The sequence below is a fragment of the Balaenoptera acutorostrata genome, chromosome 8 (assembly GCF_949987535.1).
Source record: "Balaenoptera acutorostrata chromosome 8, mBalAcu1.1, whole genome shotgun sequence".
Taxonomy (NCBI): domain Eukaryota; kingdom Metazoa; phylum Chordata; class Mammalia; order Artiodactyla; family Balaenopteridae; genus Balaenoptera; species Balaenoptera acutorostrata.
The window spans coordinates 92,093,927-92,153,503 of NC_080071.1; the positions used below are offsets into that span (position 1 = coordinate 92,093,927).

Below are 59,577 nucleotides of genomic sequence, written 5' to 3' on the forward strand. Positions count from 1 at the left end.
TAAATATTTTACATGTCTTTCCCCCCCCCCCCCCCACTGTGAAAAGGGTTTCTTGATAACTTCTAATCGGCTGATGTTGGTACATAAAATTTACCTATTGATTTTTTTTAAATTCGAGTCACTTTGTTCAGTTTTAGTTTTTTACTAAACTAAAAGTTTTTTAGTTTTCAGTTGCCTCTTGGATATTTTAGGGAGCCAATCACATTGTCTCATTATGTAATGGTCACATTGCCAAGACCTTTCTATTAACTATCTTCTGTTTCTGGCACATGCCTTACAGAGGTAGCCAGAACTTCCAGAATAATATTAGGTAATAATGATGGTGAGGGTGGATATCTTTGAGTCTTTCTTCATCCTATTGACTGTGCCCTCTCCATCATCTCTCTTCGTTGTAACCTGCCCCAGTGCTCTCTGGGTCTTTCTCCTGGCCTCTCAGATGGAGGTAGTGTCCCCTTTTTCCTGCAGCATGTGTTTGGGGACTGCCGTGAGGCAGACTGTATTTTCTTGCTGAAAACGTATGTTTAGAATTTCGTTGGACTTGAATGTACTGTACATATAGCACGTGGAGGGGCATTTCTACTGCCACGTGGATAGTCACCATTTATTTCAAAACAATTTTATCTGTCTTCTTGAAATTTAGAAAGGCTTTGGAAGCCTGGTTTGGATTGCCTGTTTTTTAAACAGTGTGTTCAAGGAAGCCGTATGCTGCTCCGTATTTATTTCTCTAGTGAGTAGCAGCATTAAAATCACTTATTTGACGCAAGACCTGTGCTCCAAGGTAAAGGTCAGTCATGTTAAAAGAGACCTTTGTATTGTTATGAAGACAAAATAAAATAAAGTTTGAAGAAAAAATGAGGAAAATTCACTCAAAATGCTACCATTCTGACACAAAAATTATATTCATTTTTGTTAATTTACTTCTAGTCTCTGACCATATATTTGTTTTCCAGAATTGCGGTCATTGAATTTATACAATTTGAATGTTGATTGTTTCATTTAATTTAATAAGTATGTTCATGCTTCTACATAATCTGCATAACAATCAAGTTTAATCACTGTGTAATATTCTTGTAAGTAAATGAATGGTAATTTAGTTAACCTTCCCCTAACACTGAGCTTGAGGTTGCTTCCAAGTTCTAGAACAATGGATATTTTTGTGCCAGGGCTTTTTCTGCTTTTGGATTACTCCGTTAGGCCAATGCCTACAATAGAATTACTGGGTCAAAAGATCTGAAGGCTTTTAGGACTTTTATTGCCCTCTTAGAGGTTTGTGCTGGGTCACCTGACACCAGCAGAGCAAGCGGTAGCCCAGGTCCACTCTGAACGGCGGCTCCTCCTCTTCACAAACAGGAGCCACAGCCCGGCCATCACCGGAGTTCTGGAGTCAGACGTCAGTCATGAGGGTTTAGAAAGGAGTTACTGGAATGTTGCTTCTTCAGCCCCGTCTCCAGTGAGATGGAGCTCTGGCTGCAGGGGGAGGGGCGCTCCCTGGAGGTGGGACTGCCTTGATGTGTCAGGTGACTGCCTTGGGTGACCCCAGTGTGGTCCCAGGGGTTGCAGCCCAACATGCAGACCAATGGATGTCATCTTGGACCGTTACAGATGCTCAGAACACGGGATGGTTGCTCTTGATCCTGTTCCTGCCTTCTTCCCTCGAGTGTTTACATAAACTCTCGTGGATATACATTTTCAACCATAGGGTTTTTTTTTTTTTTAAGGGAAAACAGGTTTTGTGGCACTCTTCCCATAGCACTCACCGAAACGGACAATGTCAGATAATTAGAGCAACAAAAACTATAGGTATTACACAAAATATAAAACCCAGGCAGCAGAACCTCACTGCAAGAGTGGTCTGAGCATCCTGAATCCCTATGAATGTGTCATGATGAGCCCTGGGCTGATGGCTCCTGCCTGGTCCTCCAGGGAGTCTCCTTAATACCCAGATCCCAGGCTGCCCTTGAAGCCACCAACCACCATTCTTGGCACGATTCCTGGAGATACTGTGCATGAGCTGCCTATGGGTACCGTAACCAACAGTGGTTTAAAACACGTATTTATTCTCTCGCGGTCCTGTAACTCAGAAATCCAAAATCAGGCGGTCTACAGGGCCCTGTTCCTTCCAGATGATTCAGGGGAGACATGTTCTTGCCCTTTTCAGCTTCTAGAGGCCACTTGTACTCCTTGGCTCAGGCTTCTTCCTCCAATCACCCCCACCTCTGCTTCCATTGTCACATCCTCTACTAGTGACTCTGATGTCCTGACTCTCTCCTGTAAGGACCTTTTGGTTATGATGGGCCCACGTGGATAATCCCCATTTTAGTCCATTTAGGCTACTATAACAAAATACCACAAACTGGGTGGTTATAAACAACAGAAATTTACTTCTCATGGTTCCGGAGGCTGGAAGTCCAAGATCAAGGTGTTGGCAGATATGGTAACGGGGGAGGTTCCACTTTCTGATTCACAGATGGCCGCCTTCTCTCTGTGTCCCCACATGGCAGAAGGGACAAGGGAACTCTCTGACTTTTTTTTATAAGGTTACTAATCCCATTCATGAGGGCTCCACCCTCATGACCTAATCACCTCCCAAAGTCCTCACCTCCTAATATCATCACCTTGGGGGCTAGGATTTCAACATATGAATTTGGGGGGGACATAAACATTCCATATGTAGCACTCCCCATCTCAAAATCCTTAACTTAATCATAACTGCAAAGTCCATTTTACCATGTAAAGTAACATATTCACAGGTTCTAGTAATTAGTTCAAGGACGCCTTCGGGGGGCTATTATTCAGCTTAGCATGTATGGTCACACAGACACACACACACACACACACACACACACACACACACACACACACACACACACACACACACACACATCCCTACTATTTATGTCCCCTACCAGAACTAAACTATAAAAACTTTTCATCAGCAGCATAAACATACCTGAAAACATGAACAGACTTCTGTCAGTGACTAATACAAAAGAATATGCAATGCAAAACAGGAGAGAGTGTGACAAAGGCAGATGATTTTAATATATTTTCCTGAGAAAGTAAAAGCAAAAGTCTCAGAGGAAGGCAGCTTCTCTCTTGTGTAATGTTCCCAGGGCTTTTCCACGTGGGGTCCTGATCTGACGGGGTGACCTGAAGGGGGAAGAATCACAGAAGTGCAGTCTGCCGGAAGGGGCAGCAGGGACCACGGGGAGCTGATTGTACGATGTCTCCATTCCAGTTACAACGCACAGCCCTTGTTAAAATGTGCCCAGTGTGGCTTTAGGGTGAGTGAGAAAATCTCAGTCCTGTAATATTTAAAACACTGCTTTGATTCAGTCCCTTTTCAGGAAAGCTGTCACAGCCCATTTATTATTTTTTAAAGGAATTAAAGGAAACATGATGCTTTCCCTGGAGGCCAGTTATGGAGCAGGCAAAATTTAATTATACTAGATGTGTAATTAGAGTCATACTACTTAGAATCCAATTGTCTGCTGCCTGGATGATAGCTGCTTCCACCATCATCATCATCATCACCATCATTCAAGCCCCGATCTGGCCCAACTATAAGGGGCTTGCCCCGCCCTCATGTTACAAAGGATCCCAGAACTGGTTGACCAAGGATGCTGATGCGTCTTGGTTGACAACCTCCCCCGGTACCCCACAACCACTGCCAGCCACTGTTTGTCTAGTCTCATCTTTGCTTCATCCTCTCCTCTCCAAATTAGACCCAGGGCACTGCCTTTCACCATAAAAGGCCCAATAAAGCTTTTCCTAACAATAACGTACCATCTCTCCACTTTTAGCAACAGAAAGCACCAGGAGGACCTTGGGTTTTGTACATTCAGCCTCCCCAGTTGGACTCTAAGGCATAGCTGTCCTCCCTCCCTCCTTCTCCCAACAGTCTCTAAACTCAAGTGGGACTGCGGAGTCGCTGATCTGCTGTGTGCAGAGCAAAGCTTGAGTCCCAGTTGTATCCCTCATTCTATCGTGATTTACCAGTACTAGTTCTCCAAGGAGCTTGTGGTTTTGGAGGGCAGGGTGTGCACTTTAAGTTTACTTATTTATTTATTTATGGCTGTGTTGGGTCTTTGTTTCTGTGCGAGGGCTTTCTCTAGTTGTGGCAAGCGGGGGCCACTCTTCATCGCGGTGCGCGGGCCTCTCACTATCGCGGCCTCTCTTGTTGCGGAGCACAGGCTCCAAACGCGCAGGCTCAGTAATTGTGGCTCACGGGCCCAGTTGCTCTGCGGCATGTGGGATCTTCCCAGATCAGGGCTCGAACCCATGTCCCCTGCATTGGCAGGCAGATTCTCAACCACTGTGCCACCAGGGAAGCCCAGGGTGTGTGCTTTATACATTCTGTTCCCTTCCAGCACTCAGCACTTGGTAGATGCTCATCATACAGTTCTTGACTTACTGACATATATTTCAGAAGAACCTGTAGGGACATGGGCCTGTGTGTGTCCAGGCCTGCTCTTCAGTGCCCTGGGCCTTACTCCCTAGGAGAATAGGGCCTGGTTGGAGGGTAGGATGCACGCCCTGGAATAACCTGGAACAACACAGAACAGGTTGGAGCAGGTACCAGCCAAGGGTTGAGTTGGACCCTTCCATCCATGTCTACTCCACACCTAGCATTGCCAGTGCAGTTTCCCAATCCACGCAAGGGGCTGCATTTGGAACATCGCTGAGGTCTTGCCCTGGCAAAGGCTTCAAGTCCACAGGACGGCGTGGGGCAGAGCAGTCTTCCACTGAAGCATGGAGCCAGGAATGTCTACCCCGATCAGGTGCCACTGGTGTGGGAGAGCTCTGCTCCGTCCACAGTGTGTGCAAGAGGGAAGAGTGGAGTGAATGGCTAAGGAAGGCATGCCCCTTAGGGCTTCCCTAGGCTTTTCCTGCCTAGGAAGCCCTTCCCTAAGCCAGCAGGCACCCAGGCCCTTGCACCAGACGATGTTAACCAGCTGGCAGGCTGCCCCAGGCTGAAGAGTGCCCAGAGCCCTGGCTTGGTGGTACCATGTCACCCAGGTCAGTGAGTCCCAGACTAGGCTGGGACAGCCTGTGCAGCTGTGTCCAGAGACAGGAATGGCTGAAAAGTCAGGGGACATCTCCCTTCCCTGTTCCAGCCAGAAGCCCTGGGTTGAGCTGCTCAGGGCAGGGGTGAAGGAGGTGGGAGGGACACCTAATGAGCTGTGTCCAGCTGCTCTTCCCCCAGCACCAGTACTATTCCGGGAGGCTTGTTACCGAGTCCAAGCTCATGCTGCTCACTGCACGACAGGCCAATACATCAAGAGACACGTTGTTGGGGAAAGGGATAGTGACTTTATTCAGAAAGCCAGCAAACCGAGAAGGTGGTGGACCAGTGTCCCGAAGAACCATCTCACCCAAGTTAGAATTCAGGCTTCTTTTATACTAAAAGGGGAGGGGTGTAAAGTCCTGGTTCAGGTCAGCCTCCCGAAGGGATGTGTTCATTTCTTCCTTTCTGCAGCCATTCACAGGTGGGCCTGGTCAGGATGTTTCCTGTGAGCTAAACATACGCATTGTAGCTTAATGCTCATTACCTGGGAGGCAGGGTTCCCAGCGATGGGCCATTATGTATCATTTAAGCTTCTAGGCAACATCCCTTTAGTGATGAACTTGCAATAAAATACAAAGGTCCTTCCCTATTAGAGGCTCACTATTGGTCCTCTACCCCTTCCTCTCGTATGTTCGGGTGCACACGCACACACACACGCACACACACACGGTGGGCACATGATCTGAGCCCAGCCATTCTCTCCTGGAGAATGTGAAATTGGGAGGGAAGGGACAGCCCCCTCTGTGGCCTGGATTGCAAAGATGTATCTGAGGCCAGGCCCCAGCTCCACTGAGGCATCTGGGAGGACAAGGCCAGCCCCCCGAGGCCAGGACTCAGATGAAGCCACTGAGAGCTAGAGGCCAGGCTCCCAGCTGCCTCCTTAGATCCTATGAGCATATCTTGTCTTCTAAATCTTTTGTGCTTAAGTTAGTGAAAGTTCGGTTCTGAAGGAGCCTCAGATGAACACAAATTGCTTCTCCAGGAAGCAGGAGGGCCAGTTTTGCCCCTCTCCTGCCACCTAATGGACATGGAGCATTGGTTGAGGGCAAATCCCAGCTCTGCCTTATCAGGCAGACTATTTAACGTCTGTGCCTCGGTTTCCTCATCTGTAAAATGGGGATAATAAAACACCTGTTTCATGAGGTTGTTGTGAAGATTACATGAATCAATAACCTAGTAAACCCTAAATAAGGCTCAGGTGAAGGCATGAGGCAGCCTCATGAAATGGAGCTTCATTTATCCACAATGGTGAGATTTGGGCCACCACGGGCCCATGTACGCTCAGGCTGTCCTATAGACAGTGTTCCTTAGCAAGACAAATACTCAAGCCAATGCACTGTACCTTAACTTGCTGCCTTGCTTCAGGCCTTACCTTCTCTTGCCAGGACTGCTGCTACAAGCTCATGCAAAACTTATCCGGCACATGTGTTTTGACCACCTGTTGCTAGGATCGGGGAGGAGTGTTAGAAGGATGGGAAGCACAGAAGAGGAGGACCTGAGGAGCTGAGCTTAGGGAAACAGGCGTGGACAGTGTCTTGAGCACCAGGAATGAGGAAGCACTGGGCCTCAGCAAAGTCACAGAGGGGCACCTGCCCCTCCCAGACTTTGGGCCCTCTCTGAGCAAGTGGTGTCTAAGCTTAGGAAAATTTAGGAGTTAGCCAGGTGAAGAAGGAGGAAACTGTTCCCAGACAGAAGGAATACCGTGAAGTTTGTCCATGACTGGTCTTCCTCACTCGGGTCTCCTCTCTGCCTGGCGCCCTTCCCACCAGCTCTCTCAGAGCCAGAAGCCTCTTTCAGAAAGGAAACTTGATATTGTCACTCCACCGTTTAAAACCTATCAGTGGGGCTTCTGGAAATAAAATTCTAACTCCTTGGCTCTCTTTTCCCTGTCCACGAGGTGAACCTCCTCTCTCAGATGGCTCACTCCTCCAGGAGCCCTGCCTGACCCTGCCAGAGCGCCTATTATCAACCACACCAGGACGCGAATGGACGTGAGAACAATTTGTATTCAACGAGCTAGAAATTAGAACAATTTGAAACAGATTTTTTAAAGTAAGTACTTTGCAAAAGCGTAAGAGCTAAAACAAGGCATGAAAACCGTAAGGCAGGAAAGCGCCCATCCATTCCACTGCAGTCTCCCCGCAGCACCCCGGGGGTTGGTGGCTGCACGGCCCCGCTCACTCCCGACACTGGGGGCTGTGGGGCGGCCGCTCCTCTGCATCCTGAGCACTGTGATGGGCACACAGCGGGCGCCCCATCCACCGAGGCAGTCAGTACCGGCCTAGCAGCCCCTGCAGGCCACGCTGCGCGGGGATCCTCTCAGCCGCAGGCCCAGACTTAGCACACGGCCAAACGAACGGAGGTAGGAACACCGCGCAGAACCCGCGGCCCTTCGGCGCGCAGGCTCGGAAACTGACTGGGAGACCTCGCCCCCGGTCGCCGCTGGCCAATCAGCGCAGGCCGCTAGATCCGTGCCCGCCCCAGGCCACGCCCGCAGCCAATGAGAGAGGCCCGAGAGGCCGGCCGCCGAGCCCAGCCCCGGCTGGCGCACTCTGCTGTTCGCCTGTCAGGCTCCAAATAAAGTTCTTCGGGGCTTTGAATTTTTTTTTTAAAGCGCCCTCTGCAGTCTCGGCCGCAGCGGGCGAGAGCGGCCGAGTCCCCGCCTCGCCACTTCCGGTCTCGCCGCCCGGAGCCGGTGCGGCTGTGAGGGGCTGCGTTTCGCCGCCGCCGGCCGGCCGGGCATGGTGTTGGGCGCCGGGCCCGCCTCGCCTGTCTCGGGGTGCCCAGGTGAGGAGCGCGGGGCCCTGCGGCGGGCGAGGGGCTGCCACTGGCTGGAGGGTGGCTCGGCTCCCGCGGCGCCGCTGCACCCGGCGGGCGGGCCGGAGGGCGGGCGGCGCCGGGGCCGCCACAGGCCGTGCGGGTCCTCACGGCTGGGCGTCGGGGGCCGGAAGGCGGGCGGACGCTGCGGGGCGTGGGCCGGGGGACGCGGGGCTGGGTCCGGGGCGCTGGCCGCGGCCGGGCTCCAGGGGCAGCGCGCCCCGAGCCCGGACCTGTGCCGGGCACACACACGGCCTCGCTCGCGCCCGCCGTCGCGGGGGAGCTGCGAGCCGCATTGTCCGGGAGGAAACGCAGCGCCGCGTGGGCCCAAGGTCACCGGCCCGACGTGGCCGGAGGCAGCGGGACTCGGACTCAGGCAGCCGGACTCCTGATCGTCTGGGAATCGGGCTAGGCCAGGGGGCCGCTGAGGGTGCGGAGGATCCCGGCTGCCGCCTCGCCAACTTGCCTGCGGCTTCCCCACAACCGGGGGCGACCACGGCTGGTTTGGAGGGTCTTCCCGGGGCAGAGGAGCGGGGAGGACATCTTGGACCAATCCGTACGGCCAAGTCTGGTGTGTAATCTTGGGTGTGGCCCTTCCCTCCCCGGGTCTCAGTTCCCTCATCCGTCCCACGAGGGGATCGGGTCCGCCCCTCTGCCTTCCCTCCAGCGCCGGAGTGGGGTCAGGATGGACTGGAGTAGCCGGAGAAGGCTTCTTGGAGGAGAGGTAGGAATCTGGGTAGTCATCTGTTATCCTAAGGAAGCAGCAGGATTAGGTGGTGAAGGGAGGGAGGGCATTCCAGACCTGGATGTCAGAGTGAGCAGAAGCTTCCAGAAATGAGCGGGGTGTTGTTGAGGAACAAGGAGGAGGCCCACCTACCTTGTGCAGAGGATTCCTGGCTGCGTAAGGGGATGAAGGCAGGGGGAGGGCACGGGTGGGGGAGATGTTCAAAGACAGAAATCATCACCAGGCTGAGGGGTGCAGGACTGGACATACCTGCTGCTCAGGTAGCAGGCAGTGCAGGAGGAGGCAGGTTTACTGCTCAAATAAAAGGGTTGGGCTCCAAAGGTCATCAGTCAGCCAGCCACGGAGCCAGGTGGGAGGTTCCTTGGGCCCTGGCATTCTAAAGGAGAAGGGTGGGGTGTGGACTCTTCTGTGTCCTGATCTGGGCCTCTTTGGCTGGAGAAGTTGGTTGTCCCCTAGTGACCTGCAGTTCCATCTTTTACACTTAGATTGGGACTTGTCCAGGGCAGGAAGAATTGTAAATGAGGAGTTCCTCACCCCGTGAGCTGACTGGCCCCTGCACGGGTGACGGGGCCTGATTTTGCCGCTACAGGCAGGAACACTGAGTCAGTGCTGCTCGATGACGAGCCTAGTAAATACGGCCCATCAGAATCTTCTTTGAACAGCCTGCAAGCAAGTCCCACCCAGAGGAAGAACTTAAACGGGCCAATTACAACTTGTGGAATTTAGAGACTGAGGGTGCTGTTACCGAAAATGCTGCCGTAGTCAAAGTGTAATTTGCAGTAAAGGGGAAGTTTAGTTTTAAATCAGGTCTTCAAGGGGTGAAGCATACTGAAGAAAGAAAAGAGAATTCTGAAGCAAACTGCAGGTGTTCAGCTAACCTGACAGCTTGAATAATTATTTTCGTTCAGATCTCTTTGTATAGAGTTAAAGTAACAGCTATGAAGCATTCCCTAATTAGGCCTTTGGTTTATCCCTAAAGTGGTGCGTGAACGTGATACAGATGATGGAGAAATAGATGGTCATTATATACTTAGATTTCTTAGAACGTTAGGAAACTAAGTTTTGTCTTCTACGGAGAACAGAGCACCAGCGTTTTCTTTTATGTCTTGCGGAGTCAGTGTCCAGTGTATTTTATTAAGGGCCACAGACTTGTTGAAGATTGAAAACCAGGAATCTGATCTAAGTGGAACGGAGTATGGGGCGTACTCTGCCCACAGAGAGGAATTCGGTGCGGGGTAGGGGTGTGAGAGAATTGAGCAGTCCTTAGACTGCAGCCACACGGAAGAGTGTCTTGGTGTGAGCCTTTCTTTGTATGCGTGAGTCTTGCCAGGAGCCTCTGAGCAGCCCCTTCAGGGCAGGTCTGCAGGGAGCCGGGTGCGACCAGTCATGCGCCCTAGGGCTCCCCTTTCTGCTGGGCTCTGTATTATGACTTTCCTAGGGTACCGCCTACAGAGCTCTCTTTACACACGCTGTGCTTTTATTGCTTGACGTGCTTGTATTACCACGGTCAGCTAGAGGATAGAAGCCAAGTGGACTTCGTGATAGACGCGTGTCTTGGCCCACCACAGGCGACCCCGTCGATGTGATGAGGCTGATGTGTTCAGGTGTGGGTGCCTGGCATTGGGCTTGCTGGGGGGGCAGACACTGCTTTGGGATCCAGATCTGCTTGAGGGATTACTGGCAGGATCGTTCGGGGGCCGCTGAGCAGGGGGGGCTGGCTCTAGGTGGGGCTGCTGTGTCTGGCAGCTTGTGGGCTGGAGCCTCCACAGGAGCTCCCGACTCCACCCCACCCGCCCCCTGCCCTCCCTTGTGAGGGGACTTCGTAAACTGAGCCATTAGTCCCCCGCCCTGGGTGAAGCTGGGAAGATGTGTGTCCCTCGGTGATGGTCCTCCCCGTAGGTCCACCTGAGGAGACAGCATGGTAGGGTGGGAATAAAGAAACTAGCGATGGTTTGGTTTCACATTGTTTTTCAATTTTATCGAGGTATAACTGAAGTACACTAAACTGTACATACTTAAAGTATGCAATTTGATCAGTCTTGATGTACGTATATACCCCTGAAACCATCACCACATTCAAGATAAAAACATTCCCATCATCTACACGAGGGAAACTAGTGTTCCGTGGTGACCTCTTCTAGCAGCTGAGTGGCCTCAGACAACCCAGTTCCTGGGCCCTGGTTGTCCCAGAGTCCACATCCATAAAATAGAGTGGGAGTCAGGGGAGAAGTCCATCCCAGATTTGAAATTCTAGGAGCTTGTGAGCGCTTATGTGTAATAGAACTATCTCTTGGAGCATTTAGACCAGTGACTCTTTTTTTAAAAATTTTATTTATTTATTTGTTTGTTTGTTTATTTATTTAGGCTGCATTGGGTCTTCATTGCTGCGCGTGGGATGGATTTCTCTAGTTGCGAGCAGGGGCTACTCTTCACTGTGGTGCGCGGGCTTCTCATTGCGGTGGCTTCTCGTTGCAGAGCACGGGCTCTAGGTGCGCGGGCTTCAGTAGTTGTGGCTCATGGGCTCTAGAGCGCAGGTTCAGTATCTGTAGTGCATGGGCTTAGTTGCTCTGCGGCATGTGGGATCTTCCCGGACCAGGGCTCGAACCCGTGTCCCCTGCATTGGCAGGTGGATTCTTAACCACTGGGCCACCAGGGAAGTCCCTAGACCAGTGACTCTTAAAGGGATTAGGTGTGTGTGTGTTTGTGCGTAGGTACAGTTCAGAAGATCATATTCAATATGTTGTTTTCATGGTACAAATAATGGAAAATTAAATCTTACAGTCTTTGTGGGGTGGGGGAATACACAGAAGATGGTGTGAAAAGCTATGTGAGGGACCTGGGTTAAAATGGTTAAAAATACTGATGGGGGGAGAGTTATTCTTATAGTTTGGCTTTCAAGATCTTGGCTTCAGCCCCTGGCTGGCAGTGCGGAGGCTGCACGATGCCTGGAGTTTACTGTAAAAGAAGTGAACCAGCGGGAGTTCGTCAGCGCTCTGGCAGCCTTCCTCAGAAAGTCCGGAAGCTGAAAGTCCCTGAATGGGTGGACACCGTCAAGCTGGCCAAGCATAAAGAGCTCGCTCCCTACGATGAGAACTGGTTCTACACACAAGCTGCTTCCACAGCACGGCACCTGTACCTCCAGGGCGGCGCTGGGGTTGGTTCCATGACCAGGATTTATGGAGGGCGTCAGAAGTGGTATCATGCCCAGCCGCTTCAGCAGAGGCTCCAAGAGCGTGGCCCATTGGGTCTTCCAAGCCCTGGAGGGGCTGAAAATGGTGGAAAAGGACCAACATGGGGGCTGCAAACTAACACCTCAGGGATAGAGATATCTGGACAGAATCGCTGGACAGGTGGCAGCTGCCAAGAAGAAGCATCAGAACAAATGATGCTGGGTTAATAAATTGCCTCATTCGTAAAAACAAAAAAACAAGCAAAAAAACAAGATCTTGGCTTCAAACTAAAAGTTCTGTGCTTAGGTCATGTTTTTCATCTGGAAGTTTTAGATCATTTTCTTTTGAAAATGATCAGAGTGGTATTGAAAGGAAATCACATTAAAGCAACAAAGGAAATTATGAAAATATTGAGCTGGTGACCAATTTTTGTCCTCAATCAAAAGAAGTTCCAGGGCTTCCCTGGTGGCGCAGTGGTTGAGAATCTGCCTGCCAATACAGGGCACACAGGTTCGAGCCCTGGTCTGGGAAGATCCCACATGCCGCGGAGCACCTAAGCCCGTGCGCCACAACTACTGAGCCTGCGCTCTAGAGCCCGCGAGCCACAACTACTGAGCCCACGTGCCACAACTACTGAAGCCCGCGCACCACAGTGAAGAGTAGCCCCCTCTCGCCGCAACTGGAGAAAGCCCACATGCAGCAACGAAGACCCAACAGCCAAAAATAAAAATAAATAAAATTTAAAAATTAAAGAAAAAAAAAAAGTTCCAGAATTTCTCTCCAACTGGTAAAGCAAGCAAGAAGAGTTAGGAGGCCTGTCAGATGAATGGTGGTTTATATTAGAAACAGAAGGCAGATTCTAGAGGACAGTTCTGTTTGTAAACGTTGCTGACATCTTTAGTCCTTTCTCCGAAGCAGTCAGGTGCATCACCTATTTTTGGTCTTTATTATCCTTCCCAGTGAGCTGTCAGTGAGGGAACCTGAAACATAGGTGGGTTGGAAGTAGCCAAGTGAAAAGAATCTAGTTTGGGGCATTAATTATAACTTAATTATGTTGCTGTTGCCTAACAATGTAAATACAATACAACATAAATGTGAAGATGCTTATTAAGGTTCTAGCCACACCTTTATTAAAGGAAGGAGGAAAGAAAGCATTGCGGTGCTCCCTCCTCACCAGAGGTGGATGGACACTCTCTTAAGTCTGTGATGGGCCAGGCTCTGGGTCCACACCCTCAGGTGCATGGTCCACACAGCAGGGATGGGCAGACTTACCAGTGGGCAGTGGTGGGCCTATGTGAGGCCCGTCAGCGGAGGTTGCCCTAGACCATGAGCGCCCAGGAGCATTGCCACTGCTACATCCCGGGGCCTGGCGCCCAGTGAGTGTTAAATGCTTGGCTCTCCCTTGTTAAATTTTCATTCATACTTTAAAACATTAGATTTAGAGAGGCATAGAGATTATCCATGAAGGAATGCAGTGTTATTAATGTATCTTACATGCCAGACTTTTCTATAACTAAATTATGGAGGAAATATTAAAAACCACCTTACATCATTGTCTTCAGCGTCCAGTCACTGTCTTAACCTGCTGTTGGCCTTTCAGGATAAAGGTAGCAGTGATGCTGACGTTGGCAAGCAAACTGAAGCGGGATGACGGTCTCAAAGGGTCCCGGGCGTCAGCCACAGCCTCCGACTCCACTCGGCGGGTTTCTGTGAGAGACAGGCTGCTTGTCAAAGGTAATGACCCTCCATGGGAGCTGTTTTGCTATCCCATAACAAAATGAAGTCTGGCTGGAGGCTCTTCCGGGATACGAAGCAGCCTGTTGCTGAATAGAAGTACCTGTTTGAAAATATTTTGAAATATAATTGCTGTCACATACAACCGAAGAACTTTGTACTGTGCACACACTATGGGAATGCTGATGGCAAGAAAACGGTATTAAAACTGGTGTGTCTTATACACTTGGGATATTCTGTGTAGGGGCTGCCAGAACGCTAGGAGAAGGAGTAAGGTACTAGAAACCAGCAGACTGATGACTCTGGTCTCAGTGCTGTCATTATCCGGCTGGTGTGTGTGTGTGAGGTGGGTGGGGAGTTGGGGCGGTTCTTCCGTTCTGGACTCCTCAGCACCAGAGTGTCTGACCTGTAAAGGGAGAGAGTGGAGTTCGGTAATGTCTTAGGATCCTTCTCTCTTTTATTTATTCACAGCCTGAGGACAGCCTTGTGCAAAATTGGTTCTTGTCCCAGAACTAATAACAGGGTGTCCTAGAGCGGTAGTCTTTGGAGAAGGGTTACGTGATGTGTGTGTGTGACTGCGAGTGTTTGTGTGGAACTTTGGCATGTATTCAATGAACAGATTTACAGCTATTGAGTGCAAAGGCAGTTTCCTAGGGTCATGAGGACTACGAAAGATCAAACAGTTTCTGCCTTGAAGGAGCCCTCTTTACTTAATGACACGTGTTTACATTTTTTAAGTATAAGGAGCTAGGAAGCACAGAGGGTTAAGTGATTTGTTAGAACTGTCTGTTTTCACGTTGTGTTAGGTGGACACGGTGGGGGTGGCTGGCATCTGCACGTCCAGGAACAGATCTGATGGTGGGAGACCTAGCGTTTATGAACGCCCCGTGTTGGGCCTTCTCAGGAGCAAAGCACGGCTGAGTTTGGGAAGGGGTGGGACCAGGAGGCGCCGGGTTCAGGGAGACGTCAGTGGTGTACTCTTCCCTGCTCTCCCTCTGCCCCTGGATCGTGGCTGAGCTCTGGCTTTCCCAGCCTGATGGGTGATAGGTTAAAGATGGAGTCAGAATCGCTTTTGACATTTTGGCAAAATACCTTCTGTGTCAGGGAGAGCGTTAGACTGTATTTAGTTTGTTACAACACAGGAAGGTTTACTCTGTGAGGTCTGGGGCTGTGGCCTGGGCTGCAGCCCCTCACTTGGGTGGCCTGATAGGACTTGAGTCTCTTTCCTGGATGCTGGCTCAAGGGTTCCACCTGCAGAGGAAGCCAGGAGCCAGGCAAGCCAGGGAAGGGGTTTGATGCGTGAGTCAGGTCCTTCGAGGGGAGGGTGTTCTCATGCCAGGGAGTTGCGGTGAGGAAGGGCAGGTGGGAAGCCGGCAAGTAGACGGTGCCGTCCTCTTTCCCGTCTCCTCGTCACGGTTGACGGCAGCACTTGTCTGCTGAGCACTTGGGGCCAGGCCCTCTGTTGGGTACTTCATAGGGACAATTCTTGTTTGACTTTTGCTAAGCCTTGCCAGGTGGGTGGTTCATTTTACAGCTCAAGAACTGAGACTCAGAGGTTCAAAAACTTGCCCAGGTCGCAGCTTTATTGCAGCAAGACAGCCAGACCCACATTTTGGGGTAGGGCAGGCACTTGGGGAACAGACCCAGCAAGCAGAAACTGAGGGAGCAGAACAGAAGTGTGAGTCCACAGAAAGGAGAATTCAGGGAGGCCCAGGGGCTCCACCACACCTCCTCCTGCTCAAGGATTCCCCGAGAGCTCTCAAGTGACTCGAGGCCCTGACGCGGCCCCGGGGAGCCCACTGAGGCCCATAAACTGGACTCTGCCCCAGCTCCTAGGACAGGGGATGTCTTTGGCTGGGTTTACAGGACCCAGCTGAGGTCCTTTGATTTTGTGAGGCTTATCAAGGAGAGGTGCAGAACCTCCTCGAGAGGCCACCTGTTTGCATTCTCTCAGAGACACTGGGGATTATTAGGTTTCTGGGCCCAGAGCACTCGCAGTTGACGGGGGTTTGTGCAGCAAGGCTCAGTGTAACACGCCCCTCACGTGGCCTGCTCTCTCCATCTGCCTCGGGGGTGGCCAGGCCAGTGTGGGCCGGGCTGACGGAGTGGTGAGTAGTTTGGGCTCACGGTGGAGGGTAGGTGGAGAGGAAGGGTGGGCCTGACCTGAGAGGGGAAGCTGTAACAAGAGTGTAATAGTGTAATAAGGAACGCTCTGATGGCTGGTGATTGTTTGGTCCGCACCTAGAGCGCTCCTTCAGCATGTGGCAGCAGCCTTCATTCTGGGGATTTCTGGTGGTCAGGTGGAGCCAGGCGGAGTCCGTGGCTGTCGTGGACCTGGGAGGCACTTGTGAGAGTCCCTTCTAGCTGAAACTCCCCTTGGGGACTTTGAGAAAAGTCAGTTGTCCGAGTTCAGTGAGATTGCTACAGTCAGGACTGTCATCTAGGGCTGTGGCTTTGGCTTTGGCTCATGTGAGAATGTTACTCATGAGGATCAGTCAGTAGTAGAACAGTGTATTAATGTGTCTTGGGGACTCAGTGCCACGGGCTGGGTTCCCGGGAGTGGGGAATTTGGCGTGCGGTGTAGTTATTAAAGGGGATCCTTGGGACTGATACCTGTGGAGGCTGGTGAAGGAAGCAGGAGCAGGCTGAGGGAGAGGGGGAGCTCTGACGAAGGCCCCATGACAGCCCCTGCTCCAGAGCAAGCGTGGCCCTTCAGAGCTGTCCCCAGTCAGGTGAGATGGTCAGGCCTGCCTGCTCTGCTCGACCAGTCGTCAGGTGGGTCTAGCCTGAGGTGGGGCTCTGGGCAGCCCACACAGTCCCTGGAAGGGTTGAGAGCTGAAGGCCATCTGCTGCGAGCCCTCACTGAGAGGGCATCTGGGCCATGCGTCCATCGCCCAGAGGAAAGACCACAGACACTTAGAGGCAAAAATATGTTTTTAGCTGGTCCACTGCCATGCTTGATTGACCATACATGGTGGAGATCTGGCTTGGTGTGGATGGCTGTAAGGTTAACGTGGGAGATCGGAGGTTGACAGGGACACTTGTCCCTAGTGGTGAGGGCCAGTGGTAGCTGCAAAGCTGAAGCTCCTGTTCTTTTTCTTGGGATAGTGGGCCCAGTTCTGCAGGTGACAGGTGGAGTCAGCTGTTCCTGGAATACTGTGGCCTGCCTCGGAGCAGCTGGCCAGCGTGAGGCTCTACCACACTGGAACCTTGGCCATACCAGCTTTTCATTTGCACCCCTGGGGTCGTTCTCAAGGACATCCTCCAGGCTGGAACTGGAGAGATGCTTGCAGCAGCAGTCCCTGGAGGGTGTAGAACAATCAGGTGTTTCTGGGCGAGGACTGAGGGCTGCTGTCTGCCCTGAATCCCGGGAGTTGGGGACACTGGGGAGAGAGAGTTTCAGGTCTGCGCATTTCCTTTTGGCCCCAGCTCGGGTCTGGGCCTCTCTGGGAGCCATCACCAGTGCTTGCAGCCACAGGGCAGGTGGCACTGCTTTTCTGGTGGACCTTGTGGTTCCGCCGAGTCCATCAATTTCTGAGTCTGATGATGCTCCCCACCTTCCAAGAAAGCCTCTGGGCAGGATGACCTGCTTTCCTGTCTGTCCGAAGCTTGGCACTTCTCGTATAATGGGAGCGTGATTGTGTGTCTCCCTGTCCTTTGACTTGTTCACGTGACACAGATTTTAGTGCCTGGGGTGTACCAGCCTCCTGTTAGTGGCCCCTGAAGACCTCAAGGGGCTCCAGGCAGGCTGGCAGGAAGCTTTTGCTAAATGTGGAGATTTGGTATTGAGCTGACTGAGTTCAGGGCCAGGTCTGGAGTAGGGAATGAATCTACAGCCATTGTCCCATCAACCCCTGCGCTCCATGTGGCTCCTGGTGTCCTCTTGTTTCTGCGGCTGTGGCGGCTCTCCACACTCTGAGCCTACTCTGCAGAGCAGAGAGGCCTGGCTGCCCACCTGCGTGGGCTTCCCAGCATCCAAGGTGCAGGTGTCTCCACGAGGTGCCACATGGGGCCTCCTTTGGGTGAGCGCTTCTGTGTCCACATGAGCGGTCTGGTCATGTGGTATAGGAACGGCTCCGGTTCAGGGCGCTTCCTGGAAGAGTGGGCGAAAGAGAACCATTTATTGTTCTCCAGAGCTGCTCTCTCCATGCCAGGCCCTGCCCAGGACTCTGGAGGTGGGCTCAGGGTTGGCTTGTCATGTTGGCAGGGTATTCAGAGCATTTAGCAGCGTTTGAAGCTGTGGCTGTGTGTTACAATATGTGTTTTAAAAACGAGGGCAGTGGCCCAAAGAGGAGGAGTCCTGCTAACGTGGAGTAAGGCAGCTGGCCCAAGGCTAACCTTTAAATGCTTTGCTGCAGGGTTAAACACCAGTGAAACTGCCCAGGGAATTTGGCGGCCCTGAGGTGTGCCGGATAGCCCAGGAATGGGGGTTGGCAGGGAGGATCTGTAGAAGACAGATGAGGGCTCACGTCAGCTTTGTCTGCTCATGTTGAAAGTGGGTGATACGAGGCCTTGGGGCTCCATTCCCAGAGACTGCTACGGGGGCTGTGCTGGTTTTCGGGGTTACATCTTAGCTCCCCCAGAGTGTGGAGGGAGGGGGCTGTGAGTACTCTGGGCCTGCACTCTGCAGTCTGCTGCTAGAAGGCCCTTGGACTGAGTGGAAGGGCTGATGTGGGGCTTGGTGGGGTTCTTGGGCAGTAGCCATGCCATCTCTGGGGATAGGATGATGCCATGGGGACAAGTGTCTCCCCCATAAGGGCACTGTGCATGGATGCTGGCGGTGCAGAAGAGGTGCTCAAGGCATAAAGACAGATAGGAGGCTAAGAGATAAAGTTCTAGTTCAAGAAATTGAAGAGGTAGTGGTTCAGGTGGAAAGAGGTAATCAAGTCTCAGGGGACATAGCTGCCAGCTCTACCTGGGTCAAAGGGCACAGCTGCCCTGCCTGGTGTTACCTGATGGGGCTCGGAGCTGGCTCTTACTAAGAACCATCTGCATCTATGATTGGCCTTTGTCTTAGTCAACTCGGGCTACCATAATAAAATACCACAGACTGGGGGCCTTAACCAATACACATTTAATTCTCATGGTTCTGGAGGCTGGGAAGTCCAAGATCAAGGCATCGGCAGATTCAGTTCCTGGTGAGGGCCCTCTTCCTGGCTTGTAAGCACCTGGTGTCTTTTCCCATGAGGGCACGAATCTCGTCATGAGGGCCCCACCCTCCTGACCTCATTTGACCCTAATTACCTCCCAAAGGCCCCAGCTCATACCATCACATGGTGGGTGGGGGTTTAGGGCTTCAGCATAGGAACTTGGGCGGGAGACACTGTTCAGTCCACAGCACCTTTGGAATGCCTCAGTCCCCAACTGTCTGAGGAGAAAGGCTCCTCATGTCTCAGGATTTTCACACTGAGAGTACTGCCACCCTGCTGGCAAGTGTGCTTGTTTGTCGAGCGTTTCCTGAGCACTCCAGGTGTGCCAAGCTCAGGCCCAGGCACTGGGGTCCCAGGGCTGGGTCAGAATCTACAGCCCCTGCCACGAAAAAGGCACAGGTTCAAGTGGCAGGCGGTGCAGAAACAACTAGAGCACTGTGTTGTGGGCAACCTACAGCAGAAGCGGGTGAGTACGTGCTGTGTGGGGGCTATTGTGGTAATGGGGTGGATTTAGTAATCTGATATTTCTGGGCAGTCATGCTTCAAGTGGGCTCTGTGGTTTGATCTGTAGTTAGAAAGGAAAAGCGTCTAATTTCTCAGAAGGAAGTTGTGCAGCCACTTAATTGTGCAAGGTGCCAGGTGCCTCCCCGGAGGCTGGGCCGGTGAGCCGGAGAGGTGCTAGCATCTTTGGAACAGGCGAGACTTTAGCAGTTTAAAAATATCTGAACTTCTTGTTACCTTCCAGGTGGGGGTAGTGTCCTTTGGGCAGTGAGGTTATACAGGGAAGGACTGCTGCTTTGCCAAGAGGCCTCTTGAGCATGTGAAGCAAATCACTGGTTTCTTTGGTCATAGTCTACCTGTAGGTGGATTCTGAGGTTATTACTATCGATGTTAATGAATTATTATTTCCCATCATTTGAATTATTATTTCCATCAAACTACTTGTCATTTGTGACAACTTCTTGAGAGGAACGCTGCGTTGTAGTTCGTTTATCTTCTATACTGGGCTGGACTAAAATGCCAGGCATCTTTAATGAAATCCTTCTGCCTCCAAGGTCATATTCCTTGCCCACACTGGTTCTTGGACCAGAAGTCTGCAGAGGCCCTGACTGTGGTGGGGGTCATCACTGGACTAGGTCTGAGGGCTCTCCTCTTTGGAGTTTAATTCTAGACCACAATGTGAAATTATTAAATCCGTCTGTGTAAATTAGCTGTGTGTGAATAGTTTAGCTTGGCAAAGTAGCCTACAGCAGTTCCTATACCTGGAGGAATAGAACATTCAGAGGCCTAGGCCCCAGCTAGGACTTTTGGTGTAATTGGTCTGGATAGGGTGGGGTGGCAGGGTTTGCTCAGCAGGTGCTAGGTTGTGGGGATGGATACACAGCTCCAAAGTTTACTAAAAATCATTGAATTATACACTTAAAGTTGGTCTACTTTATACTATGTAAATTGTACCTCACCAAAGCTGTTAAAAAAAAACAAAAAAAAAACCCCAAAATTCCCCAGATGATTGTGTGCAGCCAGGGCGGAGAATCCCTGTCCTACAGTGAGGCGTCCTCTGGCCTAGAGCCTCTCATCCCCACACTAGGTCCCTGTAATGCAGGATCCGGTTCTGTTGCTCGGTCATCACGACGCCCTGGTCAGTGCATCCCTGCCCTCCTGTGTCCGGGCCTCACCTCTTGCCTGTTCCTTGGCAGTAGACTGTCTTCTCAAATTTTTCACTTCTGTCATGTGGCCCCATTTCAAATCCTCTGGGCATGTTTTCTATTTCACTGGGTTTTTGTAAAACTGAATGACCAGAGTTCTAACGACAGGAGTCAGGATAGGCACGCCAGAGAAAACCGGGTTCCGGTGGCCAGCGTCAGTCTCTCAAAAGAAGGGGCCTCAAGAAGAGTTTCTTGTGAATTCTTATCAACAAAAAGTTAAGTAATAGTACAATAAATACGTAAATAGTTTTCGCCTTAAAACCATCTAGATTTAATTATATGGATAACATTTATTTAAAAGTGATTAATATGCATGACTCATTTGATAAAAGGTGTGCTTTTTTGATAAAATGAGTGCCCTGTGTGGGCTGTTGGAGCAGAGCCTGGCTCGGACCCCTTCCTGGTCAGAGGGCCGGGGTGGGTGGCCTCAGAGTGTTTCTTTACCCTGTGCCCTGCTAGAGTGAAAGGCGAAACTAAAGGTCACCACGGTCGTTATGATGCTAGTGAACCTTTCATAGGGCCTTCATCATTTGTTTTAAGTGCATATATTCTAGTATATACCATAGCACAAGACTGCCAAGACTGCAGTCCTTATCTCCTCCCTCCTCTGCCTCACCTCACTTTTCTGGATGCCCATCCCAAATGCCTGGAACCCAGCGCTAATACATTTAGTGCGCCACCCGTCTCTACCCAGATTCTCAACTAGCTGATGTCAGAGGCCTGTGCCTTTCCTAAACCCTTAGCCTCAAAATAGCCATCTGCCGGTCTCCCCACTAACGCACTCAGCTTTGCAAACATTGTGGCCTCTCCCTTCCCACCCATTCCCCCCTCCCCACCCCCGCTCTGCACTTGAAGGAGTCATTTACTTCTTAGTGTTTTGTAGACTGGTTTCTTCTTTCCACTTACCTTCCTGTTGTTTTGAATGATCCACATCCCATGGCCTTGCCTCAGGCCTCATTCCCCTGGACCAGTCTGTCCTCTCTACTGAATGATTCCTGCTTTTCCTCCTGTCTCTCATCGGTGACTCTCCCTGCTCCTGTCCTCTGCTTTCTGCCAAAGTTCTTTCTTCTCACCAGTCTCTCCCCTTTGTTGGTCTCATGATGTCAGGTGGCATCACTCTGCAGGGGCTCCCCAGCCCCGGCCCTGGTCGCGCACCCAGACTTCAACTCCCCCACCCGCCCCGCTCAGCTTCCCCAGCCCTCAAGCCTCGGTGCCGTCTCTGATGGACACACACACACACGCATGCACGCACGCACGCACGCACACACACACACACACACACACACACACATGGCAGAGCCTTCCGTCCTCTTTGCTGTCAGGCACGCTGGCTCTCCCCACCTCTGCTGAGTCCTCGCTGCCTCTCAGAGCACCCACCTCATGGGTCACCTGCCTGGCCTCCGCTTTGCCCTTTCTAAAGGTGTCCTCTTGAGGCAAAGCTTAGGAACTTTTGTTCAGAAATCTCCCTTGGCTCCCTGTTGCTGCAGAATAAAGTTGAGAATTCTGGGCCCTCCACCATCCTGGCCCTGGTTTTCCACCTTGTTTCCCATTGCGCTGGCCGCACTGCATACCGTCTGGTTTCTGTGCTTGTCTGCGTTCTATGCTGTTGCACATTGCTGACTTATCTCCTTGAAATACCCTTTCCCCCACCTCTGTGGGACTGAATTCTACTGGTTCTTTAAAGCCCAGCTTGATAAACCTCCTCCTTCCTTTAGTCTCTGCAGCTGGAGAGTCTCCAGAGCACGTTGTGTTATATGTCAGAGGCAGTGACGACTTGCCTGCCCGGTTTCTTCTGGGTGCTCCCCAGACTGCGGCTCGTTCATAGCAGGATTGGTGGGAGCTTGGCAGCTTTGTCCTGGCACAGGGGTGCTGGGCTTGAATGCTGAGTGCGTGACTGATAGAAGGGGTCCCAGAGGAGAGTGCTAGGGCTCAGGAATGTAGCTGTAAGGAGGAGGCTCCTCTGGGTATCAGCTTGCCCGCGGACGGAAGGGCAACACGCGGGCCCAGCAGGAGGGAGCGCGTTCTCTCTCACTGGAGAAGTTCTAGCGCATACTGGGCACGCCCTCACGGGAAGACAAATCCGCAGAAACTGGAAGAGGCAGGGATATAAATATAAATCAGATTTTGAGGGCAGTAGTTCCACTACGTGGGGGAACAAGATTTTCAAAAACGCTTTAGTGACTGTTTACCTATAGATAATTTCTGTGTTAATTTTGAGTAATTTTCATTCATGCTGAAGTAAAATTTCAAGGGCCCTTGACTGCACTTGTTGGCATCCTGCAAGTCACTTTGTGTATTTGAAAGCAACTTCATGGCTTAAAGTCTAAACTTTAGACCAAGTGTAGATTTCTGTTAATTCAGGGTTTTTTTTGTTTGTTTTTTTTCTTCATTGTTCTGGAGGGAATTGCCAGTTTAGAGCTGGTGATTTTATGTGGAGCAATTGACTAATATTAACAATAATCTCTTTGTTTCTACAGAGGTTGCAGAACTTGAAGCTAATTTACCTTGTAAGTATAGCATCCCCAAACATTAAATGCTGTAAAATAATTGCATGGAGAAGCTTGTTTTAGGTTTTGATAACTTTGCATAGCAAAAAGCCCGTTTTATATATATGTTAGGAATAAACAGGATTTTTTTTCGAGGCTCTGATAAGAAGGAGAATGTAGCACGGCAGTACTTCCTCTCCTTACTGTTGCAGAGGTGCGTTTGGTTAGGGTTTGTTCCTCTTACACAGCATTCTGTCCCACGTCCTCTTTTAGTGAAAAGGCATATAAATCAATGATGGACAGTCCTATTTTTGTTAGTGACAGTACCATGTTTTTGGCCCAAAAAGTGCTTATTTGTAATTTATCATTGTGCCCAAGGTAGGACAGCTGTGCTGCCTTGATGTCTCCAGGTCGCCTCACCTTGCTAGGTCCTTCTTGCCCGAGCACACAGGGACTGACTGCGGGCCTCACTCGTGAGCAGGCTCGCTTACCAGCCAGTTAACTCCTGTGATACGTGTCAGTGTTTCTTTTTTCCCCTATCATTGATGCCTTCCCAAGCCATTATATTTTTTAAGACCATCAAAGTCTGAAAGCTTCGACCATTTTAGTATTTTTTGAAATTAGAACTTTTTATCATTATACTTGGTTAAGGCTGAATATATTTATCAATATGAGTGAACTATGTTATACGTGGGTCTCCTAGTCTGGGCGAATGCTCGAGAGAGTTTGATACGGAGGCCATCTGACACAGGGTGAGAGAGGGCCCATCCCAACCTCCACCTAAAGTTGGAAAGATAATTGTGGGGTGCAACCCTTAAGTGGTTGTGTAATCAGTGTGTAACGGTAAGTTCATATTGTTCCTTGAAAAATTATTTTTAATACATAGTATTTATATATGAGGATAGCGGGTTGTGCTGTAAAATATATTTTAGTGTAAGTCAAAAATGTCTTAAAAGTCACTGGATTGCTTGACTTCAAAGTTTTCTTCTAGTCAGAACTAGAAGGAAATATCTTGGATTTCTATTAAAAGGTTATCTTTCCACCTACTAAAGTATTTACAAATGATTTGCTTTAAAACGTTCCAGGAAAACAAACAAATAACTGTGTGTGGGTAGCACAGACAAAGCAAGATTGGTAAAGTACTGAAGCTGGGTGATGGGGTCATTATACTGTTCTCCCTCTTTTTTTCTATTCTTTTCAGATTATAAAGTAATCTAATAAAATCCAATTAAAAAGGAAAATGAAGTGATCCTTCTATTTTCCACCCCCATCATATCTTCCCACTGGCCCTCCATCTTGAATATATATACACACGCAGACATTTAATCAAAGACCATAAAAAACTTCCAGCTTACACCCAGTTTATTTTGTCCTTGTATGTGAATCTTACAGAGATTGTTGGTTTGTAACCAACATAGTTTAGCTTTATCTAAATGTTTGGTTTAAAAACAATAAAACTATAATTGGCTTTCAAACGAGGACTTTAACTAAAAACCTTAGGTTTGAAAAAGGCATGCCCCATCTTCCTTGCCCTTATAGCTAAGATGTGAGATTTTAAAAACTACATGCTATATGCTTCCTTTCTCTTCTTCTCCCTGCCTATTCTCTCAAAGTGGGGGGACATATAAATCAGTTTATACAAGTAAGCCAGGCTTTCCAAAAGTATCCAACTCACTAAAGGGGAAACAAGAAACCACCAAAGAATAGATCTTTACTATCTGATTAATAATCTTCCTAAAATATTAAGGCAAACAAAATAACTTGTCATATAGCAGTGCTGCTTAGAAATGATTCAGAACTAGTTTGGAGGTCTGTTCATGCAAGTTTGTAGACGTTTCTCTGTTTGCAAAAAGTAGAAGACATCTCTTTCAGATGGACAGAGATACTGTGAGAGCCTTAGCCTGTGCTTGCAGAGAGGAAAAGCTTAGTTCTGAAGTTTTAATAAAGCTGCTGCATTGAACTGGAACAAGAAGCTGACTTTTAACCTTTTGTTGTCATTGTTAGAACTTAAGACTTCCTTTTAACTTTGAGATGTTTGGTTCTTTTTAGAAGTTTTATTGTTATTTTTAATCCATCTCGCTAATTTCTTTATTCTTGGTGGGCCAGTCTATATTAGAGGGATTGATTTCTACATCTGTACTTTTATTAAAACAAACAAAGGAGAATACTAGACATTAAAAACAAATGAATGCTGCCAACTTTAACTAACCAATGAAACATTTCCTAACCCCTTGTCATATGTTTTTGTTACATATATTGCACTAGAAAAATGGTGTTTATCTTTCCAAGTTAAGATTAGGAAAAACGAATGCCATTTAAATTATTCCACAGTTCAAATGTGTGGTTTGGGTGAAAGCCTTGAACTCTTTGGCCCCTGGTTTCTTTATTTTGAAAACAAGGAAAATGACAGTGTAATCTCTGAGACCCTTTCCTGTTCTTCTAGATGGAGTTACCTTTCACTCTGCAATGATTTTTCTGAGGGATTAGTCAAAAAACAAAACCCCACCAACAGTTCTGCATTGTTTTTATGTGTCATCTCTGGCATGTTCATGAAGTAATGAAATGAGGCATGAACTAGTTTTTAATTTGGGAACTAAACTTCCTTCTGTTGATAACCTGTGTGGTCTTGGGCTGGTCACTGAACCTCTGTGGACCTTCATGTCATCTCTCACAATTGATGATGTTGGATTAGATGGTCTCTAAGGCTGTTTCCAAGGCTAAATTTGAATTGTCCTATTTTTGATGAAAATTCATACCATGTAAAACTAGGCAAATATTTTTAGCAGGACTTGTAAGAAATAGCAGACGACCCAAGGAATCTGGCATAATATTTTCCAGGTTTATAAAATACAGACAATTTCTATGTATATTCCCTCCACATTCCTTCAGTATTTATCCCTTGGGTATTTACCCCTCTTCTGCATCGCTTGTCTGAAGGAGGCAGATGTAGGATGTCATGCGCTGTCTGCACCTCTGCAGTAGCTCTTCTCCAGTGGGAACTGCTCGGGTCTCCTGATGCAGACCGTTCTGGTGCAGTGCGCATGCGCTCAGCGTGTTGCCGTCATGCTCCGCCGCAGCAGAGCATCCGGTCACCAGCAAACCGAGGTGAATTATCGGTCGGGTTGTGAAGACATTAAAAAAAAAAGAAAACAGAAAAGCCGTGGTCTGGGTGTGAGCTACCTTAGCTGGCACAGTTGCTTTTAACTTCTCTTTGCTGTGGTGGGTACAGATGACTGTGGTGCTGGGTGAACAGACCCGAAGTTTGGCCTGGGCTCTTTTTCTGGTTTTTCTATGTTTAGTTAGCCTTTACCCACATACATTAATCTCCTTGAGGTATGGTTTCTTCTTTTCAAAGTAAAGTAGCATCATTCTTGAAATTAATGGAAAGATCTCTATTTTTAGGGACCATTTAAAGGGTGAAAGATAGCATCCCAATTTGGAATTAACTAATAAAAAACTGTAAGGAGGAAAACGCATAACAAATATCACTGGTTTGCAACTTTAGCACATTGGCATAATGATTATCAAACAAACAGGGGAAATATACCAGTTTAGTCTATAGACTCCTCAGCACCCTTAAACTTTCCCACGTGTTTGAAAGTTAGCCTCAACGTAAGGACTGCTGCTGTCAGACCTTCGTGACGGCCTGTTTCTTTTGCAGGTACGTGCAAAGTGTATTTTCCTGATCCAAACAAGCTTCATTGCTTTCAGCTAACTGTCACCCCAGGTAATATTCTTACATGTGTAAGTATTAAAGTGATTTTCAAACAGCAAATTCCAAAGGCTTTCGAAATCTATAATATTTGGTTTGATTTGTCCTCCAACTTTTTGAAAGTTATGACGGTAATGACCATTCCATATGAAGACGAGATACATGGTGTGGTCCAGTAAAGCATAGGGAAGTGCTCTGAGGCATGTGGCGTGTACCCAGTAACTGGGTGCAGACGTTAACGCCCCCGGCGAATGACAACGAAGGCTGCTGGTGTGGGGTGGAGAGTATGAGCTCTGAGGTCATAACTGGATTCAGATCCTGCTCTGCCATATAGCAGCAGTGTGGCCATGGTTAAACTGCATCATAACCTCTCAGCTGCAGCCTACCCAGCTGCAAAGTGGGGATCAAATAGAACCTATCTCATGGGACCCGTTGCAAGGATTAAATAGATAATGGGTGTGAAGCACTTCAGCCCCGGCTGTTACAGGCACCAGGAAGCAAGCAGATTACCAGCTGTCCTTGTTAGCACTGATAAGTGTCCAAGCTCCAAGTGCTCTGAGCTGGTGGATATTTGTCCTTGGTCACCCTGCGCAGCTAGAGGGAGGGCTTGGGTTTTTCCTCGTTACAGTGCAGCTCCGGGAGTTGCGCGTTCCAACAGTGCAGCCCTCTGGCGTTTACGTTGACGGTGGGTGTCATGGCCAGTGGAGCTGCTGTAGGCTGGGTGGTGAAGGAAGAAAGCAGGACATAGGGAATCAACAAGAGGGGAAGCAGTGTTGTGGAGGAGGTGGAGGGTGTTATTTTATTTGGGGGAGGGAAAGGGAGTGAGAAACTGAGAATAATGAGTCACTAGCTAATTTAATTAAAAAGTGAAAGAATGCAGAATTTCAGTAGGTGATAATGAACCCACAAATAAGCCCTGGCATTGTCTCCCTGCAGGTAGGATGGTTTTTTCCATGGAAGATGTTGTATTATAACAGGAGAAATCCCATTTTCAAAATGTGCTTGAAAACTAAATTCATTTAGTCTGTGTGGTGGTTCTACAAACGACTCTGGGGCGTATCCATAAATTCAGTCTGGTACCATTTCCATTTCTAAGATGAGTGAGCACTAGGGTAGAGACACTAACATCAGAACACCGTTGTCAGAAACGGGCGTTCCACACGCCTGACCTCGAGAGAGGACTGAAGCTCAGGACTTCGTGAAGTGATGGAGGTTGTAACCATTCTTTGGCCACCTTCATAGACACATTGCAAGTTCTGCCCTTTTTAGTGAGGGACACTGAGCACACTCTGTTTCCAGGTGACCAAAGGTCACCATTATGAACGTCAGTTACTATTACTGTTAAGCAGTGCAAGGTATTTTCAGAAATTGTGGTGATTAAGATCGGTTCTCTGTTTACTAAGCAGTCTCACACTTGTGTGTTTGTAGTAAAAATATTTTCTTCTCTCTGCCTTTTTAGGGCATTTGTGAGAGCTTTGTGATTCTCAGCTATTCAGAGACCTTGTTTGCTTTTGCCAGGCTTATTACTGTCTTACATGAATGAGTTTGTGTCGAGTCCAGCCAACCTCTGGATAAGTCTTTTTTTTTTTTTTTTAACTGAATTTTTTTTACTAAATTACATGGATGTTCTTATTGAGATTATGTCTATGACACCATCTTTGATGTTATTATTCTGGAAACTGCAGCACGATTGTTTGTTACAGTTTTTGTGTTCACTATTGCATCAGGTAAAAAAGGAATTTGTGTTTTGGTGCCTGTAACTGCTTAGTACTTGAGCATTTATATTTGTGGAGGTGCACACATGGAGCTTTGTGTGGCGTGCTCTTTAGGTGCTGTGTGTGCGCCCGTATTTTGTGGTGTCAGTGACTCAGAAAGCTGCTGTGGCTCTTGTCCTGTGTTATTAAGTGAAGCGTGGCAGAGATCTGCCAACCCTGAAAACTTGCCCAATATCCTGGTTTTTTAAAAAAACTTTTTGGAGTCATGCTCTTCTTAGTTATTAAAGAAAAACTATAGAGATAGGTCTAAGTAGTAAAGTTTTAACAGTATATAGAGCAGATGGTGTTGAAACTGGCTCATTTGCAGCCAGTAATACTGGGGCTGAGTCTGAAAACTCAATAATATAGAAGATCTAGATATTTAGGTGGTCAGGGTGGAAGAATTGCATCTGCACTTGAAGCTCAAAGCTCTTCTTTATCTGGCTCCTGGCAAGATAGTTCCTGTTCGTACTTGGTAACATTTTTATAGTTCTGTTTGTTTTTGGAATGTCCCTCATGCTTGGGAATAAATGTACTCTTCAGAGAAAAGATGGAAATGTAATTTGGTGATAGAGGAAAAGAAAAGAAATGAACTTAGAAGAAAAAAATCTCCACATCAACTCACAAAACAAGAAACAATACTAGAAAGTAAAATGAAACAAAACAAAGCAAAAATCTAAAGACTGGCTGAAATACCACCAGAGTCTTCTGTGAAGTTAGAGGGATGGTTTGAAAACCTGGACCAGGTCAGAGTTGCCCAGTTGACCTGTGAAGGTCCCCTCAGCCTGCCCACACTGTGACATGGTGGCTTGTAGGCAGAGGGGACCATGGACCTTTTTTTTTTAATTTTAGTTTTTACTTTTTAAATAAATTTTGCTGAGGTATAAAATTACAAACAATTAAATGTACTAACTTGAACTGTAGAGCTTACTAAGTTTTGCAAAATGGATACACATCCCTGTGTAACCACAATCCCAGTAAACATATTTCCAGCATTCCCAAAGTTCCCTTCTTCCTCTTTGCAGTCAATTCCTCGCTCCCTGCTACCCACCCAAAATTGCTTTCTGATTTCTCTTACCATAAATTAGTTTTGTCAGTTCTTGAATTTCATATAAGTGGAATCATATTGTGTATTCTTATTCTCTGGCTTCTTTCATGTAACATGTTTTTAAATTCATATGTATTGTTTTGGGTAGCAGTATTTGTTGTATGAATATGACGTAATTATTTATTTTCCTATTGATGGGCATTTGAATTCTTTCCAGCTTTTGGTGATGATGAGTAAGACTGCTCTTAGCATTCTCATACCATCCAAAGTTGTTTGGAGTATTTTCTTATTAGTCTACTGATGTCTGTGGGATCTGTACTGATGTCCCTGTTTTTATTCCTGATGTTGGTTTATTTGGATCTTCTCTTTTTTTCCTTGATCATGTTAGCTTGAGGTTTATCCAGTTGATCTTTTACAAAGAGCAAGCTTTTGTTTTTCTCAGTTGTTTATCCATTTTATTGGTTTCTGCTCTTTTCTTTATTATTTCCTTCCTTATACCTTGGGTTTAATTTGCTTTTCTTTTTCTACCTTCCTAAGGTGGAAACTTAGATTGATTTAAAAAAAATTTGTTAAGCAATGTTGATTGAGGTATAAGTTACATTATTTTAGTCAGCATAATGCTCTTGAGTTTCATCTATGTGGTATTTTGTATCTTTTTATTGATGGGCCGTATTCTATTGTATGGGTGTATTCCAGTTTATTTATAACAGGTTATTGATGAACCTTTGTGTTATTTCCACTTTTGGGCCATTGTGAATAAAGCTGCTGTAAACCTTTGTGGGCAGGTCTTCGTTTGCCAATGTTTTTTATTTCTCCTGGCAGTGCAATTACTAGGTCATGTGATAAGAATAAGTTTAACTGCATAAAACACTGCCATGCTGTTTTCCAAAATGAAAGTACTATTTTGCATTCCTGCTAGCAATGAATGAGAATTCCAGTTACCTTACATTCTTGCCAATAGCTAGTATTATCAGTCTTTTCAGTTTCAGCCATTCTGTTAGGTATGTGTCTCATTGTGACTTTAATTTACATTTCCCTAGTGACTAAAGATGTTACGCATCATTTCCCAAGCTTGTTTACTCTCTGTATATCTCCTTTGTTCAAGTGTCTATTCAAATATTTTACCCATTTAAAAATTGTATTGCTTGTCTCATTATTGAGTTGTAAGTTTTATATACCTGGTATAAGTTCTTTATTAGATATGTGGGAGGTTGTTTTTTTGTTGTTTTGTATTTTACTTTTATTTATTTTTGTCTGCGTTGGGTCTTTGTTGCTGTGTGCGGGCTTTCTCTAGTTGCGGTGAGCACAGGCTACTCTTCAGTGTGGTGCGCGGGCTTCTCATTGCGGTGGCTTCTCTTGTTGCGGAGCACAGGCTCTAGGCGTGCGGGCTCAGTAGTTGTGGCACACGGGCTTAGTTGCTCTGTGGCATGTGGGATCTTCCCAGACCAGGGATCGAACCTGTGTCCCCTGCATTGGCAGGCGGATTCTTAACCACTGTGCCACCAGGGAAGTCCCTGTGGGAGGTTTTTTTAATGGTTAATAACATCCTTTTTATTATTGTTACATATATTAAAAATCCTGATTAGGGAATTCTATAGCTACGTTGTAAATCTTGTATATTTATGTGTATATACACGTAAGTATGTTTTTAAATGTGTTGATTATTAGATTTGTCATGTTTTCTTAATTTAACATTTAATTTATAAAAACTCCCTAACTGGGCTTCCCTGGTGGCTCAGTGGTTAAGAATCCTCCTGCCAATGCAGGGGACATGGGTTCGAGCCCTGGTCCGGGAAGATCCCACATGCCTCGGAGCAACTAAGCCCGTGCACCACAACTACTGAGCCTGCGCTCTAGAGCCCGTGAGCCACAACTACTGAGCCCACATGCCACAACTACTGAAGCCTGCGTGCCTAGAGCCCGTGCTCCGCAACAAGAGAAGCCACTGCAATGAGAAGCCCGTGCTCCGCAACAAGAGAAGCCACTGCAATGAGAAGCCCGCGCACCGCAACAAAGAGTAGCCCCCGCTCGCTGCAACTAGAGAAAGCCCGCGTGCAGCAATGAAGACCCAATGCAGCCAAAAATAAATAAATAAAGAAATTGATTAATTAAAAAAAAAAAAACTCCCTAACTGATGAGCATGATACTAAAAGTGCGCCTTACACTGAGTCATGAAATTTAAATTGTTTTATCTGTTATCCCCATTAATGTTTGGTTCTTAGTTATTCTAAGCTTTGTTTCAGAGCTTTGGAGTTATAGAAGGAAAAATTTCTTAGTGTGAAATAAAGTAAGATTCCCAGTTTCTGAGCAAAGAAATATGGTTAGTAAGCCTGAAACACAGGTTTGGTTCCACACATGAACATTTTGGAACAACGTTTAAATAATCATGGACATGTTAAAAGATACGGAAATGGGTCAGAGCACTGAAGCAGGCCTTTGGCTTGACCACCACCCCAGTCTCATAGTAGTTTGTGTGTAGTTTACTGTTAATATGTCACGGTTTCAGACACAGAACGTGTACTCTCATCCCTGGTTCTTTCTAGGTTGATTTTTAGCTTTATATGGATACCCATTATGAGGGACAGACTTCTTCCTGATGGAGTCTTTTCTTCCAAATAATCCTGGAAATGCAGGTGGCAATTCTCCTTTCATATATAATAGATATGTGGTGATTGCTCTTGAGACAGTTACCTCCCTTCACATCAGCTAACTTTTGTTAGGGAAACATTCACTGCTCTTTTCCTTGCTGCTTGCAAGAACTGTGTTGATGCAATATGTCTCTGCTTACTGCTGAGTAGGTGACATGTTGTCCGATATATACTGTTCTTGCACTGATTCTGCCCTCTGCCTCGCACGTAAAACTGAGGCAAATTCTCTCTTGGGATGCTCAGGTTTCTAGGAGTGGGTGTGAAATTAAATGTCTGACGTACTGTTTTAAAAGCCATTCATTACCATGGTTAAATATATATTCTGATGGTCACCAGTAAAAACGTGTATAATGTATATAAAATATTAAAAAATTACATGCTGTTTAAATGTTGAGCTTTTTGGCATTGTAAAAATTGCCAGCGCTCCTTCATTTTCCTGGACCACCTGAGGTGCCTTTTATGTAGCAGGCTTTACCTTTATCTTTTTTAAAAATCATGTTTAGTGAGGTATAATTTACAGAGAGTGGAGTCACTGTTCTTAGGTGTACCTTCTCTGCATTTTGACAGACACATACAGTTGTGTAAACACCAACACAATCAAGATACACATAAAATGTTTCCATCAGCTCACAAGTTGGGCCCCTTGGTAGTCAGTTTGCTCTCCCCACCCCCAGCCCCTGGCAATCATTGATCTGATTTCTGCCCTGTTGTTGTGCCTTTTCCAGAGTGTCATATAAACGGCCCCAACCGGTATGTAGCATTTTGTCCGTGGCTTCTTTCACTGAGCATAGTGCGTTTGAGAGTCATGCATGCTGTTGCGTGTGTTACTATTTCCACTGGCCATCAGTGACTTTGACGGTGGAGGAAGGGGCTGTGAGCCAAGGAGTACAGGTGGCTGCTTAAAGCTGGAAAGTGAAGGAAATGGAGTTTTTCTAGAGCCACCAGAAAGAAATGCAGCCCTGCCAACTCTTATGTCAGCCCAGTGAGATTCGTTTTGGACAAATGACCTACAAAAGATAGTAAGTTTTTATTGTTTAAGCCGCTATGTTTGTGGTAATTTATCACAGCAACCAATACAAAACTAATACCGTGCTTTTTGTGTCCTAAGAAATCTTTGTCTAAGAAATGCAAAGATCTCCTTTTTTTTTTTTTTTTAAGTAGTTTTATAGCTTTAGGTTTTAAAGTTAGGTCTGTGAGCCATTTTGAGTTAATTTTTGCATATGGTGCAAGATAAGGCTCTAGTTTCTTTCCCCTCCCTTCCCCTCCTTACTCTTCCTGGAATGAATGGGGAAGTGTTCCCTTCTGTTTCCTGGAAGAGTTTTACATAGAATTACTATTAATTCCTTATTAAACGGTAGAATTCGCCAGTAAAGCCACCTAGGTCTAGTAGTTTGTTGTTTTGTTTTTGTGGTAAGAGTTTAAGTACTGTATGAATAAAATTTCTTAAATGGGTTACTTGGACTTCTTATTTTTGAGTGAGCTTTGGTGATTTGTATCTTTCAAAGAATTTGTTCATACCATCTACATTTTCAAATTTATTGGTATAAGGTTGCTTTAATATCTTCTGACCCTTTTAGGTTCTGTAGAGTCTGTGTTGATATCCCCTTTTTAATTCCTGCCGTTGAAAATGTCTGTTTTCTATATTCTTGATCAAGTTGGCTAGAGGTTGTCAATTTTATTGGTCTCTGCAAGGAACCAGTTTTTGGTTTCATTGATTTTCCTCTAATATTTTTTTTGTTTTCTGCTCATATTTGCTTGTTTTCAGTTTAATTTGCTCTTCTTTCTTTAGTTCTTAAGGTGGAAGCTTAGACTAATATTGCTATACTTCCATTTCCCCATCCAAACTTTTATCTTTTTTTTTTTTTTTATAAATTTATTTATTTATTATTTATTTTTGGCTGTGTTGGGTCTTCGTTTCTGTGCAAGGGCTTTCTCCAGTTGCAGCAAGCGGGGGCCACTCCCCATCGCGGTGCGCGGGCCTCTCACCATCGCGGCCTCTCTTGTTGCAGAGCACAGGCTCCAGACGCGCAGGCCCAGCAGTCGTGGCTCACGGGCCTAGTTGCTCCGCGGCACGTGGGATCCTCCCAGACCAGGGCTCGAACCCGTGTCCCCTACATTAGCAGGCAGACTCTCAACCACTGCGCCACCAGGGAAGCCCCAAACCTTTATCTTATAGTCTCATTTACTTTACATTTGTTATAACCCAGAATACATTGTTATTATTTTTGTTTTAGATAATTGTATTTTCTTCATATATTTATCAACATATTTAACCACTTAACAACCTTCATTCCTTTTTGTAGATCTGAATTCCCATCTGTTATTTTTCTTCTGCCTGAAGAACATCCTTGGATTTTCTTTTTGTAGTGCAGATTTGCTGAATGATGAATTCTGCCAGCTTTGCTGAATATTGAATTCTTAAGTTGACAATTTCAGCATTTTAAGGATATCATTCTACTGCCTTCTGACTTTTTTTTTTCTTATAAGAAGTTAGTGGTGATTCTTTGTTTCATTTTATGTGATGTGTATTTTATTCTCTGGCTGTTTTTAATGTTCTCTCTTTGTCACAGTTTTTAGCAGTTTTATTATGATGTGCTTTGATGTGGTTTTCTTTCTGTTTATCTCACTTGGGGTTTATTGACCTTTTTGGATCTGTGAGTTACAGTTTTCATCAAACTTAGAAATAACTGACCACCATTTCTTTCAATATTTTATCTATAACCCCTTTTTGGGACTCCAGTTAGATATACGAATGTTAATATCTCTTACCTAGGGACTTCCCTGGTGGTCCAGTGGTAAAGAATCCGCCTTCCAATGCAGGGAAGCAGGTTCGATCCCTGGTCGGGGAACTAAGATCCCACATGCTGCGGGGCAACTAAGCCCCCGTGCCACAACTACTGAGCTCAAGCACTTCAACTAGAGAGCCTGTGTGCCACAAACTACAGAGCCCACGCGCTCTGGAGCCCGTATGTCGCAGCTGGAGAAGAGAAAACCTGCACGCCGCAGCTAGAGAGAAGCCCGAGCGCCGCAATGAAGAGCCCACGTGCAACTAACACCCGACACAGCCAAAAGAAATAAAAATAAAGATAATAAATAAATAAAATAAATATTTAAAAAGTGTGCATATCCCCAAGTAAAACTTTAAAAAAGATATATCTCTTACCTATATATTCCCTGTACATACAAACTAGGCCTCCATTGGGGTCACAAGGTTTTGTTCACTTTTCTCTCTGTGCCTCAGTGTGGATCGTTTCTATTTCTGCTGAGTTTTGTTTGTTTGTTTTGTTTTTGGCCACACTGCATGGCTTGTGGAATCTTAGTTCCCTGACCAGGGATTGAACCTGCGCCCTTGGCAGTGAGAGCTCCGAGTCCTAACCACGGGACGCCAGGGAAATCCCTGCAGCATTTGATTGACTCTGAGGCTCATCCAGTGAAGTGTTCGTTTCAGATATTATGTTTTTTAGCTCTTGATATTCTGTTTACTACATCTAAAAAGTCTTCTCCATTTCTTTCTTCATGTTCGTGGTTTCCTCTGACTCTCAGCACCCCTGTCTCACAGCTGACTCGGTGTCTGTCTGCAGCTCCGCCGGGCCTGGCTCCTCCTCTGCTCCCAGCGGCCTTCCTCTCTACGCTCCGCTCGCCCCCCGCACCCCCGCCACTCTGTCTCCTTTCCCCTGCCCCACTCTCCCCAGGCCCCTGTGACACTGCCTGATGTGAAGCGGCCCGCCAGCTGTGGAGCAGCTGGAACTCAGTCCATGTGCCTCAGTGGCTCCTTTACAGCAGCAGCAGTGTGGCAGAGTGGGCGCGTGAGCAGAGCCCCGGCGACTGCACGTGGTCCTGCACGTGGTTCTGCACGTGGTCCACGCTCCACGTGTCAGCGTGCTTGTTGCTGTGCTGCTGCTGGTGCTTGTTTCCGGGACTTCTCTAACGCCCGCCCCGCAGGCTCCCCTGACTGGCTCGGCCCCCAGCGGCTCTCCCTCTTAAGTGAGCCCACTGCACGGGTGCTCGGGGTCACTCAGCTTGGCGCTGTAGTTTTGTTTTGCTGTATTTTCACCTGTGTGTGGGCAAGCCAGGCCTGTGAGCCAAAGCCCATCCCGGGCCAGTTGTTGTGCGGCCCTTGAGCTGAGAATGGTTTCTACATTCTTAAAGGGCTATTTAAAAAAATAAAAAATAAAACAAAATAAAACAAAAGGGTACGTGACGGAGACCTGTAGCCCAGAGCCCTAAGTACGTAGCGCCTGGCCCTTTTCAGAGAGAGTTTGCCGATCCCTGATCTACAAGGTTATCTTGGCAGGGATTGTGTTTTTGCTGCCCTTAAGTTTAAGATTTGCATAGAGTGTAATTTCCAGTGTGCTGTAAATATTGACATTTAAAGGGGAAAGTATTATTTTACTCTTTAAAATGTTTCCAGTAGAATCTAAATACCATGGCTACACCCACCATCATGCATTAAAAAACTACATATATATATGAACAAGCTCCACTTTAATGGTTGGAAAATGTTCGTTGCTGCTTTTTCTCCTTGCACTCATATTTTTATTTCACTTGTCTCATAGAATTTTATCCTAATATAAACATTCCTCTGCCTATAAGAATTTTTTCACCCTGTCATACTGTTGTGTAACTATATATTTATATTTAATTATTTAAGAAGTTCCTGTCACTGTGAGACTCCTGGGTGTTGAGCATTTTCTTTTGAACGATTGTTACAGTTGTTGTTTGTACCGGCTCCTGGCTCCTGGTTTTCTTCTGTTGCTGCCACTGCCCCTCCTGCCCCGTCTCCTGACCCAAGTCGGGGATGCCGCAAGGCCTTGCACGGTCCTTGGACCTCCATAGTCAGGTCCTTGGGGACCTCGCAGCTCATGAAACCTGGATGCTCCTGTACACAGCTCCCAAACCTCTCATGCAGCCCTGACCTCTCCCCTACATTCCAGAAAGGTCTATCCAGAAAGATCTGTCGGCTGCCGATCAGTGTCTCCACTTGGTTGTTGACATGAAATCTCAAATTAATCTCAAATCCGACGTTGGACTTGGCGCACCTGTGCCCTCTGCAGTCTTTTTATCTTCGAGGTGACGACTCTGCCCTTCTCCATTGCAGGGTCAAACAGCTCAGCGCTTCGGCTCCTTTCTTCCCCACCCCACCCCTAATCTGCCAGCAAATCTTGGTGTTGCTACCGTCACAGTATCTCTACTCCAGCTGCTCCTACCCTGCTCCTAACCAGCATAATGTTTCTGTGGTCCTGCCCCGCCTCTGCTCAGGCCCCTCTGGTGGCTCCCTGCCTTGCTGAATAAAAGCCAGCGCGCTTGCAGTGGCCTGCGAGGCCCGGCCTGCTACCTCTGCAGCTGCAGCGTCCCTTTCCCTTGCCTCACCTTCTGGCCTCTGCACGTTCCCTGAATGCATCAGGCCCTCTCACAGGTCTCTCACCATGCTTCCATACCTGGAGTATTCTTCTCCCGGATACCCTCCGTTTTCAAGCCTTCACTCTCAGACCTCCCTATTTAAAATTGCAGCTCCTCCCACCTCCTAGCCCCTCAGCTCTTTTTCACTTTCTGTTATATTATTAACTTACTTATTTTGTTTCTTCCCACTAGAATGTAAGCTTCATGAGGGCAGGAAGGTCTCTTGCTGGTGGTGCCTAGAACAGTGCCTGACACATAGTAGCATTCATCAAATGTTTGTTGGATTAATAATGATGGTTACTAAACAAAACAGCATTTCATCGGAAATGTATCTGAGAATGAGCGGCTGCTCTTGGCATTTTCCTCTGATTTAGTTGATGTGCTTGTGAACGATGTTACTTAATGCCAGAAAGAAGGGGTCAATATAAGTTTTATTCCTTCCTTTTGTCTTTGTAGGTGTAGACACTGAGAACTGCTTGTTCATATAAATAAGTAGGCAGGCACGGAAGGTGTTTGTTGTCACTACGTCATTGTGTCCCTGGACTTCAAAGTTAGGGGCCAAAAATCATACAAGGTATTTTACTGTGGTCTTTCAGCTGATTACTAGATTAGGTTTCTTCTTCTATTTTGTTGAAAGCAAAGAGTTGGGAACCACCTGGTTGGAAATGGCTTTACAAACGCAGTCATTAGAATCCCTTTGTGTCGCATTCTCCGAGGTATGCACCAAAACCACTTTCCTAAGACCTGCCAACCCACCACTAATCATACCCGTCATTCTTCACTTGACAGCCTCTCATGTTACCTGAAATATTCAGAAAGCATTGAGAAAATTGTGATATTAATTTCATCATACCCCTAGCAATATAATATTAAAAACTTAGGCTTTACAAAAACTCGTGGCTGCAGACTTAGCTCATTCCGTGTATCAGAAATGTCTGCCATGTGCATCAACAGGCAGGACCAGTTCTAACTGCCAAGACTCCCTCTTTGGCGAAGCCTCTAAGTTAAGGCGTGTCTCCAGCAGCTGCCTTTTGTCCGAGTTTACCCAGTGGAGAGGTGAGGCGTGGGGCTGGCAGCACGCGGGGGAAGGCGCGGGCCGCTTGCTTCCTGGCACCGCCTTTGCTTGCTTCTCACGGGGCTGAGGCGTTCTTCTCCAGTAGTCCCGTGACGGACGTTACTGAATGACATCCGATCATCCCTGCCATCAGGCTCCACAGTGTGTCTAACTTCAAGACATTCCAGCTTGAACTGGGCCATCTTATCTTTAATGCCATGCTTTGCCCTTTACAGAAGTGGGTGTAAGATAGGGAAAGGCACAACCCTGCAATAGTGCCTCTATTCAAGGAGCTTTACTGTGACCAGTGCATCACACCTCGGTGTAGTGCATCATAGGAAGAGGCTAGATGAGCAGTCGGCCTTCTTTTACAAGTGGGAGAAAGACAGTGAAAGGGGAGGTGGGAAGGGACAGCTGGCATGACTCCTTGACCTCACAAGCACTGTTGGGCAGATTCATTTCACGGTAGGGCACTCGTGGACGCTGGCCATCTAGAAGTGGATTCTCTCAAAGCTGTCAGTGCCCACATACCCCGTGGACAGTGTGTCCTCCCCGCAGTACCCCTACCCTGGCTGGAAGACACTGGCGTATGGTTTCTGGCAGGAAGGAGGGGGTAGGCTCCAGGGCACAGAGGGCTCCCTGTGTAACACGGCGAGATAAGGCGAGTTCTAACTGCGGGACAGACGTGAATGTTGACACAGTCTCAACGCCCTTAAAGAAGAAAAATGGTTTTTTAGTGGTGGCTGGTTTGAGACCAACAATTTCCTATTAAATGTTCATTTTATATAAAGAGCTGAGGGAAGTGATAAAATGTAATATTGCTGATTTGTTCACGGTGATAATGTCCTAGAGGAAGTTGAACGTTCGTTTTAAAGATGGTGGTAATTTTATCAAAATTGTGAAGTTCAGAGTAATTTAACTCCTGTGGGGGGCATTCGTGCTGGAGCGCCCTCTGTTGGCAGCCGCACTAGCAGCGCTTGCAACTCAGCCGAGCCCACCGCTGGCTCCAGGAGAGGCGGAGAGGTGGGCGGCGCAGCGAGGGAGTTGGGACTGAGCTGTGGGGTCTGCAGACCTGGGAGGGCGGGGGGGGGCACGGCGGTGCCGCTCTGACCCTGGACATTCTTCTGCGTACCCTCCAGCCCCTTTCCAGAGGGCCTGCTCTGTTCTGAAGGCTGTACCAAGCGCTCGGACAGCCAGCCCACGACTGCTGACCGGGCACAGTCGCTGAGACGGTGATTCTGTCTGTCTGGCTCACTGCTGTGTCCCCGGCCAGGGTCTGGAGCAGGGCCTGGCAGAGGGTCCATGCTCAGTCAGTGTTTACCGAGTGACTGGAAGCCACGTGCCAGGCACCGGGACAAAAGCAGTCAACACAAGCCTGCCTCCCCCGTGGAACTGACTTCTCATGGGGAGACCAGCGGCCAACAGGTGACCAAGCGCTGAAGCAAGGTGGTTACCTGTCATGAGCTGTGCTTGAGGGGAGGCACTGGGTGCCGCGGGCCGGGCTCGGGCTGAGCGGAGGGAGGGGGCCGTCTCCCAGGGGAGGCCTCCCCTTTCCCGAGGGCGCGCGGCCCGTGAGGAGGAGAGCACTGCAGGCGCCAGTCAGTGTGGGCTGACTTGTAACCATCAGGCCAGGGGCGAGGCTAGTGACGTGACAAAGGAGCCCTGCAGTCCTCTTTTTCAACTCTTAATTCTCTGTATTTGCCATATGCTAACATAGTGTTTGCCTTTTGTTTCCTTTTTTTTTTTTTAATTTAAAGGATTTTTTTGTTTTGTTTTGTGTTTTTTGATAGATGAGGGTTACTACCAGGGTGGAAAATTTCAGTTTGAAACTGAAGTTCCTGATGCGTACAACATGGTGGTGAGTAGCCCGCGCTTGAGCCGTTGTTCCCCCTTCGCGTGGCGGGTGGCCGTCACAGGGCCCGGCAGTCCCCCCGCGTTGTGTCCGAGTGCAGCCCACCCGGTCCTGGGACTGAGCACGAAATGGCTGATATTTGTGTGGTTAATGCCCCTCATCAGCAGTATTGAGAGTTTTAGTGGAGAGGTTCCTTTTCTCAACAAGTGTTTGCGAGTACCGTGTGCCAGTGTGTGCTGGGGTGCAGCTCTGCCGAGGCTGGAATTACCGCCCCGAGGCTGGTACCTTTACAGGGGGCGGCTTGGGCATTTCATGCACATCTTGTTAGATTCTGGCACTGGAGAAAAGAGCATTTTATTTAAAACTGTAGTTTTGTTTATGGTATAACACCAAAATTCCAGAAGTGTATAAAATGTGCGTTTTAGAACTTTGGAAAAGAATAATGACCTGTAGTTTCAAACTAGGAAGTGATTTACACCCCTAGCTACATGTTGATCCCTCCAGGACCCTCCCAGTAATAACCGTGCCAAGTGCTGTCACATCTGTCTTTGCTTTTAAGGAACGTGCTGACCCATTAGGAAGGTGAGAGAAAGTGTAGAAAGTTGTCATAAAATGATAAAAGTGGTAAGTAGCAGACAGTGATATTGGTTAATAATAGGAAAATGCTTTAGAGGAATTCAGAGAAGGAAGAGAGAGGGTCACTTTTGGAAAGTGGTCGAGGCCAGTTAAGCTTCTGAGGAGAGCTAGAATCGGAGTCGTCCTGCCTCGGGTGGCTCATGCACAACTGGGCCGGGTGTTCTAGGTGACGAGGACATCTCTGCAGCTGTGTCAGCGGGTATGGAAATAAGAACTGGCAACCTGTGTACAGGTCAAGTTGACCAGGTCTACTTGAATGAAGAATCAGGGTCGGGGAATAGTGGAGAGGTGAGAAAACTCAGATTTGGGGCTTTTGGAGCGTTTCCACTGTGGCTGTGAGAAATCGTTGAAGGTTCGGAACAGCACCGCACCCCCCTGAGTCGGGCGCTGGAGTGGGCGTGGTACGCGGGCCCTCTCCATCCCTGAGCTGCTGAGCTTGGCATGTGGCCAGCTCTGCCGATGTTATATACATCTTTTTCCCCCTGATGTTCCGCAGCCTTCTCTGGCCTGTCGACTAGGAAAGAAAAACCTGGTGGTAAAGTTCAGTCTCCTGTTAACCTGAGGCTGTGGGAATCGGGCACAGCGTGGGTCCTGCTGCTTTCCCTGCAGTAACTGCTCCCTCCTTTCTGACGGTGGGAATCACCTGCTCCCCACGACCTTGCCCCACCTCCACCGCCCAGGTCTAGTTCAGTGGCTGTAACACTGGTTTGTTTAAAGCCAAACTTTTATCTATGGAAATTGATCTTTACTGGGCTGCTGTATTAAAAGTTCTTTCAGAAACGTAATTTATGAGGATGGAAGAGTTAGCAATCCAAGAAAAACAAAAAATAAATTTAATTTTTAAGTGAAGACAGGAAAATATGCATTTCAGGTCTTTGTCAATCCAGCCAGCCAGCCACCCGCTGAGACTTCCCCTAGTTCCCTGATCCCCAGCAGGAGAACCTGGCCTGACAGGGCACTGCACTCCCTCAGGTGAGAGCAGTTTGAGAACTTGGTTTAAGTGCACATATTAAGAATTTGGGGCTGTTTTGATGGTTTCTGGAAACAACCCGACATGCGGTACTTAAAACTCTAGACTCTCTAACCTTCTGGACATATGCCGTATCTGTGGATTACTCATCTAAAGAATGTTAAAATTAAAGGGCGGTGAGTTTGTGACAGTTTTCAAAAAGGCAGTGAATTTGGTTGGGGCGGGGGGAGGATGGCTCACGGAGGAGTTTAGCGTAAGTTGATGAACTTTCCAAACAAGCCTCGAGGAAGCTGAGAACCGTAGTTCGGGTGCATCGGCATCATTTAGTGGCAGAGTGTCTTTTTCCCAGTGTGAGGAGAAAGCAAAATCGCAACGTCAGGGAAGGAACAGAGTTTTGTTGAGGGCTTCTGTGTGTCAGGCGCTTCCACTCAGTTTTACCTTATGTCACTCTCCAGTATTTCTCTCGGTGACATTAATGTTCATATCTTTACCCATCAGGAAGTTAGGGCTCAGAAAGGTAAAGTTAAGAACTTGTTGGCTTTGCCGGTCTAGGTGGCTCAACTGCCAAAGCTGATTCTCGTCCAGAGCTGCCTGGCTTCCTAATGTGTGCCCTTCCCACCGCACCTGGTGGCCACTTTGTAGTGAGAAAATGTTTGTCATGCTGCCCCGTTTAAGAAGCAGAGAAGTAGGAGATGAAATAAACAGAGGATAGAAAGCCACTGGGCCTCAAAGACACTTTTCCTGTATTAATTGGTGGCGTATAAAGACCTTACATTTGTATGTTTTAGTTTCTGTCTCCTCTGGAAAATTTCTAAATGACGGGCTAGTCCTGTTTCATCAGGAAGGAGACCCATGTTCTCCAGCCAGGAAGCACTGAGAGGCCAGGCCCTCGGGGCTGTATCCAGACGCCACCCTGCTGCCGTGAGGGCCTCTCTGCCTCTCATCCAGGCAGAGGTGGCGCAGCTGCCTTACCAGCAGGCCAGCGAGGGTCACAAGCTCACGCAGGGCGCACAGTCCAGCCCTGCCCCCAGGGAGCGTGAGGTGAAGTGCTTCACTGGTACAGAGGCAGTTGTGTTCACCTTTTCTGTGGTTAAGCTTTATCTATAGAATTTCCCTTAGCGTCTTTCTTCACTGGACCGTCTGCTCCCTGAAGGAAGAGTCTGGGGGTGTCTTAATCTCACTGTGTTTCCAGTGCTGGGCGGGGGCTCCCACACCAGGCCTGCAGCGCGCATTTGTCCAGTGCTTGGCATGCTCTCTGCCCCCCAACAAGTTGATGGTGTTGCAAATTAAACCAGCATATGGAAATACATAGGTTACAGGCAAATGGGGTAGAGATTATGAGAGCAGACTTTAAGGAATTCATGTTTCAATTGGATGAGGAGATACAGCCAGTTTTTAGCAAGTCAGCCTGGAAGGACTTTGTGGAGCTTTCTCAGAATTCATTTGCTCTGATGCCATAATTTACATGATTTCTGTACTTCAGAAGGAATTTTTTAACCCCTAACACTTATAGTTCCTATAATTAAGGTCAGTTATTAAGATTGTGAATGAAAACCTTTTAAGCAGAAAAGTAGATCATTATTTTAGAATAAACTTTTTTAGAAAAGAAAGAATGCACCTATTTGGTATCCCCCTCACCCCTCACACCCCTCTGCCCCAGCAGCTAAAAGGCAGATATTTCCTCTGGATCTTTGTCCTTTTTTCCCTGAACTTTATCTCACAGTCTCCACCTGCCTCGTAATCTCTCTCAGTCCTAGAAATAGGCTGCAATGATTGACTGACGTTTAATGAGCTCCTAAAATGCGCTGGGCTCTGTGTCAGACATTGTAGGCTGGAGATGAGAGTCGAGCGGCCTTTGAAGAAGCTCAGTCTCTCGACACAGACACAGAAACAGTGACGAACCAAGGTGATGGGGATGCCCAGAGGAGGAGGAGGCCTGAGTGCAGATGGCGGCTTGGCTGTGCTGTGACACAGTCCCAGGCCTCACGATGCTCCCATGGCATTTTGCTGTGAGTGGTCAGAGGAAACCGTGTGCTGAAGCAGGAGAAAGGAATGTGGCTTTTCTCTCCCCCTGGAAGTGAGTTTATGTGATGCAACCAAATCGAGTAATGTGACCGTGACCAGCCCTGAAAGGGGTCAGGAAGGGCTGCCCTGCCACGTTTCCAGAAGGAGGAGAACCGGAGGTACCACAAGTAACACTTGAATACCCAGTCACCCCTGTTCTTTTTATGTAATTTATTATACTCTGTGGAAAATTGAGAAAATACCACTATGCAAAAATAGAATATTAATCACCTGTTATCTCTCCATCCAGAGATGATCACCGTTAACTTTCTGATGTGTGTTATGCACAATATATAATCATACATACGAGTGGGATCACACTACACATAGCTTGGTAACTTGGGTTTTTTTTAACATTATAGTATAGGACAATATGTCATCATATCGTGAGACCATATGTTCTCATGTCAATTAATATATAATTACATCATCATTAGTAAGAACACTTAATTGTATGATGTATCATGGTTTTAAACCAATCCTTTATAGTTTATCACTGGCTGACCAATATTTTGATTATATGAACCAAACTTTATGTAAGGGGCAAAATAGTAAATATTTTAGGCCTTGTGGACCATATATGGTCTCTGTCGTATATTCTTTTTTTAAAACAACCTTTTAAAACTGTAAAGGCCATGCTTAGATCATAGACCACGTGAAAACATGCCTGGCCTTATTTGGTCCATGGGCTGTAGTTCACTGACCCCTGGAACAAGCAGTGCTGTGATACATGTGCTAGACAACGGCTTGTGCATGCCTGCCGCTGTCTTTGGATAAATTCTTAGAAGTGGAATTACAGGTACTGAGTAACTGATGCTGATTTTAAGGCTTTTTATCAGTATTATCCAGTTACCCTTCAGAGAGTTTTTCCAGTTGACATCCCCACCATCAGTGTTTGAAAATTCCCTTTTTCCTAAACCCTTACCAACATGGGATATTTTCATTATTTTTTTTCTTTTTGCTATTTTGGGAGGAAATAAATGGCATCTAAATGGCATTTGAATTTTCATTTCTTAAATAAGTAGGATGCTAAATTTTTTTCCTACTTATTAGCTCTTTATGTCTTTTATGAGCTGTTATTATGTGCTTAGCCCTTTTTTTCTGTTGAGGTATTTTTTTTTTACTATAAGAGTTCTTATATAGAAATTATATGAAACTTTTTTCTTAGTTTACTTAGCTGTGCTGTAAACATTTTCCTGTTTTTCATTTTTTTTGTTTTTCTATAAAAGTTTGTGTTTTTTTGTTTCACCACTGTAGTCAAATCTGCTTTTCCTTCTTGAATTTCTCATGCTGTGAAATGCTTACAACAGGCCTTCAGACCCCGAGATAGCCCGTCCATGGTTTCTTCTAGTCCTCTCAGAGCTCCGTGTCATTTGTGTGGAATAAAGCTCTACGTGAGCATCTAGCTGTACTTTCCGAAAGGTTAGCCAGTTGTCCACTGAAGAGTCCCTGTTTCCCCATTGATTTGCACTGCAGTCTTTGTCATATACTAAACCCTTAGCTGTGTGATGGGATGGCTCATCATGCCACCACTGAGGTAGGAGGTGGAGCTGGTATTTCTTGGTCTTGCTTTGGGCGTGGTAAGGGTCTACAAGAATGGTTCAGTTTGGAAAGTGTGTGTCAGAATCCAGGACCACAGTCCCGGTGCAGAGGTTTGCTCTCTTTGTGGGGGACCGCTGTTACGAGGGCCATTGGCCAGGGAGGCGGCTGCACCAACATCTAACTGTGGACGGTGTGAAGGGACAAGGAGGAGGGGGGCAAGTGCAGTCGGACCCTTGGAGCTGCAGTGGACACTGGGCGGGGCGACTGTGTGTCGGGGCCTCAGAGGAGGGGGGTGGTGAGCCTTCAGTCCCTTCAGGTACTGAGTCGGTGATGCGGTCTACCCAGTAGCTTACCTGTGTTCAGTGTGCTCATTAGAGAGATTTACCAGTATACACAGCGCCAGTGACGCTGACCTTCCCTCTTCAGCCTGAAGGCCTTGCTGAACGTGCAGGCCGTGCTAGCATTCCTTCTATCGGATGCATTCCTGTTTACTTGCAGAAAAGCAAATTAGCATATTCAGTTGATTTCAACTCACTCTGAACCTAAATTCTGTAATCCTCAGACACCAACATCTGCATGGTTGGATTAATCATTTTGGGGAGTCTAGGTGACATGACATTTGACATTCTGGTGTCATGGTGTTTTGAAATCAGGAAGAAAACTTACGAGGGTACTGAAAAATGTTTGTTTTATACAAATAAGAAGCTGAAACTATTAGAGTACTAGAAATAGTACAGGAAAAGATCTGGATGGTGAAATATTTTCTATATTGGTATCAAAGATAAAAATTTGATGACGAAGATTTTGTATCTGTGAGATGACCTGTCTGGTGAGATTCTATGGGAAGACTGTCAAGCTCCTCAAAGCAATGGAACTGGGCCTGGGGAAGAGGCCCACCCGCTGCAGGTGGGGTGGGCTCGCGGCCTTTCTGGAGGCAAGGGCACTTGGCGCTGAATCCGCAGCCTGTTCTCTGGCCAGCCCCTCCCCTTCCTGGCCTTCATCCTGGGGAAATATTTCATATGGATGCGAATGAAGACAACGTTGATTTAGCAGGTTTGTAGTGCCTGATGAGCCAAGTGAGCGGTGAGACAAGGCACTAGGCGGGGTACATGGAAGGCTCTGGAGAGCCTGTGATCTCTTCCTTCTGTGTTGCAGCCTCCTAAAGTGAAATGCTTGACCAGGATCTGGCACCCCAATATCACAGAGACAGGCGAGATATGTCTCAGGTGAGTTTCTCTCCGTTCCCGTCTTCTGTGTTGTGAGCACCGTGCGTGAGTGATGGGCTTTCTACATGGTATCTCCCCCGAGAGGAGATTCTGAGGCTGGGCCAAGGTTAGGGAGGCTTCTGGCTGCAATCAAGTACCTGGAGTGGCCTCCCAGCTCCCCCATCCCAGCCCGGCCTCTGCAGTCCACCCAGGTGCCCCCCTCTGAGGGCCCTTACCCTTTTCTCTCCATATGGCTGATTTTAGCTAAGAGGGGAAAATATGAGTAATGGAATCCAGGGTGGGGGGAAATGTGGATGGGCAGCTTCAGAAGACCCAAGCACTTGTATTTAAATGTCTTCTCTTTCCCAAAATAGTCTTGATGCGCATAGGAGCACTTTCGGAGCAGGATAAGCTTTCCCAGTTGTGCCTGGGTCCCCGCCCTTCCAGTGGCAGATGGTCAGGGCTCAGTGACTTCCTGCCTCTTGAGCTTGCTGGTCACTAACGTAGAGAACTGGAGGAGTTGTGGAGGGTGTTGGTGGTGGTTGTTTTTAGGTAAATTTGCTTGTGGGCTTTATTTTTCTGCATCTTGCGCTTTCTCTGGTAGTGCAGTGAGGTTAACTTGCAGGGGCTCTGGTGCTGGACCCCCGGGCCAAGCCCCAGCCCCACCACTGCCAGCTTCGGGACTGCGGGAACCTGGAGAGCAGGCAGACAGGGTTTCTCCGGCGCGTCCTTTGCTTTCTTGCTGTGATCTAGTCCCTCCTCAGGCCCTGCCTCTGTATCCTGTCCTTTTACCCTCTTCTCCCCGCACGTGCCCTGTGACCGCTCCTCCCTGCGAGGACGACGATTAGGACTCATTTCCCCATTTTATTTTGTATGTGGAGCCCCCTTTTCTTTCATATCAGCTTCATTTTTAATAGATAGTTGACGGGAATTCCCTGGTGGTCCAGTGGTTAGGTCTCCATGCTCTCACTGCTAAGGACCCAGGTTCAGTCCCTGGTTGGGGAACCACGATCCCACCAAAAAAAAAAAGATAGTTAAAAATACACTTTATGGGCTTCCCTGGTGGCGCAGTGTTTGAGAATCTGCCTGCTAATGCAGGGGACACGGGTTCGAGCCCTGGTCTGGGAAGATCCCACATGCCGCGGAGCAGCTGGGCCTGTGAGCCACAGCTGCTGAGCCTGCGCGTCTGGAGCCTGTGCCCCGCAACGGGAGGGGCCGCGATAGTGAGGGGCCCGCGCACCGCGATGAGGAGCGGTCCCCGCACCGCGATGAAGAGTGGCCCCCGCTTGCCGTAACCGGAGAGAGCCCTCGCACGAACCGAAGGCCCAACACAGCCAAAAATAAATAAATAAATAAATAAAGTAGCTATAAAATTAAAAAAAAAAAAATACACTTTATAAGTCAGTCATCTTCCCTTTTAAGTATCTGTCCTTTAAGTATTGAAACTTTAAAAATCTATGATCTTCAGGTCCAGATTGTAAGTGGTTTCTGGTCCGGCCTTGTCTCCCCAGGCTTTCCACCTGCGCCCACTCTCCTGGGGGCTCCCCACACTCCACTTCCTGTCACGTCCCCTTCTCCAGTAAGAATTAGGTCCAGAGAGGGCATTTCTCTACTCACTTCTGCAGTCTTCTGAGAAGTCAGATTATTAGCAAAGTATAATAGGAATTTAACAGATGGTAGCCTGCTACAAAAGCCAGAAACTTTATAGGAAAATCATTGATAGGTTTAGCCACATTAAAATTAAAAATACAAAAACACAAAATGGAAAGAGAAAAGATCAGCAGGATTACATCCTTTGTATGTAAACAGTCCTTTCAGTCAATATGAACAAGATGGGACATACCCACTGGGAAAATGAGCACTGCCTACGAGTGGGTGATTCATAGAAGGAGAAATGCAGTGGGTGGTGAGCATCTGCTTGATGCTCAGTCTCCTTGGTGATCAGAGGACACATGGACGCGAGGGGATGCCGCTCACCACTTCTCAGGCTGGCAGGTACGAAAGCAAAGTGCGTGTGAGAACAGGCCCCCTCGTTCCACTGGAGGGTGCGTGCACCTGTACACCTTTCACTGGTCCTTCAGCCATAAGGCCTACAGTTAACTTGTATCTACCCTCGGACCTGTCACCTGCACCTCTGGGAATTTAACCGAGGGAAGTAATGTGCCAGGTTTACGTACAAAGACTACCTCTTTGTGAAAAACTAGACAGTGTCCAGCGATGGTTTTGGGCACAGCCAATTTGTGGCATCTCCTGAGTAAAGGAAATGACGTGCCTGGCGCTCCGTGGGGCCTGGTCTAGTCACAGGGGTGCTTGCTTCTCTTAGTGAGACTCGCCCTGCTCCCACCAAGGGCCCACACCCTGCTCTTGGCTCAGGGCCAGCAGTGCTGTATCTGTAGGATTGGAGGGACCAGGGCCATGAACCCAGCGGTTGCACTTCAGATTTTTTTTCTCCTAGAACCCGAGTTTCCAGTGTAGTCCCTGGGGCATCCTCTGTCCCCTTGCCTGTACCCTCTCTGATGGCCACATGGCTGTCACCTGAGCTCCCTCGGGACTGCCATGTGCTCAGGCTGGGCCCGAACCTCCATGGTGTCACCCTGCCCAGATCTGCGGCCCCCAGACATGGGCACACCTGGCCTCCAGGGGCAGAGGCCTCCTGCTCTCTCTGTGCTTGTTGACAGGGAAGCTCAGAGGGCGCTGACTGGTCGGCCAGTCTGCCCGCCTGCCTTCCATCGGCTAATGTTGGCTGAGGCCAGACACAGTGGGGAGCAGTTTGCATTCTCTGCTTTATGGGGTTTGCCAGCCGGTGGGGAGACAGGCATTAAACAAGTAAACAAGCAAGGGTATAGCTAAAATTGCAATAAGGTCTATAAATGAAAAGGATAAGCTAGATCAGAAATAATTCTTTCCCCTGTCTTAGTAAAGAAGTGTCTCGTTGGATCATATAAACCACCAGGGTTGGGCAGTTGGTTCCCAAAAAGTTATTCAAAAGTTGTAGAGATTTTATCTCAGCAACTCACTGATACCTCTGCAGGGTGGAAAGACGTCTGCCGGGTAGATGGGAGTAGGGTACATGATGTGAGTTTTCTTTTTAGTGCTCGAAGTAAGCTGTAGGTTAGTTTTATTTATTCTAACTGATCTTCATGGGCAATTAAGATTATGGCATTGATTCAAATTCTGCATATTTATATTTTCTCCTGATCGTCATTGATTTTTGTGAATTTGAACGTGTTCTGATTCAAAAATTTTCTTAACAGTAGCAAGTATGACCTGGAAGGCCTCATGTTGACGTGTTAGCTTAGGAGCTGTTAGGTGATATAATTCAACAATGCCAAGCTCCTTTTTTCACCAGAAGGAGACTAGGCAGTAAGTGGTAATTTTTCAGAGTATGGAATGGTTATTTATATGAGAGTATATGCTGTGCATTTGCAGTTGATAGAACAGTCATGAAAATGACTCTTAGGGCAACTCACGTCACATACCCCTGGAGCCCACGTGGCCTTCCCTGAGCATGGTCCTCCCGCCCACGGGTGAGCACCTTCCAGAATTTTGTGTTAATCTTTTATTTTTTAAACAGCTGTTGAAGTCCTGTGCTGGGTGCTCACGTGGGTGTGAGTCCACAGCCCATTTGGGGGCGCGTGCCGCCCTGTGCCTTGGTTTCTCCTCTGTAGCATGGGACCCCTCCCTCTCTGGGGCACTGGGGGAGTGTTGGGTCCTGCTGACACACAAACAGGAAGCTCTGCTGTCGTTGTCACCGTCCTTTTCTGAATGTTAAATTGACAGATGCGCTCTGTATGTTCTGATCTAAGCATGCTTTTCCCCTGCTGAGTGTACAATACGTAAAAATAACACTCGCGGTTAGACAGGAGGATCCGTACAGGCGTGAGGCAGGGAAGGCCTTCTGTAGCGACACAGGAAACTGCGGAGCCGCAGAGGCGGGACGGGCCGCGTGAGACGTGCACCTCCGTTCCGACAGAAGTCACGCCGAGCAGCTCACGGGACTGGGGCCTGCTCCTGGCTGACCGCTGTGCCTTCTGTGTCTGTTTCAGTTTACTGAGAGAACATTCGATTGACGGCACCGGCTGGGCCCCCACGAGGACACTGAAGGTAGAGTGTCCTTTGCCTGCAGCCTCCCCGGAGGCCCCTCCGTCGGCAACCAGCCTCCTGTAAGGACAGCGATGTCCACGCTGTCCCATCCGCGTGGGTGGCCGGGCCCACGCTGCTCACCCGCCACTGCCCGCCTGGGGCTGCTGGCCAAGCGCTGGCCCTGCTCAGCTCCTCTGTCCCCACTTCTCTTCGGTTGGGGGCGGGGATTAGGGTGTCGGGTCATCTCCTCTCCCCTCTGCCCTTTACCATCTGTGCTTCGGTGGTTTACTGTTTCTACCCTTGTCTTGCTATTCACCCCAGTCTTTGAAAGTTGTCTCCCCATTTAAGCAGTGGAGACTCGCCAGGCATGGGTAGAGACGGAGGAAGGAAAGTCTGGCTGTGCTATGTCTGCTCTGAGTTACACTGGACAGAGGAGGGGTGGCAGGGTGCAGCCAGGGGTGCTGCACGGGGGCCCCTCTCCCGGGGCAGGGGGTGGAAAGGGGAGCCACAGGGACTAAATAAGTGTCCCCAGTTGCTTCTCCAACATGGCTTGAGTGGGTTTCAGGGGTGCGTGTCATGGGTACCCACGTGAGGCCGCCGGCTGTGCTTTGCCTCAGGGCTTTTCCATGGTGCTGTCCATAAGCACCTGCAGTTTCTTCCCATGCCTGACCTTTTATCAGAGGAGTCAGGACTTTGGGCCAGTGTTCACCTAGTAGTAAGCAGCTACCTGACTTTTGCCATCTTCTTTTACTGAGTAGTGAAATTGTTCCACACGGTCGTAGCCGCTGCCTGTCTGCCGTGGGATCGATCCTGCCCAGAGGAGCGATCGCCTGGGACTGGGTTTGGGGGCCCCCAGGCTGCACTTCAGCACAAAGGCGTGGTCTTCTGAGCCAGGCCCGTCTTCCCTGGTGACCGTCCTGCTGCTCTGACACTGACGGTCCCACCTCTCAACTTGAAAGGGCCGTGGGCGTCCAGTCAGCCTGTTCGTGAAGCTCTGAGAGCTGCGTGGTGTATCACACGTGCCGTCTCCCTGCCTCTCTCTCTCGTGACGGTTTTCCACACGTGTCCACCTTGGCTCAGTCAGGCATGGATTATAAACGCTGCCCCAGCTAAAACCACTCGTAGGTCTAAGTCTGTGCCAAGTGCACAAAAGGCGAGCAATGGCTGGTAACGGAGCTGCTGCGCTGGATGCTGTCCCCAGCTTGCCAGGGGGAGCCTGAGATTGACGTTCTAGGCCCTACCTTTTAACATAACTCCTGCAGAAAACTAACCTCCTCCACTATATGCTGACTTAACTGGTTCATCTCTTAGAGACCATCCCCACCTGAAACTTGTTTTCGTCTTTCTTTCTCATTTCAGGATGTTGTTTGGGGATTAAACTCTTTGTTTACTGTAAGTATGTTGACCAGAATTCCAAGTTTTTCTTGATTCCTCTGTCTCCTGGTTTTAAAGATCACGTTAAGGATACCACGAGGGAATCAAAAACAGCAGTGTGGGCTTACTGAACCCCTCTTTTCTTTGGCACTTTGGTGACTCAGAAGAACAGTGAGAGAAGACCGGAGGGGGCTTTGGAGCAACACTCTGGGAGCTCCTGGGGCCGGGAGGGGCGGGAGCAGAGCGTCCCCGCTTCCCCCTGCTGTCGCGGCTGCCTTGCTCCCGGGGGCCGGCGCGGGCCGGTTCCGCTCGCGGTGGTCTCCTCCACGCAGGCCCCTCCGGGAGCGCCTGGCCCACCCCAGACCGTCCGCTCTCAGCGGCAGCCAGTCCGCAGCTTCCTTCGCTCCCAGGGGCCCGGTTTGGGAGAAGGAGTGTGTAGTCACCAACCCTTAGGCTTTTCACAGACCCAGAGCCTTAGAATTATTCTCTTAATCAGTGAAGTCTGCTGTCCTCAGAGCACAGCAGGCAGGGCTGGAGGGCGGGAAGAGGCATAGGAGAAGGGAAAAGGGGGAAAGCTGGTATTTGGATTTTTATGCAGTATTATTTGTTCCTTTGAGTTTTGGCTTTTTGATCATAAAGAAGCTTTGAAAGAAATAAGCTTCAGGGATCTGTCTCTGGGCCAAAAAAAAAAAAAAAAAAAATCTCTGCTACTTTTGGTAAAACCTAAGTCCCCCCATGAGAACGAGCCCATCCTGGACAGCCCACAGGACGGCGGGACTGCCCGCTCACCTGTCGTCCTCAGCCAGTAAAAAGCAGCAGAGCAGAGCCTCAGAGGAGACCCCTAAGTGCCTGCCCCCCCGCCTTCTTGGCTGATGTCACCAGGTGGTCCGGTAACACCTCCTGATTTCAGGTCCTGCCGTAATCTCCAGGAGGCAATACCCAAGGGGTACCGGGCCATCTGGACAGTTTTCTGCTGGTCTCAGCCGTTTCGTTGTGATTGGTTTTGGCTTTTCCATTGAAGTGAAGTGAAGTTTTACTTCTGGAGATGCAGAGGCTGGAGCGTGATTTAAAACCTGCCTGGCAGTTGTGCTGCTTTTCTTTTGAAGGACATCTGGTGGGTCCCCATCTCTCCAAGCACTCCAAACCTGCCAAATTCTAAAGAGCCCGTCAAACTTGCTAATGAAGTCTATAATGGTTATTCCAACTCACATATTCATTTTAGGTAAAATAAATGGTAAAGAAGATGAAGAATTCTGTATGTCTGGTGTAGTCTTTATATGCACCGGGATTCTCATATAATATGTGCTTTATATTTTTGCCTATTTCTGGGACTTGGAACTAATTTCCCAGCTGTTAATGATCATAGAGATTTATAATTTTTCCTGGCGGTATTTGTGACATATTGGTCACACCCATATTTATTTCCACATCAGGAATACAATCCCCAGATTAAACATTTCTCCTGAGGAGAAATACAGTTGTCTTTACAATGATCCGTCAGTGGCTTTGGAAAGCAGTGACTCATCATAACAAACGTTTCTACCTTGATCTTTAAGAAGAGGAATAGGTAGTATAAAGAAAAGACATGGTCTCCGATCTAAAATCCGTCGTTATTCTTGTGGGGTTGCGGGGGGAGTAGCATTCCAGGGCTCTTCTAAGGTGGAAAGGGTCTGGTGCTGGTTCCCTGGGGCCAGGGAGCACTGGCCCCAATAGCACCATCCTACGTTGTTAGGTCAGGTTGCAGACGTCCTTCCTGCTGGATTGTGAGTGCCATGCTTGTGGAGGTGAGTTAAAGGGGAAGGGAGAGTCTAGGCAAGGTCAGAATAGGAACATAGAAGGCAGAGTTGTTAATCACAAAATAAAGGAGAAAATGAATTTTTAAGGAAAAATTAATAGGATTTTTTTTTTTAGAAATGCTCATAATAAGAGTGGTTTGTCATTCCCCAAGTATCAAAACTAGCATTAGAAATTAGGGTGACCGCTCTTTCCTCACCAAACGTTGGATAATCGTGAGTAAACACATCCCTGCCTTCTTTCAGTGGACCGTTAATCACCATTCTGAAAAAAGTATCTCACGTTCAGTGCTCCTACATCAAAAGGAACTTTAGTTCTGAGGAGTTTTTTCAACTCTCTAGGTCGTTCTGTCATTTGCTGATTAGATTTCTGTTGCCTGCTTCATAAAATGAAGACTTGCAACAGCAGAAAAACAGATTCTTTCCGTTGTTTACTTTGAGTTTCTCTCTTTTTAAGGATCTTTTGAATTTTGATGACCCACTGAATATTGAAGCTGCAGAACATCATTTGCGGGACAAGGTAAGCTAGTAACAGGAATATTCTAGGTTGATGTATTTGGTGAAAAGATAATTACTGCCCTTGATTAAATAAGTATGAAATTGAGAATGGTGACTAGAACTTGACTAGAATTAAATCCCATTGAATTAAATGGGACTAGAATTTAAAGTAATTTATGAATGATATAATAAATGTGAGTGGTCTCAGAAAAGTGTTTGACCCAAGGTCAGACAGAAGTGTTTTTTGTTTTTTTTTTTTAGACGGAAGTGTTTTTAGGTGTGGTTTCCTGGTAGAGTTCAGTATGAGTGATCTACAACAGGCGGCTGTCGCTTTACCGCATGACGGTGTAGGAACACAGAAGGGAGAACAAAGGGTGTTACCGCCCCCCAAGCCCCCCCCCCACCTCCGCGGCCACCCAGCGGGCTGACCGCCCTCCACACCTTCCCGGAGCGCAGGCGCACGCGAGCCCACAGCGATGGGGTCGTGTTTGTTTTGTTGTCGTTGTTTGTGTATTTTCGCTTTTTCCCTCCAAGTCAATGCATAAACTATCACTCGTTCATTTTAGGAGCTGTTGAATAATATCCTGTGGTGTGGCTCTACCGTACTTTTCTCAACCATTCTCTTATGGCTGGGCACTCAGGTTTTTCCACGGGATTATTTTCCAGCTACAGACAGCACTGCAGTAAATGTCCTTCGTACACACGTCTTTACAGCGTGCGGGCACAAGGCACAGGGTGTGGGGCAGGAGCCCGGGAGGCGGCCGAGCGTGGCTGAGGCGAGGCTGCTGGAGGTTGTTGGGGGCTGGTCGGGCCTCAGCAGACAGCGCTGCGGCGCTGACTCCGTTTAGGCACAGGACCTCCCGTTTCGTTCTCTGAGCCACATTCCCTGCGAATCCTTGCCCCGCCCAGGAGTCAGCCACCCGACGCTGCTGGATCGGCTCACATGGCTCTGAACGCAGGACGTTCTAAAGGCCATCAAGTTGGTTCTAAATACCGTGCTTAATGTTGAGGGCAGCTGCTTCTGTTCATGTAAGACCTACTGTGTGCCAGAGCGCGCGGGCCTTTCAAATGTGCCACGTGTGGTGTTCACCACAGCCTGCCTGAGCAGGGCCCTGAGGGCAGGCAGGAGGGCCCCCCAGCACGTGTCCCGGCACGCGGGGAGCAGAGAGCCGGGCGGTGGCCCCGGAGGGTCAGCGGGCGGGCAGAGGAGGCCACGTCCTGCTGAGCAGGCCGGGAGGTGGACGGCCTTCGGCAGTCAGCCATCTGCACCCTCGGGGCGGCCCTGGCAGGGCTGTGTCGCTGGAGGAGGCTTTGTTTGTCCACTACGCTGACAAGCCTTGCAGGCGGGCCCCCAGGAGGCTCTGCTCACGTTCTGACTCCACCTGTCATTGTCACCGTCCCCGACAAGGATGTCCCCACTCAGCACTAACTGCCTGTTGTAGCCCCTGTGGACTAAACCTTGTCGGGGAGGGAACACCCTTATGGAGCCAGGAGGAGAAGCATGTTACAATTGTTTACTTTTTATTGTTCTTGGAAGGGTGTTTCCTGCTTTTTGTATGAAATAGGAAGAGACTTGCAGCTTACAGGCAGACTTCATTTTATCGTGCTTCGCAGATATGGGTGTTGCTGCTTTATGTAGGGCTCTCAGGGAAAGCCTTTCTGGTAAGATGTGAGTAGAGGCCGGTTGTGAACCAGGTGGACCTCAGGGAGGAGTGTTGCAGAGGCCTCAGCAGCAGCGCAAAGGCCCTGAGGCAGGACTGCGCTCCTGGTGCTCAGGGATGCTACAGGGGCCCCGTGTGACTGGGGCAGGGCAGCAGGAGGGCGCTGGTGACATGGTAGTAGCAGCAGCCCTGCGTGGCCCTCCAGGTGCCAGGCAGTGTCCCACCTGCTCCCAGGCACATTTGTTTTCCCGACAACCCACGAGGGAGGGACTCTTGCCCCTGATTTGCTGCTGAGGGAGCAGGGCCACCAAGAAGTGAAAGACTTGCCAGAAAGGGGCGGAGCCCAAGATTTGAACCCGGGCGGTTTGGCCCCAGAGTTCGTGGTCTTCTCACTGACGAGAGCAAAGGGGATTAAGGCTGAGCTGAGGCACCTGTGGTCCTGGGTCAGACGTTGAGGGATCGGGGGTGTCTGTGGGATCGTCACTCCACATCCCGGGAGCTTTGGCCGCGGCCCCCTGGGAGCCGATGGTGTGTCGGCTGCTGGGTGCTGTGGAGGCGACCTCGTGAGAGTTTTGCTAAAGGCAGCCAGGGCTTCTGTGCGGCCCGTGTTGGCTGCGGGCAGGCGGCTGTGAGGGAGCCTCTGAGCACAGTCCTGGGCCACCTGGTGGCGACCACAGGTGTCCCCTTCTCCCCTTTCCTTGAACCCGCCCCACCCTGAAAGAGTGACTTGAGCGTGGCCGAGGAGAGCAGGCCCGTTCTGCCCGCGCCTCCCAGGGTGGCCCCTGCAGCAGGCAGGGCTCGGGGAAGCCACCAGAGGGTGCGCGTCAGGCCCGGGGCTGTGCCTCTTGCTGGATGGGACTGAAGCCTGGGACCCTGTGTGCAGCTGTGGGTGGGAGTGAGAGGGTTGAGAGCCGCCTTCAGGTCACAGGCTGTCCCGCCACCAAATGCAGGCGGGTGTTCTGAGGTGGACAAGCTCCAAGTCAGTCGTGGCTCAGACAGTCCCAGGGGCCCTTCCCAGTCCTGCAAGGCCAGGGAATTTTGCTCCTGACCTTAGAGAGAAAAGACCTGGGGACATACTTGGGGTGTTGGCTCGGATCTGAGGTGGCTTTCCCGCCCACGCTGGCCTGGGAGATACCTGCATCCATACAGCGTTTTTACACCTGAGGGATCAGCCCAGGCCCCCAGGTGGCCTCTGCTTGATGCCCAAGGAGGGCCCTCTGTAGCAAGCCCACCTCTCCTCTCGGGCAGGGTGGTCACCCTGATGGCGGGCTGCACTTGGGCCATAGGTAGCAGGGTCCTGGGGAGACAGATCAGGACACCAGGGTCTTCCTGAGAGCAGCAGCCAAGGCTCATGCCCATTTGTGGTCCAGAGTCCCGGCGTGACCCACATCGTGACCTTGACCACACTGGTGAATCTCACTCTCCCCGTCCGCACAACAAAGGGCCTTCGGTTCCCTTCCGCCCAGAGCTTGTTTGTGTCCCCTCCCGGCACCCAGAGTGGCAGGGAGATGGCACTCAGCCCCGTGGGTCTCTGAGTCTCCTTCCACCTTGGCGACTGGAGGATTGGAGGCCGGACCCTGCACACCCCCCCGAGAGCTGGCAAGGGTCCTTGGCTCGGGGGAATGCCACTTGTTCCTGAAGTGTCGCTCCCTGCGCTGACTCACTCCCCCTCTTCCTCCTCTCTGCCTGGTGCCTCTTGCCCCACAGGAGGACTTCCGGAATAAAGTTGAAGACTACATTAAGCGTTACGCCAGATGACAGGAGGAGAGGGCTGCGGGGCCGTGGACTGTGCGTTAGCAGTTTGTCTCCAGCTGAAGCGAGAAGGGAGGCTCCGCCCCGTCCTCGGCTCCGCTCAGTCCCGCTGGGCCGTCCCAGTCCTGCGACCATGCTGTCCTGAGGAAGAACCTCTTCACGACCGCCCGTTGTAGACAGAGAGTTCCACATAAATACAGCCAGAAAATGTGCTTGGGGTTCTAAAGAGTTGTCTGCTTACCTTAACATGTTTACTTTTTTGAAACTGTACTGTATAGGCTGTTAATGAGAGTCTTGAGAAGTTGTGATGAACTCAGCATTGAGGCTAGAGCTTGCTTCTCCCCTTCCCCCCCGTCAGTCCCCGCACAGGTGACGCTAACGATGTGCTCAGTGCAGCTCGCAGATCGGCGATCAGAAACCCACTGCAAACTGATTGGATGCGAATTCTCTTAGCTCCTTCCACGAATGTTGGCCCTGCCTAGATGTCGTGAAGCTTCCCAGAATGCATAGTCATTCACTGTAGATCTCTTACTGAAATGCGTATTTTATTTAATGTAAGTATATTTTGGAACAGATTTGTAATTTGTACAATTTAATGCTTTAATTATTTTTTTCTATTCTCATTTAGTTTGTATTTTCAATGTATAGAGCAGACAGAAAGATGTTGGGTCAAGCAACTATTGAAGAGAAATACAAAGAAAATATAAAAGACACAGTATTCGTTCTGTCCAAATGCAACGAGAATTTGGCTTTTGAAAATCAGCTCCTGTTTTCAGGTCCAGATGGGGCAAAGAAGTTTCGGGACCCTTTGAAGCTAGATCTGGATGAATTAAATAATAATAATAATAGTAGCAGGGAGCCCGTTCTCACGTGCTGCCCAGAGGAAGCTGGCTGGAGCGCAGCCCAGCCACGGGCGTGGTGTTTCTGCCGTGGTCATGTGTCTGTGAGCCACTGTGCAAGAGAGCCAGACCCTCGTGCTCTGGGGATGGGAGAGATACCTCGGGAATCGGCCCAAACAACGTCTGATGCCACTGAGACTGCCCCTGTGGGCTTCCGAGTTGCTCCGGTTCTGGGCCCCGTCTCGGGGGTGAGTCTCCCAGGCCTTGGAGGGCCGGGCATCAGTGGCACCACTTGGCCATTCCCGGGTCAGGTCAGCGCACTTCAGAGTCAGAACACCGAGGAGAGGTGAGTGGCTTCATTACAGCGTTTGACATCTGAACCCTTGGAATCATATGCAAAATAAGTATCCGTATGGTTTTGTCTGCTGCTCACCTAACACGCTCCAGTTTACCTGACAGCCTCCTTAGGCCTCTGGATTCCCCCGTCTACCAGCTACCCAGTCTGGCTTGTTTTTCTTAATTTATAACATAATCCCAGATTATGAGATCAGTCTGTCCTGGAGATCAGCGGGGGAGGAATTCGGGCCATGCGTCCCATTTGTAGCCAGGAATCATGCCCATTAGACTGGAGGGTGACCCTGGCTGACGGGCCACTCCGTCGGGTGCGCAGAGCAGGAAGGATGGGGCTGGTTAAGGGCATGGCGGTGTCTCGGGGGCCCAGAGCCTGTCAGGCACAGTCACCCTGGCGGGGGGGGGCGCTCCAGTTCACATACTTCAACTCACCAACTGGCCTCAGAGCCATCCTCTGCTAGGTGG

The 59,577-nt window shown here is 48.6% G+C and overlaps 1 protein-coding gene across 5 annotated transcripts; it reads left to right on the top strand.

Moving 5' to 3' along the window:
• Positions 1 to 7,696: 7,696 nt before the first annotated feature.
• On the top strand, positions 7,697 to 58,635 carry UBE2F (ubiquitin conjugating enzyme E2 F (putative)). 5 transcript variants are annotated; one of them, XM_057551203.1, is made up of 10 exons: positions 7,700 to 7,855; positions 13,401 to 13,534; positions 22,868 to 22,897; positions 26,538 to 26,603; positions 40,283 to 40,350; positions 46,712 to 46,782; positions 50,808 to 50,865; positions 52,204 to 52,236; positions 54,469 to 54,531; positions 57,878 to 58,635. In XM_057551203.1, the coding sequence occupies exons 2-10, from the start codon at positions 13,417 to 13,419 to the stop codon at positions 57,926 to 57,928; spliced, it is 558 nt and encodes a 185-aa protein (XP_057407186.1). In that variant the 5' UTR covers positions 7,700 to 7,855; positions 13,401 to 13,416; the 3' UTR covers positions 57,929 to 58,635. The 5 variants fall into 5 exon arrangements, with proteins under 5 accessions (XP_057407189.1, XP_057407188.1, XP_057407186.1 ...); XM_057551204.1 differs by lacking the exon at positions 7,700 to 7,855 and adding an exon at positions 8,089 to 8,456; XM_007184806.3 differs by lacking the exon at positions 7,700 to 7,855 and adding an exon at positions 8,481 to 8,609.
• Positions 58,636 to 59,577: the final 942 nt, after the last annotated feature.

Coding starts and splice junctions, on each gene's coding strand:
- UBE2F (XM_057551203.1), top strand. CDS start 13,417: ATGCTGACGTTGGCAAGCAAACTGAAGCGGGATGACGGTCTCAAAGGG. Junction 13,535..22,867: donor AGACAGGCTGCTTGTCAAAG/GTAATGACCCTC, acceptor TTGTTTCTACAG/AGGTTGCAGAACTTGAAGCT. Junction 50,866..52,203: donor CCCCCACGAGGACACTGAAG/GTAGAGTGTCCT, acceptor TTCTCATTTCAG/GATGTTGTTTGGGGATTAAA.